Consider the following 72,089-nt stretch of genomic DNA (forward strand, 5'->3'; position numbering starts at 1 on the left):
GCTTCGCTACAAGCTATATACTCAACTTTGGTGGTGGACAAAGCCATTAGCTTTCCAACTCACAACACTATCCTACATTTTGAAAACATATTAATGATGGATATGCCTTGTCGGGATATTTTGCAAAAACCAAGAAGTGTACTTTCATCATCATTTGACTTCCAAAACACTAGAACAATATTCGTTGTTCCATTTAGGTATCCACTTAATAGCCTCCCAATACACCAATGATGGATGAGCTAAAAACATGCTAACCACACTCACATAACCAATATATGGTATTCTACATACTATGAGTTGCATAAGGCTTCCCACTGGATCGGCGTATGGAATATCCTCCATCTTTACCAAATCCTCATCAATCATAGGAGAATATTGTCATGATATCTTGAAATATTGACCTATATTAGTAATTATTGGTTTGCTTTGACCCATAAAGAAATCATTAAGCATCTTCTTTATGTATGAACACCGCTAATTATTCCAACTTGCTTTGACTCTTCTGAGCATAGGCTAATAACCCAAATACCCTCAAATTTTTATAATTAGTTAACTTCCCATATCACATCTTCACAGGAGTCTCCATTTTGATAGGAGTTGAAGGTTATCTGTTGCAGAATTTGACACCACTTCAACCCACAAACTTTTAGGCAGACCAAACTTGAATAACAAACACCTAACATTATTCAAATAAAGTTTTGTTCATTATTACAACTGAACCATTTTGTTGTGGGGTATTAGGCATAGTTAAATGCCTAAAAATCCCCAACTCTATGCAAACCTTGTTAAAACACCCACTACATAACTCCAAAGCATTATATGTTCTAAGCTTTTTAGTCTTCTTTATAGTTCACTCTGCAACTAAAACTTTCCACTGCTTGAATTTATTAAAAGTTTCATCTTTACACTTCAGTATACGTACCCATATTTTTCTTGAACAACCACCAACTATACTCAAGAAGTCTAGCTCTATCTGGATTTATCTCGAGACATGTACATTGATAATCAACAACTTCTATCATAAACTAAATGCTTGTATTGATTTTAAATAAAACAGTGTACATGGATGCATACTTCATCCACGGGTTACGTATAACACACATAAACTTTCAGTGATCAAGTATAACTCATGTAAGCATCCACGTACCAAGTATTAAGCGAAATGAGCGAGAGAATCAAGAGAACTGAATTAGCCGTTGAATGATCTAATTTACAAGCTTATAACAAACTGATTAACCAAAGTTTCATACGCACCCCTCAACTTTCTAAACTTGCAAAGAAACAACTTAAACCTTCGTTTAACCAAACCTAAGGGTGGCAAACCCAACCCAAATGGATTGTTTTGGGTCAAGATGGATAAACTTTAAAAGTAAAATGGGTTAAGATGGATCATAAAAATTCTTCAAGTGGGTCAGGATGGGTTGGAAATATACAAGTGAGTTTCATTTATAGGTTAAAATGGGTCAAAACAAAATATCTAAGTTATCCAAATTTATCTAATTCAAAATACCCAAACTATCACGTGCAAAACAAAATTCATCCGAAACCCAAAAAACGATCAAAACGAAACAAAAACCCCAAACCGACTAATACGAAATAAAAAAACAAAAACGAAATTGAACCGAAATAGAAAAATGACCAATACGAAACAAAAAAAAACCCGGAATGAAACCGAAAACCTGACCAAAACGAAACAAAAAAAGCGAAATGCAACCGAAAAGCTAACCAAAAGTAAACAAAAACACCGAATCGACCAAACCGAAACAAAACTAAATCGAAATAGAAGAACGACCAAAACGAAACAAAAAAACCGATATGAAACCGAAAAGTTGACCAAAACGAAACAAAAAAAAAGCGAAATGCAACTGAAAAACTGACCAAAACAAAACAAAAAAACCGAAACGAAACTGAATTGAAATAGAAAAACGACCAAAACGAAGCAAAAAAACCGATATGAAACCGAAAAGCTGACCAAAATGAAACAAAAAAAAGCGAAATGCAACTGAAAAGCTGATCAATACAAAACAAAAAACGAATCGACCGAAACGAAACAAAAAAACCAAAACGAAACTAAACCGAAATAGAAAAACGACCAAAACGAAACAAAAAAAACGAAATGCAACTGAAAACCTGATAAAAACAAAACAAAAACACTGAACCGACCAAAACGAAACAAAAAAAAGAAATGAAACTGAACCGAAATTAAACAAAATGAATCGAAACGAAACAAAAAAAACCGAAATGAAACCGAAAAAACTGCCTAAAACGAAACAACACTGAAACCGAGAAAAACGAGAAATCGAAACCAAAATCATTGAAACCGAGCAGATACCGAAACCGACCGAAATAAAAAAACAAAACCGAACAAAAAAAACCCCAAAAAACTCAAACCTGAACCGGTATAAAACGGTTTTTTATGAACGAGGATGACGGGAGAAACATTTTAGTTATTTTACATTTTGCGTTTTTTATATATATTTTGAGTTATTATTTTTTTAATGGTTTTTTAGAATATATTTTTTTGAGGTGTTTTTAAAACCCTTTGTATGTCAACCTTCACTTGGGTCAAGATGGGTTAGCTTTACCCATCTTGACCCGTATCCATCCTAATTCCTAATCCTCTATTTTAAAAATCTATCCTTACCCCATACCCATCCTGGCCCATTATCCAAATCCAACCCAACCCACTCACATTGCCACCTCTAACCAAACCTGCCAAAACTCAAAAAGACCATTATACCCCTTGAGCCAATTAAAGCTAATATCGCAATCGCCAAGAGTCCCCGGCAACGGCGCCAAAAACTTGATGTGCTAAAAGTAGTCTAATAGTTATTAACTAAATTACGCTAATATAGACACTAAGTAATACTATAGACTCTCTAAAACTCGACTAAACTACTAACCGGCAAGTGAACCGATCGACTCTAGTAAAGCTAAGTAAGTCTGGATATCGAACCCACAAGACTCTTTTAATTACGTAAATTAACTAATTAGACTCGACTAACTGACACGACTATTTAATTATTATTACTTAAAAACTAAATTTAAACTAATTACGAAAAATAAGTAAAATAAACAAAAGACAATTTTAATGGATTTATATAAGATAACGATGAAAAACCACCTAGGCTAGAATCCCCAAAGTTTTAGTTATCAATTAATTGGAAAATGCTTGTTATGGAACCGAGATCATAAAATAGTCACTTAAATGAAAATCCGAACAGGACCCCTGACCCTTCTCAAGAAAACACCTATGGATTTCTAACAAGTTTTAAGACACACCGGTTTTATGTATTAAACTTCCTTACGGTTATTTAAATAATTTATAAAAGAGTACCTTTATAGTGAAATCCTACCTTCCAGCGCGGAAATAAAAGGTAATTTGACAAACATAATTGACTCGCTATACAATATTAATTAATCAAACCTAGACGGACTCCTTACGAAGAACTAAATCTAGCAATCTCAATTAACGAAGATCTAGCAATAACCTATCACCTTACAACTTTCTAGGTTAGCAACACACTTTTATTCGTTTGACTAATAATATTATTCTTATGATCTTATTCGAATTCATTCATAAACTAGTCAAAAATACACAGTAGATGACCTAACAAAATCCTATCATATGAAACAATCACCAAGAATTTTGTGGAATAATAAAACTAGAACAACCAAAACCAAGTACACATACGCATCAATCAAATAAACCAAACAATTTACTGAATCATAAAACCATAACGGAAAGCAAATTCCAAATAAAATAAAACTTCAAACAATGGTTCATCACAAGCCTAGATAGTCTAACAAGTCTAGCCTAGCATATTAAAATTAAAGAAACTAAAATAATTAAGTTCAACAACCAAGCTTATTATTAAAATAATAAATTCAAACCGAATATTAATGATGCTTGATAGAGTTGGTGTTGAACCCAAACGATCTCAGCTCGAAACAAAACCTTTCTTCTCTCCAAACTCCTTGCGTCCAACTTCAAAATAACAATAATGATAATAATGTTGTCAGACTTCATTCCAAATACTAATATTCCTTTGTAGGTCTCCAAATCAGCCAACGACCCCTCCCAATCAGCCTCATGTTCATTTCCTTTTATCTTTTTCGTGAACCTGGGAACCGACTCAAAAGTTTAGCCCATTTAATTATTCCTAGAGCCCATCTTAATTTAATATTGAGCCTATTAATGACTTTTATTCGTCCAACACTCAATGTTTATCTTCAATTTCCTTTTTACTTGACTTTTAACATAACATAAATTGATTTAAGAATCATATGACATAAAATAGTTCACATTCATATAGCTTTAATTTTACTGGTTATATAGATATTGATTCGAACAACTAATAATATAACACGATTTTATATATCTATCACTTATCTTTTATACTAATATATATACCATATTATTATTAGTATCATCACCCAACTTAAAGTTAACCTTTCAACAGACTATCATGACAACCAATCGGAGCAACCTCACAACAGCAGCATAATAATGATAATAACCAGCATTTCACCTTCTTCCTTTAACCTCTCGTCGGAGATTCTTCACTTTCACCCGGCCAACTCATCGTCTTTAGCCCTAAATTGCATAAACCTAAACTGCCTTGACGCTTTAAACCACTTCAATTCACAATTAATGACGGAATCATTGTTCTAGGGTTACTGAATAGTGAAAACCCTCACTTACTCAAATTCAAATAGTGCGATATGTCTCGGCAACCGGCCACCACCGCCTTACACAAGTCCAAGACGTTGGATAATAAATATGTGAGTAATGTCTATTCTTTCGCCCAATTTGTTTACCGTGTTTGGATCAAAATTGACGCGTGATTTTGACTTTGGATGATTAATTTGTAGTGTATGTATACTGTATAGATATAATTTGATTGGAAACTGTTGGTTTTGTTTGTAATTTAGCAATTTAGGGCTGCAAGTTAGGTGAGCATATGTTGCTTGAGATCTCATTGCTGAGTTTTGTGGTATTGTAATTTTGATTTGGAATGTGAAGGAAGTTTAATCTGCTCTAAACTAGGAGTGGTTTAAGTAATCTAGCGCGGGAATATTGAATGTGAAATGTGAAAAACTGAAAAGGTTAAATGCATTATATTTCTCTTACTGGTTTGGATAGTGAGGAGTTAGAGCTCGGTCGGATGTCGTTACTTTTTGTAGCGTTAGGGCTTTGGACTTTTTAAATGCTAGACCGTAAGGTTTTCAATTTCACAATCATAAATGATATACGCTCCTGAATTTGATAGGTTACCCGCCATCTGTTATGTACAGGACCGTCTCCGAGAATCTCTTAAAATTTTGGGTACTAAAAGGGACTCTGGAATCACATTTTTATTATGTGATAAATATTTTTACAGTTTTACTATTTGAGTTGCATTTCCAAAGCCCAATACGGACCAAAACTGAAAAGAGATAATAAAAAGTTACTGAAAGAGCACATATAAAATTCAAAAAAAAGTTTTTTCTATAAAATTAAAAGCAACACCAATGGGAATTGAACCCATGACTTTTGATTCCATAGACCACCACTCTTTCCAGTTTCCATTGCACCAAGGAGTCATTTTTTATACTTATGTTTTTTATAAAAATTATGTATAAAATATATATAAACTTTTTTAACATTTATGGGCCTCTATGGGGAATGGGCCTGGGTCCGTCGACCTCCTCGACTCCCCTTTGGGCCGGCTCTAGACTTATGTACTTTCAAAGTTATATAAGTTATGAGAATAATTAGACGAGTGAATCGACTTTATGACGAAAGCTACACGAAAATAAGCTATGGAAGTTTAAGTTGTGAGCAGATCTAATTTGACTTTTTATTTGTAACGTACAGCGAATCAGTAAGTTTGTTTTGCCTTGGGTAAGTTTAACTGTAAAACCGAGTTTTTACGACCCGTAGGCTGTGAATTTGATTCTTTTTTAAACTGAGTGAGTGATTTTGTATAAATAGAAGTCTAGAAGATATCCTTATTAGGTATCTACTATAATTGCCATTAAATGAACATTTCTACAATAGATAGGGGATACCTAGGTCAACAAAATACTCTCTTGTGATCGGAAGGCAGCGGTTTGGAGTTATGAAAGCATTTTTTTTATGCAGATACGCGATCCAAGGGAGATATTGTGTAATAACACCAATTCTGTGATTGTGCATTGGGTTTGGTTTTAATTACATGTTTTGTTCTGATGGAAAGTTTGTCTATTTTTAATTGGTCTATTTTTGGCATGATCTGTGTGTTTAATGAGTTTATCTTACATATTGAATCTATATGTGTTATGTTTTTGAAATTTTGAAGATGCTTGGAGATGAGATTGGGAAAGGAGCATATGGTCGAGTATACAAGGGTCTGGACTTGGAAAATGGAGATTTTGTTGCAATAAAACAAGTTTCCTTAGAGAATATTGCACAGGAGGATCTTAACATTATCATGGTATGATTTAACTGTCTTTTGCCTATGCAAGTTTATTGAAATTGTCTGGTAGTGTGGTCTTTAGGTTTTTGGTAAAGCATAGTAACACTATTTATCTTACACAGCTATGGTGTCTTTGTTTCCTTGCATATGTTATAGGTTTTTCTATCTAGTCTGTTTTAGTACAGTGAATATTAATTGTTTCAAACATGTTATGTGGTGCATTTTATCATCCCTCTTGTGTATCTATTGGTTTATCATAAAGATATCCTATTAGTCAATTAGCATGTTGTTGCATAACTACCTTATTTTATAATATATTAACAACTTTTTTTTTTTTTGCTTTCTGTGTGTACAAATTCTGGATCGATGGTAATTTCTCAGCAAGAGATTGACTTGCTTAAGGTAATTCTCTTGTTTTGACTTTGTAAATTGTTTATATTTTCACAAACAGTAGATGAATATTTGAATCACTTGGATAGTGCTTCTGGTTCATGATAATTTATGACTGTCTAAGTTATCAGATTGATGATACTTCTATGTTTATGATGCAGAATTTAAACCACAAAAATATAGTCAAATATCTTGGATCCTTAAAGACAAAGACACATCTTCATATAATTCTTGAGTTAGTATTGTAGTTTATTTAAGTTTTATATGTTTATCAATGACCTCGTTTGAAAGATGGCTCTTTTTTTCAACCTTAGATATGTGGAGAATGGCTCACTTGCAAACATCATCAAACCGAACAAGTTTGGACCATTTCCTGAATCACTGGTGGTTGTTTATATAGCTCAGGTTTGTTACTTGCCTCCAATATCTCTGTTTGAACTAAAATTTGGTATTTATGATTTTATCATGCTGGCAGGTTTTGGAAGGCTTGGTATATTTACATGAACAAGGGGTTATTCATCGGGATATTAAGGGTGCTAATATTCTGACTACTAAAGAGGTATGTAAATGTTTATAGTGTACAATTAATATGTTTACATCATTGCTCTTGGTCACTTTAAGTTTAGTTTGGGACTTAATGCACTGTATAATCCTGTAGATATTTAGGGTGGTTTAAAAACACTTCTTTCAGTTTTTGCAGATAAGTTCATAAACTTTTATTTAGAACTTGTTGAATTTGACCAAAAGTTTGTATTTTCCTCTTGAAACTGGCTACATACTGGCGTGGACTCCAAACAGGCAATATTTGCTGGCGTGGACATAATGTTTCATGTTTGAGTATGCTGACCTAGTTATTTAGTTATCATGCAAAAATAGTTGTTTTGGGGCTTATTAATGTGAGAGACAGATCTGCTCATATCACCAATTGTATTACACTTCATTTCATTGTCTTTGTTTTTCTAGCTCTAAAATTGATCTTACCTTTTTACATCTGTCAACTATCCTTTTCAGGGTCTTGTTAAATTAGCAGATTTTGGGGTAGCCACAAAGTTAACTGAGGCTGATCTTAATACACATTCAGTTGTTGGCACGCCTTACTGGATGGCCCCCGAGGTATTCGCTTCTATATGTGCAACTTTAAATGAGAACTTCATATTTACTAGGTAGTCTTTGGATATTGAGATCATATAGCAAAGTTTACATTCAGGTCTTTATTTAATTTTATTTTCAGGTCATTGAAATGTCAGGAGTTTGTGCTGCATCTGATATATGGAGTGTGGGTTGTACTGTGATTGAGCTACTTACTTGTGTTCCTCCTTACTATGATCTTCAACCCATGCCCGCTCTCTTTAGGATCGTTCAGGTCGATTTAATTACCTGAACCAGTTACAGAACTTTTGTTGATGGTCAAATTACCATAACTGAAATTTTCAATTTTACTTCAGGACGAGCATCCTCCAATACCAGATAACTTGTCACCTGGCCTAACGGATTTTCTCCGCCAGTGCTTTAAAAAGGTAAGGTTTAATTATATTTTATTTTAATTTGGCTTTGTGCTTGCATATTAGCATAATTAGCCTGTGATGTGTGTTCCATATAAAATTTAACTTCATGTTTTTTCAGGATGCAAGGCTAAGACCTGATGCAAAGACACTACTTTCCCACCCTTGGATACAAAATTCTAGGCGTGTTGTATTGCAGTCTTCGCTCCGGCATAGTGGCACTTTAAGGTAATTATATGATTAACTATTAACTGAAACAAACAATTACATGACTGCGTGAATCATTTGGTAACCAGGATATGAATCTTATGTACGCATGACTTCTGATCTTTAATCACACGCTTTTGTATCTATTTTGCAGAAATATAGATGATGATGGTTCAGTGGGTGTCAAAAGTTCAAATGCAGATGACTTAAGCACTGTTGAGAATCTATCTGCAGAGAATGTTAAAGTATCCCCTTGTAATCTGAACTAATAAATACCAAATTTAGAGGCTTTTATTGCTGGCAATATAGGGTTTCTTTTTTACTAATTGAAATTTCAATTTCAGGAAAGTAAAACAGAGTTGCTAATAGCTGAGGTTACTCTTGCTGGTAAGTCTTATGAGGGAAATAACTCAACTGTCGAGGAAAAACCAGATGCATCTGAAGCTGATGTGTCAGAAATTCAAGTTGCCACCTTAGCAATTCATGAAAAGCCACCGCTAGCATCTTCTGCTAATGCTGAATCAGCTTATCAAACAGAGGTCAATGAGTCATCAGAATTGAATCCTACTGAGGTAATGTTAACAAATGGGGAATCTGGATCTCCAAAGTCAAAGTCTAAAACCACAGTAGATGAAAAAGTAAAAGAGAATGGAAGTTCTGTTGCTACTTATAGCAGTGCACATAATTCTGGGCGTAAAGCACATGACAACAGTTCTCAAAAGGTACATTACATTATATTCTTTCATGGAAAAGTCTAAATTCAGAGCCATATGTTCATATGCATTTTTTTCCAATTTTTGATGTAGAATCTGAAGGCTGGAAGAATAACTGAAGGAAATGAGCTCAGTAAGTTTAGTGATATACCTGGTGGTGCTTCGTTGGAAGATTTATTTCAACCAATAGATAAAAACCATCTGGACGATCGGTCAGCTGAAGCTTCAACATCCGCATCATCACATGTGATTCAAGGTAACACATTTGCTACCGATAGTGGAAAACCTGATCTGGCTACGCAATTAAGAGCTACAATTGCTCAAAAACAAATGGAGAATGAACCAGGCCAGTCTAATGGGGGAGATATACTTCATTTAATGATGGGTGTTTTAAAGGAGGATATAATCGGTATTGATGGTCTGGTAAGTTTTGTGACTTTATGCTGTTGAGTGTTGACTTCTTCACGATCGGTCTTGACTTCTCTAATTTTTTTGCTTATTAGGGTTTTGATGATAAACGACCTGCGGACAATCTTAGCCACCTTCAGGTACACACTATCTATTCTGTTATTAATTTATCACTTAGTAGTTGAATTACGCTATATTCTGCACAAAATATGTAGGCTGTTGAATTTGGCAAACTAGTTTCACAATTGAGACCAGAAGAATCAGAAGATGTGATTATGTCATCCTGTCACAAGTTAACTATGTTTTTCCAACATCGCCCTGAGCAGAAACATGTCTTTATGACCCAACATGGGTTGCTTCCTCTTTTGGAATTGCTTGAGCTTCCTAGGACACGGGTATGCCAATTAAACAAAGCTTGCTATTTGTATTCTTCTTTAAGTTATAAACTTACAATAGTAGATATTTAGTAATATATTTTACTGCTATTTTCTAGGTGCAGGTTATATGCTCTGTGCTGCAGGTTTTAAATCAAATTATCAAGGATAACACTGACTTCCAGGAAAATGCTTGTCTTCTTGGCCTTGTAAGTACTGTGTACTGTAGGTTACAATAGTAGATTATTTATGTATACGTAATTTAATGGTAACATATGACTTCTATTTATTCCAATTATCAATGTCTCTAGGTCCCTGTTGTGATGGGCTTTGCAGTGCCTGATAGAACACGAGAAGTTCGTATGGAAGCTGCTTACTTTTTGCAGCAACTTTGTCAGTCAAGGTATTTAATTATCTCATGTCTTGCTAACTTGAATAAATTGTTCTTTTATTTTTAAAAAACTTCATATTTTGTTGTGCTTTACTATACAATAGTTATGGATTGAGGTGGTGGTTTTTTTGTTACAGCTCATTGACATTGCAAATGTTTATCGCATGTCGTGGAATACCTATTCTTGTGGGATTTCTTGAGGCTGATTATGCAAAATACAGGTATGTGACTTGTATACAAAGTTTCATACTAAAGCAAATTGTGTGTGTGTATGGGGGATGGTTCATGCGAGAAGTGATATTATAACGAGAAGTGAATCTTAACCATTGATTTTGTTTAATGGATGGTTTACAAAAGAAATGGTAAATTTGTAAATACAAACACATGTTTATGACATATTTTATTTAATTAAAAAGGGTGCATATGTCTTTTCGATGTAGCCCTCATTAAGCTAGATATTAATGCATTTAGCGGTTTCATTTTTTTATGCTTAATTAATGGTCATAGAGTCATATATGATTTTACTATTTTATTTCTTTCATTAAAATTTTGGAAATAAAATTCTGATATACTTTTGGGAATTTATGGTTGTATAAGTTGTTTATTTGGTTTTAGGATTTGTAAATAAAGCACATAAATTCTACAACATTATGTTGTATATTATGGTTTTCTTCATATACTACCTACCTACACATCAAAATTAGAAACATATAAGTCTGTGTAGGCGATTTTGTGAAAGTGTAGTTACATGTTGAATTCAAATTCTTATGTGTTGACGAAATAAGGTGGCAAACGTGTTTCCATAATCTCTTTAACATTATGTTGGCAAACGTATGTGTTGGCGTGTCTTGGTCGACGAGGACATCAAGTTAAGGTGGAAAACGCATTTTCACAATCTCTTTAACATCGAGCGGGATTATCAAGAAGAAAGCGACAACCTCATTACTCTAAGGCGTCAACGGAATAGCTGCTATTGTCGGCGCATTACACATGAAGAGGTGAAGATGGCACTTAGGAGGATGGGAAACGTATGTGTTGGCGAAATAAGGTGGCAAACGTGTTTCCATAATCTCTTTAACATTATGTTGGCAAACGTATGTGTTGGCGTGTCTTGGTCGACGAGGATATCAAGTTAAGGTGGAAAACGCATTTTCACAATCTCTTTAACATCGAGCGGGATTATCAAGAAGAAAGCGACAACCTCATTACTCTAAGGCGTCAACGGAATAGCTGCTATTGTCGGCGCATTACACATGAAGAGGTGAAGATGGCACTTAGGAGGATGGGAAAGGCTAAAGCGGTTGGTTTAGATAACATATCGATTGAGGTGTGGATATGTTTGGGATAACAAGGAGTCCAATGGTTAGGGGTGTGCAAAAAAACCGAATCGAAACCGAAAAAACCAAAAAAACCGAACCGTATTAGAAACCGGCGGTTTGGTTTTGAACTTTAGCAAAAACCGAAATATTGGTTTTGGTTCGGTTTTGTATTTTGTTAAAAACCGAAAAAAACGAACTGAACCAAATAACTAAAAATTGAAATAACCATAATATCTTAATCGTAAGTCCGTAACCATTAAAGCAAAATCTACCGATGACCATGTTTAGTTTTAACATATGGTTAATAACAAATTTATTTGGTTTCTAGATATGGTTAATAACTAATAGTACTAGATTTTGATTTTGATTTTGATTTTGATTTTGATTTTTGATTTTAAATTTATCTTTTATTAGCTTTTTAATATTTGAAGTCCAAACATTCAATATTCTATTAATAATTAGTTTTTTTTTTTTTTTTTAAATATCATGCCCAATTTCAATATCTTGGGTTTTTGGCCCAAAAAGTTGTGGATCAATTAGCAAAACCAAAAAAACCGCATCCAAAACCGAACCGAACCCAAAAACCAAAAACCGAAAAAACCGAAACCGAATGGTTTAAACAAATCATAAAATCGAAAGTTTGGTTTGGTTTAGTTTTAGTCAAAAACCGCACCAAACCGCACCACGCACACCCCTACCAATGGTTAACTACTTTGTTCAACCTTATCTTCAAAACTGGAAAAATGCCAGATCAGTGGAGGTGTAGGGTCGTATCGCTTTACAATATCAAGGGTGACACCCAATCTTGTAACTATAGAGGGATTAAGCTCCTCGGACATACTATGAAGTTATGGGAGAGAGTAATTGACACTAGACTTAGGAAAGACACAAGTTACGACAAACCAATTTGGTTTCATGCCAGGGAGGTCAACTACTGAAGCGATATATATTCTGAGACTAGACTGATTGAGAAGTATAGAGAGAACAAGAGAGACGTGCATATGGTGTTCATTGATCTAGAGAAGGGTTACGATAGTGTTCCGCGTCGATTGATTTGGGATAGTCTGGAGGGTCAAGGTATCCCGGGGAAGTATATAGACTTAATTAGGGATATGTATTCCAAGACCACAACTGGTGTTCGTGCACCCGTGGGGGATACTGTTTTTTTTCCTGTGGAGATATGACTACATCAAGGATCTGCATGGTGCCCATTTCTCTTTGCTGTGGTCCTGGATGAGTTGTCAAAATCGATTCAGGAGGCAGTCCCGTGGTGCCTGCAAAAATGCAGATGATATTGTGTTAATTGCATAGAGGAAACAAATCCTAAATGTGAGGCTAGAGGAGTGGCGTGCAGCTCTCGAAGGTAAAGGTTTAAGGATTAGTCGATATAAGACAGAGTATCTTTACTGTGACTTTAGTGATACAGGTGGTGAGGAAGACTCACATCACCATTGAGGGTCAAATAGTTTTGCAGGCAACCAATTTCAAGTATCTAGGATCTTTCGTACAAAGCAATGGAGAGATAGACAAAGATGTAGCCCACCGTGTGCAAGCAGGTTGGTGTAGATGGAGAGCGGCAACGGGAGTATTGCGCGACAAGAAATTCCCAGTTAAACTAAAAGGGAAATTTTAGAGGGTTGCCATTAGATCTGCAATGTTATACGGAACTGATTGTTGGGCAATCAAGAAAACACAGTCACGTAAGTTGGAGGTAGCAAAAATGAGGATGTTGAGATGGATGTGTGGGCACACTAGGTTGGATCGGATTAGAAACGAGGTCTTTTGGGAAAGATTAGGGGTAACTAGTATTTCAAATAAAACTAGGGAAGGTTGGCTGAGGTGGTTTGGGCATGTGAAGAGGAGACAAGAGTTTGCACCGGTTAGGGTGGTAGAAACCCTTGGTGTAGAGGGAAGGATGAGTAGAGGTAGACCCAAACTGACTTGGAATGAGCGTATTAGGCATGATTGATGAATTAAACCTCTCTGAGGACATGGTCCATGATAGGAGTTCATGGAGACGTAGAATTAAGGTTATGGACTTCTAAGAGGGTATTTGGTGGTCTTAACTTTGTCTAGGGGTCTAGATCTTAATATAGCGTAGGTTACTGCATGCGGTATTGCTCATCTCGTTTCATGTATATATGTTACATAGGTTTTACTTTATCCTTTCTATTTTTCTTCGTTTAGTTGCAGCTTCATATAAATATATATATATATATATAGTTTTGTTTTTGTTGTTTTTGTTTTTTTGCATTGTTTAACGTTGAGCCGAGGGTCTCTCTGAAAGCAGCCTCTCTATCCTTAAAGATAGAGGTAAGGTTTGCCTGCATCCCACCCTCCCCAGACCCTACTAGTAGCTTTGCTATGCGTATGGTGGTGGTTGATGTGTTGACGAAATAAACTTGTGTATAATAGTGTATTGTGTGTGTGATTTCCCTTTTTATTCATGTTTATGTTTTAACATTAATTTTTTAGTTTAAATATTGGGAATAGTTTAAATACCGTGTAGGATTTCTGTCGCTTTATATTTGTTTCCCATGGAAGTTGCCAACACCGAAAAGAACGTTCTACACTATAGTATATGACTTGTGTAAATTTTATTTTGTACTGCGTACTTGCGTAGGTTCATATATGTACTGTGTAGGTGGTATCACGAATATGCATGCGGAAATTATATAATTGTAGGTTATTAGCATAATACGTTATTTATTATATGCAGTTTAATGTAAAAAAAGGTTATTTTGCTCTGTGTAGGTGGTTTTCGAATTGTGTATGTGTAAAGTTTATCGCGTGTAGGTTCATGTATGTACTTGTTTTATAATATGTAGGATCACTTATGTATTGTGTAGGTTCATATATATGTCTAGATGGCATTTCGATTTGTGCATGCGTAAATTCTATCGCCTGTAGGAGACTAGGATCATATATGTGTAGGTGGTATTTTGAATTGTGCATGTGTAAATTTTAGCGTGTGTAGGTTCATATATGTACCGGGTATCTCGTATCTCGAATTGTATACGTGTAAATTTTATCGTGTGTATGATCATTTATACACTATGTCGGCGGTTTTATGAATTCGGTAGGTTCATATATGTACCAGGTATGATCATTTAGAACGACGACTTTCTTGTAATTAGGCTGCCGCGCTCTCTAAATTTGGAAAACCCCGATGCCATACTCTGGTCAGACAATGTTGTCTTAACCGGGCCCACGCTGGCTTCAAAGTTTTGCTTGGGCGTTTCCCCTGGGAAACCATACCGTCGACTGCCACTTGACAGTCTATGTGCCACCACAAGAGCAACACTCTCAGGCGTAACACACGGTGGGACGAAAACTCGGGTGGGCTTAAGGTTTTGAGCTGACAACCTTTGCACACGGCCTTGCTCAAATCCTTCATTGCTTATATCCACCCAAAAGTGACACAAGTGGGATTTGAACTTGAGTCTCCAATGGAGAACCCAAGCCTCCTACCACTAGGCCACAGGTTGGGGATGGTTACTTTTGTTGATAAACTGGTATTATAAATAGATTGATTATTTCATGGTAAATGGAACTGGTTATATATTAAAAATATATATAAATAAAAAACGTTTAACTTGTCCCAATTATTTGTTACTTGCGATGTACTAAACTACCACCTTTTATTAATAAAATTCATAAATAAAAGAAAAATTATGATTGGTTGTAGTGACTTCTCGCAACAAGAAACACATCTGAAATGAACCTAATCCTATATATATATATATATATTAGTTAACGTACAAATGAAATTAACGTGCTAAACGTGAGAATCAAGTAGGATAATTATATATACAAGTAGGTAATTATGTAATTACATCATGGAGTAATTATGTATTACTCCATGATGCAATTATATAATTACCCTATTGTATATATAATTACCCTACTTGATTCTCACGTTTAGCACCAGTGTATTAAAAACCGGATTTCGCACAGCAGGCCGATATTTTGAGTCCGGTATTTTTGGCCGGTTTGCTAGAACATTGTATCGACGGTTTTTGTCTAAAATGCTGGTTTTTACCGGTAAACCGGTTTTATGTCCGAGATTTTTTTGATATTTGCGGCCTATATTTTTTCAAAATTACTTTTAATCCAACAATTAACATTCAAACGTGTAAACTTCAGGACTATTTTTTTAAAAAATTGAGTGCTTTTGCATTATTTTTTTTAATATGGATTAACTTTTGAATTATTTTTTGTTATGAAATAATTTACTTTTGGGTTTTTTTGGATTGTAGTTACATTTATAGTAAATTATAAGGTAAACTATTCAACCGGTCGAACCTTCTGGTAAAACCCGGTTGTACCATTTTTTAGCCCAATCCAGTATAAGTAAAATACCGGTTTTTAAAACATTGTTTAGCACGTTAATTTCATTTGTATTTGATCCAAACCATATATATATATATGGTTTTAGTCATTTATGTAAGTATGCCACTGTGGTGAATCCTTTTATACATGAAGAGACCTTGCATGAGTATGGGGTGTTTGGATTTGTGCTATGAAACTAAATATATGATTACTGTGACTTATAGTCGTAAATTATCAGTTTTAATGTTTATATTAAGCAGATTCTGCTTCTAATTATTTGTGTCAAATAATCAGCTTTATATCACGGGCGGTAAAACTTATTAGTAAAGGGTAAAACAACCTACTTACCCGTGTTTAAACCTTTGTACTTACATTTGTGAACTGTTTTTTCTTTCTTAATTTTTATTTATTTTTGGTCATTTTATGTATATTTGATTAGATAACTAAAATTTGTCAAACGCTTGATCATCTGATATATTTTTATACAGTATCTTTCTATATCCTGTTTTATAACAACTGATTATCTGTTGAATTTCAGGGACATGGTCCACCTAGCTATTGATGGCATGTGGCAAGTATTTAAGCTTCATAGATCAACCCTAAGGAACGATTTCTGTCGAATAGCTGCAAAAAACGGAATATTACTCAGGCTTACAAATACCCTTTATAGCTTAAATGAGGCAGCAAGGCTAGCTTTAATATCTGGTGTAGGTGGGTTTTCAATGGATGGTTTAGCCACACGGTCTCGCTCTGGCCCACTGGACCCTAATAATCATACTTTCATCCAAAGCGAGAGTTCAACCAACGGTTTGGATTATTCTGACCACCATAAAGTCAAACATTCTGTAACCGATCATCCTTTTACACCTGGCCCACAAGAATCTTCTAGACTTTCATCTTCACCTGATTTAAGATTCTTTACACTAGAAACAGATAAACATCAATCAAGCAACACTAGTGTTGAACCTCCATTTACATCTACATCAAAATCACAAGATTTTGATCCTTCACATGATGCTGAACCTAAACAAATACTTTCTAATTTTGGAAGGTTATCTACTGATAGACCTAGAAAATCTATGGATGTAGCATCGAACGGGTATTCTTCGACAGGTCAGCAAGAAAATGTTAGACCGCTTTTAAGTTTGTTGGATAAGGAACCACCCTCACGACATTTTTCGGGTCAGCTTGGATATGTTCGCCATATTACGGGATTGGAGAAACATGAAACTATACTTCCTCTTTTGCATTCTTCTAATGAGAAGAAAACTAATGGGCTGGATTTCCTGATGGCTGAATTTGCCGGTAATTTTTTTTTATTTCAAAAGTAACCCTGCTGCTGATGGTTTCTTTTCTTGTTCTGATTTTTTAATATATTTTTGGTGGCTGTACAGAGGCTTCTAGTCGTGGAAGAGAGACTGCTAACACTGAGGTACTGGCTAGAACGCCACATAAGTTAGCTTATAAGAAAACTGGGGTGGTGGGATCGAATGAGAATGGGGCCTCCACATCAGGAGTTGCATCTCACACAGCATCAGCTGTACTATCTGGTTCTGGAGTTCTTAATGCTAGACCAGGGAGTGCCACATCATCAGGACTCCTGTCCCACATGGTACCACCATGGAATGCTGACGTGGCTCGCGAGTATCTTGAAAAAGTTGCAGATCTTCTACTTGAGTTTGCTGGCGCTGACTCAACCGTGAAGTCCTACATGTGTAGCCAAAGTTTGCTTAACCGACTCTTTCAGATGTTCAACAGAATAGAACCGCCTATCTTGTTAAAGGTGAGTCAAGTTTGTTTGACTTTTTTTAAGGTTTGACTTTATGTTATCCTGTTTGTAACTTGAATTTCAGTTGCTAAAATGCATCAATCATTTGTCAACGGATCCACACTGCCTGGAACATCTGCAAAGAGCTGATGCCATCAAACATCTTATTCCTAACCTTGACCTCAAAGACGGTCCTCTCATTTCTCAAATTCATCACGAGGTTAGTTGTTAGAGTATGATTATCTTATATTGCATACATATAAATATATGATTTCTCGTTAATTTCTTTTTTTATTGAAGGTCCTCAATGCACTATTCAACCTGTGCAAGATAAACAAAAGGAGACAAGAAAAAGCAGCTGAAAATGGAATTATTCCACACTTGATGCGTTTCATAATGTCGGATTCGCCACTAAGACAATACACATTACCTTTATTATGTGATATGGCCCATGCATCCCGTAATTCAAGGGAGCAATTAAGAGCTCATGATGGGATGGATGTTTACTTGAATTTACTGGAAGACCAACTTTGGTCTGTAACAGCATTAGATTCAATTGCTGTTTGTTTGGCACATGATAATGACAACAAGAAAGTGGAACAAGCTTTACTTAAAAAAGATTCTATTCAGAAACTGGTCAAATTCTTCCAGTGCTGTCCCGAACAGTTTTTCTTGCACATTCTAGAACCCTTTTTGAAGATCATCACGTATGATTCGTTAACTGTTTTTTATTGCTTATATGTGTGTTTAAGAATTGGAATTTACACAATTTTTTGTTAATAATTTGCAGAAAATCATCTCGAATAAATACTACATTGGCTGTCAATGGGCTGACGCCATTGCTCATATCAAGGCTTGATCACCAGGATGCCATAGCTCGTCTCAGTCTGCTCAAACTAATAAAGGTCTGAAACATAATATGTTTATTAAAGCATCAGTAAAACCACTTAATAATGTATATCATAAAATTGTGGCAGGCTGTGTATGAACACCACCCGCGTCCAAAGCAACTTATCGTAGAAAACAACTTGCCTCAAAAACTTCAAAATTTAATTGAAGAACGAAGAGATGGTCAAAGTTCTGGAGGTCAAGTTCTGGTGAAACAGATGGCAACCTCACTGCTAAAAGCGCTCCATATCAACACCGTTCTGTGATTCATTCGTTGGGATTTATTTTTTTCTTTTTTTTTTTTTCATTGCACATGTAAATATAATTTTTGGTGTGTGTGATGTAATTACTTTGCTTTTTATTAAATGATATAACCTTGTTGAGTGTGTTATTTTGGCTTTTTTGTGTTCAAATAAATTATCTACCATGCATAAGAAAGGTGCATAGATTTATAGTGCTAAAGAACACTAAAGTTGTATTGCTACTACCATTGGTATGATCAGCTTCCCTTATTCTTCTGCTTCTGTTAAAGTTAAGTGTATGTATCTACATCACTATATACATATACATGTATTGATATACATGCACATGCATGATGTATGTATGTATGTATGTGTGTTGGGGCGGATTGTCCTTTGACAGTAAGATTTTTAGTGGGCTATATGCTCATTTGGACATTCAAGTGACATCTTATATTTTCAGATGAAACCTAATAACAATCTTAACAAAAAGAAGATAAAATTTGACAACTTAAGATTGATGATGAAACAAATAAGTATCTTCTGCTTGGTAGTTTGTCATTAATCTATCATTGGTTAACCATTAGCAATGATGTCGTTGCGAGAGATTTTTCTTCATTAAAGTTTTGAGATATATTTTCGTAGTCGATTTAGCAAAGAATTTACTTACAACTGTTGTAGTTGATACGTAGATAAAAGTTACTAAACAGTGGTTTGGAACGAAGACTTAATACATTTGTAAAAAATGAAAGCTAAAATGAATTGAGTACTTTTTTTGATATGGAACAGTACTGATCTGCTTGTAGATATGTCATATATAAAGTCAAAATATGGTCTGTGTATCTGTAAAGTATAATTATGAACTCATACAAGCCTACCTAAGATGAGTGTGTACTTGTGACAAAATTTGCATAAGATTGATGTTGCAAAAAAATGACCATTATTACCGTATCACTAATAATGACTATAATTAGCTAGCGACTGTTTAAACAGCTGTGAATGCCCATCTGCGACAGGGTTTGGTAATCACCACTCACTGGTGACTTTGAATTATTAGTATGTATTTTTTCCATAATAGGTCACTTATATATGTGGATAAAAAAGAATAATCATATAAATTATTAGACCATCTCCAATAGGAGATTTTTGAAGGTTCTTGTCACACCCCGATCAAAGACGACGGAACATGACGGGGTGCAACGGATTGCTCATGAACACAAGACACTATTAGAGTGACAATATTTAAACAACTCATTAATTTCATTCAATCACAAATGTAATACATCTTGTTCATACATAACACCACCAAATATAAGAATTTAATTGTTCATTCTTCTAATAACTTAAACGGTCTCAAAATAAAATAGCATCTTCGAACTCCAATCAACCAATAATCAAATCTATAACAATGTATAAAATAATATTTGTTAAAACGTATGTTGGTGAGCAATTTCATAGTTTTTGAGTATATATAATATGAGGCGAAATCCACAAACGTATATGAGACTATAAATAAAAGCAACAATTACGGTATATATAAATCATAAGTAAATGAGGATCCTTTCTAATTGGTAACAACCGACATACTCGGATAATGAGGTGCGTATGATCATACTTATTGAGGCTCCACAACAACATAAAAATAAACACTCGTGCACGTAAAGCATATGAGACATATAACACACTATAGAGCAAGTATTCTAGTATCATACACCCTAGAGTTTGTGGTTTGAGGATAGAGTATTATAAATCATTCTTGTTTTGAATAAGTATGCATGTTACCCCCAAAGTATAAAAATGAAAACGGGGGATGAAATGTATTCACGTGAAATAAGTAACTTGAAGGATAGTTTGTGATAAAACGGGGGAAGGGTAAGTTCAACGGGCAAGACCTAGATAAAAAAAGGGTCTTGAGTTAGTAGATGGTTTTGAAAAAGTAAAATAACTTGACAAGTAACATAAATAATTAAAGTTGGAAGGATAAAATGTAAATACATACGGTATTAAAGTAATGGTTTTAGAAAAGTAAGTTTACTCGAAGTCGGGTCTTGGTATTCTATTCATTAGTTTTTACTTAACCTTTGTTAAGTAAATATTTGGGTATAATTGCAAAGTTAAATAGATACCAAAATGAGATTTTGCGAGTGTTCGGATTTGTTGGTTCGAGTCTTGATAATTGGTCAAGCTCGAAGCCGAGATTCCAAAGTGTTATGAGATAACTCAATGAAATCAAAAGAAGCTTAACCAAGTGTGTAGTTCTATTGAGAAGAACTTCGACGTCCGTTAAGCGAGTGTTTGGTTTTGTCGGTTCAAACTTGTTATAAGATCAAGTTAGATCCAACATACCAAGTGTTTTGAGAAAGTAGTTAAAATTAGTTTATAATATAGTTTTAGAGAAAATATGAGATTTGGTGGCCAAAATACACTAGTGTGTCTTAAGCGAGTGAACTCGGTTTAGTTCTGTCTTGGTTCGGTCCTTGACTCGGAATAAGACCGAGGATGGTTGCCACATACCCAATACTAGGGCTGTAAGCGAACCGGACGTCCGGCGGACGTTCGGGCGTCCGTTCGGCAAGAAGTTCGTTTATGTTCGTCCGTTTAATAAACGAACCGGACATGGACACAAAAATTTCGTTCGGTAAGCTTAACGGACGAACACGGACAAGAGCCAAGTCCGTTCGATAGTGTTCGTGAACGTCCGGTAACGTTCGTCCGATTACGTCCGGTAATGTCCGTCAGGTATCGTTAGTGTTTATATCTATCCAGTATTGTAATTTAACTGCAGAATTTCTAGTGTTATTAATAACACTTTTATATTACTACACATGTTTGATGTCTCTTATATTATAGTGATCCACTTTATGTTAATATATTAAGTGTTAAGTATATTTGGATGTTATATGGTGTAATTCCTAATTTGTATGTGAAGTTGTTTAGATATATGCTTGGTGTCAATATGTAACCGTTTATATTTATCCATTAGTGTTCGTTGTCCATTAATGTTCACATGTATGTTTGTCTATTAATGTCCATTAGTGTCCGTTTGTCCATTATTGTCCGTTAACGTCCGTTTAAATTATTAACGGATGGACATGGACGGACACGGACAAACTCAATTTCTTAATGGACGGACACGGACATGAATTTTTGTTCGGTAGAGTGTTCGTGAACCGTCCGTTTGTCCGTCAAAAGCTTAACGGACGGACACGGACACGGACATGCTCTCGTCCGGTTCGGTCCGGTCCGTGTACACCCCTACCCAATACCATAGAACTTTATTAAAATAACTTATAAATGATAATACTCAAGTTTACATACAACATGTTAAAATAAAGTGTTTGAACAAGAGTTCGGTTTCGGTTCGGTCCTTGACTCGGAATAAAACCGATGATGGTTGCCACATATCCAATACCATAGAACTCATTAAAATAAACTTAAAAATAATAATACTCAAGTCTTACATACATTATGTTAACAATAAAGTATTAAAACAAAAGTTCGATTTTAGTTTGGCTCTTGACTCGGGATGAAACCGAGAATGGTGGCCACATACCCAATATCATTGAACTATTAAAAATGATTTGGAAACTAAAAGTAAGTAAGGACTAAACATATCAATAAGCATAAACAAAATTAAAGCATAATTTAAAGTGTTTATCAAGGACTATAAAAGTCCTCCATGAAGCCTTGCCTTGTAGCTCGACACTTCAACCGACCGTGACCGGAAAAGTGAAAGCCGAAGGAAACAAGGGGTGTATATTATATATATGTTGCAACATCAAGCTTTAATTACCAAGAATTAGTTAGAAACAAAGATTAGTATTAGTTTGACCTTGAAGAGTTGTAAGGCCCTGGTCCCGGTGCCCTACTCTGGTGTTGGATTTACTCATAAACATAGTTCTAAATATAAGAGTTAATTAAAACTTTCATGGAATAAATAAAACTTCAAACATTCATTACAATCATTCGATACTTGTCTTAAAGACAGAACATAAATAGTTTAGTTAAAACATCATGACAAAACTTCTTTGGATGACAGTCCCTTCAATCCTGCCATGTGTCCTTCTCTCAAGCTAACTGCTTCAATCTATTTACTTGCATGCATACTAAAAGTCAGCTATGCTGAGTGAGTTCTAGTTAATACAGGTAACATACAATACATCCATATACTTACTTATATACGCATCCGAAGATACATATAACATACTTAGCTTTTTTACCTTTCTTCGTACTTTCATACTTTCATTCATACATACATATATACATACATTTCGTCCTATAACCTTCGTAGATATTATTAGGGTCTGTTTCCTACATTCGCAGATATTATTTGGGTCTGTTCCCTACATTCGTAGATATTATTAGGGTCTGTTCCCTTCATTCGCAGATATTATTAGGGTCTGTTCCCTACCTTCATTCTACTATACTTTCATACTAACATTCATACAATTTCGCACATACCCTGCTTCATCGTTCATGCATACACAATTATATATATTCTAACACTTACTATCCTTGTCGATACGTGCAATATCCGAAGATCGTTCACGTACCGACAAGCTTTCATTCATATTCACATTATATCTATCACATATATCATCCATGCATACACATACCACTCAAAGTAAGTGTATTAATTAATCACATTGAGTATGCACACAGCCCTGAAAACATAACAAGGAAGTGGGGCTAGAAACTCACCTTAACTCGGTTACGTTCACCGTTAATGGTTATTCATTTCTTTAGTTGTGCGCGACTAACTGTATAACAATTACACATATCAAATAACTATCACTACCCATATCGTGTTTCTAGTTTAATTATAACCCTCAATGAATGGGGGTCCGGGGGCAGCGCCCCTGGCAGCGGGGTTCTAGGGGCGGCAGCCCCTAGCAGGGTCCAAGGGGCAGAGCCCCCGGCTGGGGTCGAGCTGCCAGGTCAGTTTGGAAAATTTTTATTTTCATTAACTGTCTTAACACAATTTTCATTAGAATTCTTAATTTATTATTTATTTCTAACTCATTAATCCTTTAAGGTATCTTTCATCAATTAATAAAGTCCAAGGTCTTCTATGTAATTAAACCATTCTTTCTAAGTCCAGGGACCTTTCTGTAATTCTTTCAAATCTTGATTCGTACATGTTTAATTAAACATATCAATTGCATATGTTCAAACATATCAATCTTGATTTAAACATAATGGCGTAGTGACGTGTGTGAATATATATATAAAAATTTAAGTAAAAGTTCCACACAAATCGGGTTTTAAAATAGGTTTTCACCTACAACTAAACCACACACGAAAGGCAAGTGTACCTATCATTTGTAATAAAGTGTCGGTAAGAACCGAGTATCAATCCACGGACACGGCAACTTTCTAGTACTAAATCTTTGTAAATGACCAACCAAACAAATAAATCTTGATTTGAATATTTAACTAATTAAACTAGCATATAATGAAAACAAAGCAAGTAAAAATACAATAAAAACAATCAATTCAACAAACTACCTAGACAAGAATCTACTCTACTAACATGACAAAATAGCAATGATATGGCAAGACATCATGAATCTAAACGTAAATACTAGATTTCAATAAAACAACCTAATACTAGCAAATAATCATCATGATGGGTCTTCAATCAAGAGTTAAACATAGACTAGCTTGTTTGTCAAAACAACAAAGTCTCATAATCAAAGGACAACTAGCATGAACAACATTCTAACCACCTAAGATTACACTAAAGTAGCCAAATTTATGAAATTAATATAAACTTATGAAACTTTAACTAGCAAGTCATCACCAAGTCAAGACAACACTCATCAATTTTCCAATATTAAGTGTAGGGTTTCATACTCATCAATAATTATATAACCAAGTTAATTTTTACTAGTAATTCCTAACTTAGTAATGTAAACAAAGATTTCATGAACATTCAAAGTTTACAAAAAAACATCTAGAACATAGTTTTCCAACATGAATGCCTAAACATTTGCAAAACTAAAAAGGTTATGTAACATAACAAGCATGAACACCATCAATATCAACTTATAAATTCAACCATATTCTTGAAAGAAAACCACTTTACCAAAATCATGCATAGATAATATATCACATTAATAAGAGTTTCAACATTGTCTAGATAGCAAAAGTAATTAGCCCATAAGGCTTAATACAACTACAATCAAACTAGAAATAAGCTTACAAAACGTGTTCAAGAAAAGAGGAATGCAAACTAAGATCAAGCAAGGATTGAAGGATGGAATGATGAATCTTGTGTTGGTGGAAGCCTCCAAGAATCCCCTAAAAATGCCGCACTTGGTTGAGAGATAATCCCCAAGACTCCACCCATCAAAATGAAGTGAAAATAGGTGTTTATAAGCTTCTGGACAAATTGCATAGTCATGCACAAAAAGTGCATGGTCGTGCACTATTTTGGGTAAGTCAAGCTTTCACTTTCGGATGCTCAGAGTTGAGTTGCAGGTTCCATAGAGGTGCACGGTCATGCATACAAAGTGCATGGTCGTCCATTATCGGCACTAGTGTCACACCCTCAAAATCCACTAACGGAGTTTTACCGTCAGAGGGTGTGAACTAACAGGATCGGAATCATCAGTTATAATCAAACCATAAAATAAAGTTTCAAAACCATGAAAACGTTTACGAGTAATTAAATGCGGAAGCGTAAAAACCTTTAACCAAAAGTTGCGTCACGCAGGACGACTTAAAACCCAATGATCACAGTTTAAAATAAGTTTGCATAATTAAGAGTGTTTCAAGCAATGCATGTTCCTAAACCACGCGCCCGCCTCGGCTACCTGAGAATAACATACTAAAAGTGTCAACACAAGGTTAGTGAGTTCACAAGTTTGAATAAAAATAAAGCGATTTGCGTTTGCGTTCAACGTGTTGCGTTAAGCGTTTTGCGTTACAGCGTTTTGCGTTACAGCGTTTTGCGTTATAGCGTTTTGCGTTACAGCGTTTTGCGTTACCAGATAGTGTTATGTCAATTATATATCTATAGGTAGCTAGCCTATAAAGCAAGTATTACTAAGTGTTCGACACCGAAGCTGACTGTTTATCAAGTGCCTTGTCACCAGGTCATCCAGACCATGGTACGTGTTAGCCAAAATTACACCCGCTCGACCTCCAGTCGAGTTTAGCGTTGGGTGGGGTTTGTCAAACCCAGTAGTACTACTCAACAGTGACTCGCTATTCCAAATATTAACCGGTTCGATGTGTAGGACTTCAATTGTTTCGTTTGCCACTTAGCCTTTACAAGTGATATATAATTTACTAACAAAATCTTAAATGCGTTTTTCGGAGTATGTTATCTCCCCCAAGTGAAAAGCGTTTAAAACAGTTTAAAAGGGGTAAGTGAAACTCACTGTTTGCGAAGAATTTCCCAAATTAAATCACCAAGATGCGCGTTACAGAAAAACTCTCTCTAGCGTTCTAAAACAACAAAGAGATTTTTCTAAGTGTCGGAATATTATCGAGTCTCTAGACCCGGCACATAATACCTATGCACATAACATGTTTCGTGTTTCGTTTGTGAATCGTGTATGACTTTAACAAGTGTATTTGTGACACATTACATGTGTAAGCAATCATATACGTGTCATGTATTCATAAAGTACATCACTAGCAATTATTCCCCGTAAGGGCATTTTGGTCAAATCATGACAATTAACTAGCCATTATTCCCCATAAGGGCAATTTGGTCAAATTATGACAATCAATTAGCAGTTATTCCCCGCAAGGGCATTTTAGTCAAAATACGACAATTATCTTGCAATTATTCCCCTCAAGGGCAATTTGGTCAAAACACGATAATAAATTAGCAAGTATCATATTTCATGCATTTTCACAAAACTCAGCAGCTAGTTTCACCGAGACAGAAATTCTACTTAAAAGATTGTACTATTCCACCGATCATAACATCTCAATTAATTTACCAAAAATCATCACAGAAGCATATATTTCTTAGGTTTCTAGAACATATTTTATTATATTTTTATTCCACATAGTTTTCTCACAATCATCAAATCATTACAGCAAACTCATAACAGTCAAATTCATGCGCAATAGAATGTTATTTGCAATTCCCGTTAAATGAAAAATCCAATTAATGCAAGACCACTTGGGTTAGGTTCCTAACTCAATGAGTCAACTTTCAGAAGTGGAACCAACCCAATTGGTTTCGTAGTTCATGAGATATAACATTTACAAAACAACCTAACAGCAGGTCTAACAGCTCAGCTTTGCACAATGTTTTTGTAAAATCATAAAAGTTAACCTTTACTTGTACAAAAATTACAAATTTATACTCTATAGAAACTAGACTCAACCTAGTTTACTGTAGTACCAATAATCTCAACCAATTTTCATATTTACACTTCGTTACAGTCACTTAAACATCAAATACACATTCTGTCCAGAAACTGTTTGCATCCAAACTCAACATATTAACAACCTATGAACTATCATGCATTCATATAACACTCTAGACTCCATAAACACCATCCATGCACATCAATTACACATTACATACATGATTAGGGTTTTTGTTTGAACTCAAATCAAAGACACAACAATTAACGTGTAACAATATAAATTCTAGTTATCAAATCATTACTCAATCAACAACAATCATATTAGTTACATGCACACATGAAAACGGCAGCTAGGGTTTGTAGTTAACCCATTAAACATCAAAATCAAGTAATAAGGATGCATAGGATAATCGATTATACCTTCCTAGCACCTAATTCTTCAATCAAACACTTGATTTCTTGGTTGTATGTGTGTGTATAGTGGACGGCAGCCAAGGAGAGCCAAGGGAGTGGGCTGATCCGTTTTGGTGTGGGGAAGAATAATAATAAGTTAGGGTTTTATTATTAGTATTATTTATAATAATCTATGTTACACTTTGGCCCCTCCACTTCTAAGTATTACTTTTCCTAGCTTAAACTAACTTGTTTACATCTTGAGTTAACGTTTATAACCATGTTATCACATAACACATAAGTCTAACACATAATTATCACATAATTACTGTTTTGACGTTTTTCGTTTATTCATCAATCGTTTGCGTCAACTCGTTTGCGTCAACTCGTTTGCGTTTCGGTGCAAATCCCGAAAGACTACACATGTAGTAAGTGTTAAGCGTCATTTAAACCCTAGTTTAAATGTAATTAAGTGTGCGTTATAGATTCAATGATCTTAAGTTTGAATTGACGGAGTTGAGTTAACGGAGTTAACCTGAAATTGACGATTGTCACATCATTCCCATGTTAAAGAATTTTCGTCCCGAAAATTTGAGTCAAGTCGTGATGAGTGTCTGAAAAAGTAAGAAAAATTTCAGTTTGTCATATCATCCCCTAGTAGAAAGAAATTTCGTCCCGAAATTTAATTCATACCTCCGGTGATGTCTGACGGTTTGCCGGGTTTCGCGGTTTTCTGTGTTTGGTTAGCCCTTCAAAAAAGTGAGGATACTTTTTCATCATTTGATCCTCGCGTTCCCACGTGAACTCCGGTCCACGTCTCGAGTTCCAACGAACTTTAACGATTGGAATTTTGCTGTGCTTGACCGTTTTGGTTTCCCAATCCAAAACCTCGACTGGTTCCTCAATGAAACGTAACTGTTCATCAACTTGCAGTTCCTCCAAAGGAACTACTTGGGTTTCATCGGACAGGCATTTCTTCAAATTGGACACGTGGAATACATTGTGTACGCCACTGAGTTCCGTTGGCAGGTCCAGTCGGTACGCCACCGTACCAATGCGCTCAGTTATCCGGTACGGACCAACATACCGTGGGTTGAGTTTGTTTCGCTTACCAAAGCGAACCACACCTTTCCAAGGTGAGACTTTGAGTAACACTCGATCGTTCACTTGAAATTCAAGAGGTTTTCGGCGCTTGTCGGCGTAACTCTTTTGGCGATCTCGTGCTGCTGCCATGCGATTTCGGATTTGCACAATCTTTTCCGAAGTTTCGTGTACCAGTTCTGGACCAGTGATTTGGCTGTCACCCACCTCTGCCCAGCAGAGTGGTGATCGACACTTCCGTCCGTACAGCGCTTCAAACGGCGCTGCCTTAATACTTGCGTGGTAGCTGTTATTATACGAAAACTCTACCAAAGGTAAGTGAGGTTCCCAACTTTTTCCGAAATCCAATACGCATGCACGCAACATATCTTCCAGGGTCTGAGTAGTTCGTTCGCTTTGCCCATCCGTCTGAGGATGGTATGCTGTGCTCATATCGAGACGGGTGCCTAGTGCGCTTTGCAGCGACTTCCAAAAGTGCGAAGTGAAACGAGAATCTCGATCAGAAATGATTGAGACAGGCACTCCGTGTCTAGACACTACTTCCTTCATGTAAACACGAGTCAGTCTTTCCATTTTGTCTGTTTCTTTAATCGCTAGGAAGTGTGCCGACTTAGTCAACCGGTCAACGATCACCCAGATGGTATCGCATCCCGTCGGTGTCTTAGGTAAACCCGTGATAAAATCCATTGAGATGTGTTCCCATTTCCACATTGGGAGTTCCGGTTTTTGCAGTAGTCCAGATGGTTTCTGGTATTCTATCTTGACTCTGGCACAAGTCAAGCATTTGCTCACGTAGGTGGCAATGTCGGCTTTCATGTTCGGCCACCAGTAAAGTGCCTTTAAATCATGGTACATTTTATCTGAGCCAGGGTGGATAGAATATCGGGACTTGTGAGCTTCGTCCATCACTAGAGTTCTCAACTCTCCGTATCGTGGAACCCAAATCCGGTTCTCAAAATATCGGACCCCGTCAGATCTGGTTTCAAGTGGCTTGTTCATGCCCCGCATGATTTCCGATGGAAGATTATCATCTTTCAAAGCTTCGTGTTGCGCCTCGCGAATCTGGTCGGGTAAGTTGGCATGAATCGTGAGTTGCAATGCTCGCACTCGTCTGGGTTTATCTGTTTCTTTTCTGCTGAGGGCGTCGGCCACTACATTGGCCTTGCCAGGGTGGTACTTGATGGCACAATCGTAATCCTTAAGCAGCTCGACCCAACGACGCTGTCGCATGTTCAGCTCCTTTTGATCGTAGATATGTTGGAGGCTCCTATGGTCGGTGTAAATGGTAAACTTGGTACCGTACAAGTAATGCCTCCATATCTTAAGAGCAAACACCACAGCTCCGAGTTCCAAATCATGGGTCGTGTAGTTCTTCTCGTGAACCCGTAGTTGTCGAGAGGCGTAGGCTATAACCTTCTCGAGTTGAATCAGCACACAACCGAGACCTTGTATAGATGCGTCACAGTGTACCTCAAAATTTTCCGTTCCCTCGGGGAGGGCTAGAATAGGGGCACTGCAGAGTTTGGTTTTCAACAGTTGAAAAACGGATTCTTGCGCGTCACCCCAATTGTACTTAGTACCCTTGTGAGTCAAAGCGGTGAGGGGTTGAGCAATCTTTGAAAATCCCTCGATGAAATGTCGGTAGTAGCCGGCCAGTCCTAGGAATTGCCGCACCTCAGTCGGAGTCTTAGGTGCTTCCCAGTTTTTGATGGCCTCTACCTTACCGGGATCGACATGTATACCATTCTCGTTGATCACATGTCCTAAAAAGTGAACCTCGCGAAGCCAAAATTCACATTTCGAGAGTTTAGCATACAATTGTTCCTTCTTCAATAATTCCAGAATTACCCTTAAGTGTTCTTCATGGTCAGCCTCGTTCTTGGAGTAGACGAGAATATCATCGATGAAAATAATCACAAACTTGTCGAGATACGCCTTGCATACTCGATTCATGAGGTCCATAAATACGGCTGGTGCGTTGGTTAGTCCGAAAGGCATAACCGAAAACTCGTAGTGACCATACCGTGTTCTGAAAGCCGTCCTTGAGATATCTTCTTCGCGCACTCTCAGTTGGTGGTAACCAGATCGCAGATCGATCTTTGCGTAGTAACTCGATCCTTGAAGCTGGTCAAACAAATCATCAATTCGGGGTAAAGGATAACGGTTCTTGACCGTCACCTTGTTCAACTCCCGGTAGTCGATACACATGCGGAAAGTCCCGTCCTTCTTTCTGACAAATAAGACAGGGGCTCCCCATGGCGATGAGCTAGGTCGGATAAAACCCTTATCCAACAAATCTTGCAACTGAGTGGACAACTCCTGAAGTTCCGCCGGTGCGAGCCGATACGGGGCTCGTGCTATGGGTGCTGCACCGGGTGTCAACTCGATTTGGAATTCGACTTGACGAATAGGAGGGAGTCCGGGCAAATCCTCCGGGAAAACTTCCGGAAAATCTCGCACAACCGGTATATCTTCAATTCGTTTCTCCTCCGCGGGTTTCTCAACGATCTGCGCCAAAATTGCCGGATGACCCTTTCGTAGGTACTTCTGCGCCTTCATGAGGGTAATGACGCTGGTGGTCATGCCGCTTCTCTCGCCTCAGACCGAAATGATCTCGCCGGAAGGGGTAGTAATATGGACTATCTTGTTGTGACATATGATCTCCGCTCGGTTCTCGGATAACCAGTCCATGCCGACCACGACATCGAAACTACTAAGCGTAAAAGGAATAAGGTCGATATTAAAGACATGACCTGACAGTTTTAACTTACATCCCGCAAGTACATGAGTCGTTACTATAGTCTTACCGTCAGCTAATTCAACAGGAAACTTAGCATCTAACGGAGTTGGAGTTAAGTCTAAGAGTTGACTAAAGGCTTTCGACACAAAACTCCTATCAGGTCCAGTGTCAAACAATACAGAAGCAAAACAATCGTTCACAGGGAACTTACCAGTCACCACGTACGGATCATTCCGGGCTTGACCCGACCCAATTACAAACGCTCTTCCTTTGCCATTGCTTCCACCACTACTGCCATTTCCATCACCCCCGTTGTTGTCGTTCTGTTTCAGCTTGGGACAATCTTTCCTGAAATGACCTTCCTGCCCACATTCGAAACATCCCTTCGTCGTCATAGGTGGTTTAGGAGCACCCTTTTCTGCAAGGTCTCCTCTACATTCCTTTGCCTGGTGACCCATCTTTCCGCATCTCTGACACTTGACACGGTCACACTGGCCAACATGATGATAGTTGCACCTATTGCACTTCGGATATTTCCCAGCATATCCGCTCGAACCCTGCCCGCTACCGTTGTTATTGTTGTTGTGACTCTGATTGTTAAAGCTCCGAGTGAATTCGGGCTTACGGTAATGTTGTTGCGGTGGGAGATTCGAGAACGAGGATCTAGTGTTGTCAAACTTCCTCTTGCCGCTACTCGGGTTGCTGTTGCTGTTGTTGTCATTACTCGGGTTTTCACGGGCTTTAGTGGTTGAACCCCTAGGTGGTAACGCACCTTGGGTCACAGCCTGATCCGTCAGTTTGTGAGCTAAACGGATCGCTTGTTGTATCGTGGCTGGTCTGGAAGACGTCACCATGCCCTGAATCTGGTGTGCTAACCCATCAATGTACATTTCGATCCTCTTGCTCGGCGGATCCACCATCCGCGGACACATCACAGCCAACTCGTGAGAACGGGTAGTGTAGGCTTCGATTTCCGAACCCACCATCTTTAATGACCAAAACTCTGACTCTAACTTCGAAATCTCCTCTCTTGGACAGTACTCCTCTCGCATCATGTTCTTGAACTCCTCCCAGTTCATCGCGTTAGCCAGTTCCAATCCAAGGATCTGCACATTCGAATTCCACCAAGTGAGGGCAGAATCCTCAAGTGTTCCAGCAGCGAATTTGACCCTACTGGCAGAGGGACAATTACACATCTCAAACGCCGACTCGGCCTTCTCAGCCCAACGCAGGAAGCCTATAGCTCCCTCAGTGCCCTTAAACGTACTGGGCTTGCAGTCAAGGTAATTATTGAAGGTACACGTTCCACTTGGACCTCCAGCTTGATTCTGAACGTGTGCGGCTAAAGCGGCCGCTGCATGGTCGTTCAGCAGAGTTTGGAGTTCAGCTGCAGTCAAGTTGATGCTACCACGTCCGTGACCAGCGTTTCTTCCTGCCATCTAGGTGTTATCATCACTAGATGTCATCATCTGAGGACACCTCTGAGTGTGCCTCCTCCTCAGCCGGTTCTTCCTCCGGTTCCTCTTTGGGTTCCTCCTCGGGATCTTCTTCAGGTTCGGCTTCAGGCTCCGCCTCAGGCTCGGCCTCAGGCTCTGCCTCAGGTTCGGCTGCGTTCTGAGCAAGTTGCATTTGTAAGACATCGCAACGCTCTAGAGCTATCTCGGTTCGGGTCCTTGCTACTTAGAGTTGCTCTTGCAAGTCTATCATCTCGGCTTGCATCTTTCTCATAATCTTCATCTGTTGATCACTAGCCTCTTGCATTTCTTTCATTGCCGCTGCCATGCAGGCAATCTCCTCCTTAGTCTCGGTTCCGTCTTTTAACAGTCCGGAAACGTTCGCTCTCGTATAGCGCATGTAACCCACATCACGCTCCAAACATGAAACAACAGCTGCGAGAACTCGCTCTACAGGTTCGGTTATGGATGGTAGGGTGTTGGGATAAGCAGGGTGGTTCCGGTGGGGTAACGGGGGAACTTGTTCGCGATAGACCATACATCTGATCATGTTAGGGTACCAATCCCAGCTAACGTCGTTTTCGTATATGCCAACGGATAGGCGGTACCTCTTCGGTGCGGGAGCTTTGAGTTCTGGGACTACTCGGGGTGGCGATGCGGTAGGTAATTGAGGTTCCTTCCCGTGAGCATGCGTCATTGAATCGGATGATGATGAGGGTGGCGTCGACATTCCTATAGGTAAGCCGTGTATGTGCGCGCGTATGAGTGAAAGAGGTAAAGAGATAAGATTACAAGACTACACAAACCTATGTAGTGCGTATCATTATAACTAATGGGTCGTCGCGGTTATAGTCTAGTATGCATGCAGCTTATAGTTCGCTATAACCAATGGCTCTGATACCAATCTGTCACACCCTCAAAATCCACTAACGGAGTTTTACCGTCAGAGGGTGTGAACTAACAGGATCGGAATCATCAGTTATAATCAAACCATAAAATAAAGTTTCAAAACCATGAAAACGTTTACGAGTAATTAAATGCGGAAGCGTAAAAACCTTTAACCAAAAGTTGCGTCACGCAGGACGACTTAAAACCCAATGATCACAGTTTAAAATAAGTTTGCATAATTAAAAGTGTTTCAAGCAATGCATGTTCCTAAACCGCGCGCCCGCCTCGGCTACCTGAGAATAACATACTAAAAGTGTCAACACAAGGTTGGTGAGTTCACAAGTTTAAATAAAAATAAAGCGATTAGCGTTTGCGTTCAGCGTGTTGCGTTAAGCGTTTTGCATTACAGCATTTTGCGTTACAGCGTTTTGCGTTACCAGATAGTGTTATGTCAATTATATATCTATAGGTAGCTAGCCTATAAAGCAAGTATTACTAAGTGTTCGACACCGAAGCTGACTGTTTATCAAGTGCCTTGTCACCAGGTCATCCAGACCATGGTACGTGTTAGCCAAAATTACACCCGCTCGACCTCCAGTTCGAGTTTAGCGTTGGGTGGGGTTTGTCAAACCCAGTAGTACTACTCAACAGTGACTCGCTATTCCAAATATTAACCAGTTCGATGTGTAGGACTTCAATTGTTTCGTTTGCCACTTAGCCTTTACAAGTGATATATAATTTACTAACAAAATCTTAAATGCGTTTTTCGGAGTATGTTATCTCCCCCAAGTGAAAAGCGTTTAAAACAGTTTAAAAGGGGTAAGTGAAACTCACTGTTTGCGAAGAATTTCCTAAATTAAATCACCAAGATGCGCGTTACAGAAAAACTCTCTCTAGCGTTCTAAAACAACAAAGAGATTTTTCTAAGTGTCGGAATATTATCGAGTCTCTAGACTCGGCACATAATACCTATGCACATAACATGTTTCGTGTTTCGTTTGTGAATCGTGTGTGACTTTAACAAGTGTATTTGTGACACATTACATGTGTAAGCAATCATATACGTGTCATGTATTCATAAAGTACATCACTAGCAATTATTCCCCGTAAGAGCATTTTGGTCAAATCATGACAATTAACTAGCCATTATTCCCCATAAGGGCAATTTGGTCAAATTATGACAATCAATTAGCAGTTATTCCCCGCAAGGGAATTTTAGTCAAAACACGACAATTATCTTGCAATCATTCCCCTCAAGGGCAATTTGGTCAAAACACGATAATAAATTAGCAAGTATCATATTTCATGCATTTTCACAAAACTCAGCAGCTAGTTTCATCGAGACAGAAATTCTACTTAAAAGATTGTACTATTCCACCGATCATAGCATCTCAATTAATTTACCAAAAATCATCACAGAAGCATATATGTCTTAGGTTTCAGAACATATTTTATTATATTTTTATTCCACATAGTTTTCTCACAATCATCAAATCATTACAGCAAACTCATAACAGTCAATTCATGCGCAACAGAATGTTATTTGCAATTCCCGTTAAACGAAAAATCCAATAAATGCAAGACCACTTGGGTTAGGTTCCTAACTCAATGAGTCAACTTCCAGAAGTGGAACCAACCCAATTGGTCTCGTAGTTCATGAGATATAACATTTACAAAACAACCTAACAGCAGGTCTAACAGCTCAGCTTTGCACAATGTTTTTGTAAAATCATAAAAGTTAACCTTTACTTGTCCAAAAATTACAAATTTATACTCTATAGAAACTAAACTCAACCTAGTTTACTTTAATATCAATAATCTCAACCAATTTTTACATTTACACTTCGTTACAGTCACTTAAACATCAAATACACATTCTGTCCAGAAACTGTTTGCATCCAAACTCAACATATTAACAACCTATGAACTATCATGCATTCATATAACACTCTAGACTCCATAAACACCATCCATGCACATCAATTACACATTACATACATGATTAGGGTTTTTGTTTGAACTCAAATCAAAGACACAACAATTAACGTGTAACAATATAAATTCTAGTTATCAAATCATTACTCAATCAACAACAATCATATTAGTTACATGCACACATGAAAACGGCAGCTAGGGTTTGTAGTTAACCCATTAAACATCAAAATCAAGTAATAAGGATGCATAGGATAATCGATTATACCTTCCTAGCACCTAATTCTTCAATCAAACACTTGATTTCTTGGTTGTATGTGTGTGTATAGTGGACGGCAGCCAAGGAGAGCCAAGGGAGTGGGCTGATCGGTTTTGGTGTGGGGAAGAATAATAATAAGTTAGGGTTTTATTATTAGTATTATTTATAATAATCTATGTTACACTTTGGCCCCTCCACTTCTAAGTATTACTTTTCCTAGCTTAAACTAACTTGTTTACATCTTGAGTTAACGTTTATAACCATGTTATCACATAACACATAAGTCTAACACATAATTATCACATAATTACTGTTTTGACGTTTTTCGTTTATTCATCAATCGTTTGCGTCAACTCGTTTGCGTTTCGGTGAAAATCCCGAAAGACTACACATGTAGTAAGTGTTAAGCGTCATTTAAACCCTAGTTTAAATGTAATGAAGTGTGCGTTATAGATTCAATGATCTTAAGTTTGAATTGACGGAGTTGAGTTAACGGAGTTAACCTGAAATTGACGATTGTCACATCTAGCTAGTGCACTTTCAAAGTTGATATGTCTTGTTCTGGGCATCGGATAGCGCACGGGCTCGTGCCCTCGGAAGTGCACGGTGGTGCACAAAAAGTGCATGATGGTGCAGTTTCACTTTTGGCACGATAGCAGATGTGCACGGGTTCTAATAAAGGTGCACCATCATACACATAAAGTGCATGATGGTGCAGTTCCAAAGCATGGTCATGCACTTTCCTAGCATGGTCATGCACTTTGGCATGGTACCAAATATGCCCGGGTTCCAGTAAAGGTGCACCATCATACCCGTAATGTGCATGATGGTGCAGTTTGGTCAGCATGGTCATACACTTCCTTCGCATGGTCATGCACCTGCTTAGCATGGTCATGCACTTTCTTAGCATGGTCATGGATGTTTGGCAGATTCTTGATTTTTGTCCGAAAAACGCCATATTTTCATCCTTTCTTCGTCGGACGGCCGCTCGGACCTGCAAATTCATAAATAACTCAAATAAGTACCGAATACAACGAATTTGCATGGAGTTTTACCAAAATAAGAAGATAATTTGATACTAAATGGTGTACACTTTGTCTTATATCAAACATCCCCACATTTGAACTTTGCTTGTCCTCAAGCAAATGAAACAAACTCCAAAAAAACAAGAATAACCCGCAAGAAATAATCATTCAAAGTTTTTAAAAGATTTACAAGCAAGCACTATTGATGTTTCCAAACAAGCCTATTAAAAATGAATACATAGTCTAAAGAACATTATATTTGTTGCCATCACATTCCCACCTTGAAAACCTCACAATGTTCACTCATACACTCGGCTATATTTAGTGATCATACATGTAATATTGTATGTTAAGAACACTCGATGCCAAGACGATGACCAAACAAAGCATAGGCTTGTTTAAGGCTCAAACCTAACCGACACATACATAGCATAAAACACGAGTACTTGAGGGTTGTAATTTGGCTTAGGGCTAGGGTGAGGAATTTTTGGGAAAAGTGGCTAAAAGGCTAGAAAATCCGGAACTAAGCTAGCTATAAATAAAAACTAAAAGGCTAGAAAATCCGAAACTAAGCTAGCTATAAATAAAAACTAACTAAACCAAGTGGTCTAAATGAACCGAGAGCTAACGAACTAAAAATTGCTATTTGAAATCAAACTTCATCAATATGGGATGAACTAAATTTCTTATTCTTTTCTTGCAACATTTTTTTTTTGCTTTTTTTTTTGATAAAGACTATACAAATGATTACAAACTAATAAAACACTTTGGGAGATAGCATTGTGCTTATAATATTCCCAAGTGATAAAATACATGAAAATGAAATGAAAAACAAACTAACTTAGCCGAACCGTATTTCTAACCAAAAATTGGTGAAAAATAAAATGCTTTATGGCTAAGTGGGCGATAAAAATAGGGCGAAAAAGAAAAACACGGGAAAAGGCTAAACATGGGCTACTAGGGGAATACTATGGGTAAGGGAAATATAAGTGAAAAATGGCTAGACATGGGTTTATCCTAAATTCCTCAAATACGGTTTATACTATGTATGTGTATATGGTTTGAAATGCATGTCAATAACAAGTTCTACTTTGCAATAATCACCCGGCTCACTCAATTGCCCGCAAAAACATGAGCAAAAATAACTGACGAGGCTAACTCACGGAAACAGGCAGAATGGGTAATTTTTGCAAAGTAAGAATGTGAATCTTTTTGTTTGTCATGTTTAAAGGTATTTTTTTAAAGATTTTCGGCTTGAATGTCTTAAAAATTTGTGCTTCAGGACAATGCAATTAAAGTTTGAATTAAAAATTGCTTAATGGTTATTATTTGTTACAAAAATTTATTTAGGAGTTTTGCAAAAAAAAAAAATAATTTTAGACAAACAAAGTTCAAATTCCCTCCCCACACTTGAATTGTACAACGCCCTCGTTGTACAACAAAAAACTATAAAATTAAGTGCGAAAGAGAGAACAGAAAAACTCCCCTGAAATCCAGCTGCCAAAACCAAAGACCCGGCAACGCGTGAAAGCATCCAAAACCAAAGAAACCAAACATGCCACTGACATACTAACAAACACATTATAAACCCATCATATATGATAAAAGCATCCAACAAACATCATCCCAAAACCAACATAATCCAAACCATCAATATATAGTTTGCAACAAAACAAAGTACTTAAAAAACACACACAAATGGGTTGCACCAACGAGGGAAAACGGTGCAACCCTACATACTAAGATAACCAAACACATGAAAATCCTAAACATGCTACATTTCGCAACAATCGATAGCTTGTAACATCATGAAAATATCTGGTCAAAAATATCAAAGTTCAATAAGTCCAAAGGATCAAAAATGAAAATTTCTGAATTCGCGGCCGATCGCGATACGCGACGTACTTGGGCGCAACCCCATCGCGTATCGCGATGGCGATGTCTGACAACCAGACACGTGTCATACACGTGGCACACCAGCCGCCACGTGGCATAAAGCCATGACACTATGACACGTGTCCTGCCACGTGTCACAATGTGGCATAAAGCTCGCCACGTGTCACCACGTGGCAAACCTACATGGTGACTCACCATAGCTAGTCGCGGTACGCGACGGCTATTCTTTAGACCATCGCGTATCGCGATGATGAACCGGAAATTGCCTATAAATAGAGGCTTCAAGCCTCTCATTTCACACACACCATTTCTCACTCATATCTCTCTCTCTAGAACACACACACTCTCTCTAGAAATTGCCTCGTAAAACGTGCCACCGACCTCCTCGTTTTTCGTGCCAAAAACCCGACACTATACCTCGTAATTCATGCCATAAATCGACGATCCGCCTCGAAGTACGTGCCGACGAGACTTAAAGACCGGCGTGCCTCGATTTACGTGCCAAAGAGGTGTTGATCAAGATTATCGATATACGAGCCAACGTCGAAGTGCTGCCCGAGAGTTTAGAAAATAAAAGGCCAAACAAGGTAGGCATAATGCCCGAACAAAATATTAATAAAATAATAAAGTCTTAGACCCTAGTCAAGGGTATAATCAATACCTCGAAAATAAAGAAAAGAAAATATAAAGATAAAACTAAAAGTATAAATCTTTATTATAAATAAAGTATGATTATTATTTAAATAAATTTTAAATAATAGTATAAAGAGAAAGAATAAAGAAATAATAAAAGAATCTTTATTAATAAATAAAGATAAAAATATTATATATTGTGTATAATTATTAATATCAAACTAAATGATATACGTTGTTGAAAAACGTAGATTTTAGCAACGAAAACATGACGGACTAAAGGTCTGAATATGAGAATAAGAGATATATGATTTGAACTATATATTCAAACATATTATAAAAGAAAAGGAAAAGAAAAAAAAAGTATAAGATAGTTATGGTTGAAAATATTATTTAAGTTTATTATTCTTAAATAATAAGTAAAATAAAAATATATGTTTCTTAATAAAGAAGAAACGTAGAGTTTAAGAAAAGGAAAACAAGATAAACTAGAAACTTATCTTGTAAAAGAAATAAGTTAAAAGAAAGAGTTTTTACTTGAAAAAGAAAAGAAATAAATAATATTTTAAACTAAAGATTTAAAATAAAGAAAAGATGTTTTGAACTAAAGGTTCAAAAAGAAATTAAAATCGAGGTAAAGATTTTACAAAAGAGACTAGAGGTTTTAAGCCGGATTGTATATCCAACTAACAAAAAGTTATACTCGTACTATAGGTGCGAGATAAAAAGAAGAGGGAAAGACCCTCGGACAGTGTATTGAAGCTGATCCAAAAGAAAAGGCTATACTCGTACTATAGGTGCGAGATAGTAACAGGAAAGACCATCGGACGGTGTATTGAAGCCGATCCAAATCAAAAAGGTGAATATGCCCCCAAAATTTTACAAACTTATTTTAAACAAGTCAAACGTGTTATATGAAAATTATTTACAAGGGACTATGTGTGCCTAAAACCGTTATGAATAAGAGTATAAGCCTAGCCCTCAGGCTGTAGTATACGTTTGTCTGGATCCATACATATGTGGTAGTACACGGTGGGCACATCGCACCACACCTGGTCGTAGGACGCTTTCCTGCAGGAAGCACGACCATGTGTATACATACGGGTACTTAACTAAGTCGAACGCTGCGGTGTTTGCTGAGGTGACCTAGTGTAGAGGCTCGAGTTTATAATGTGTTGTTTTAACTTTGTTATTCCTAAGCCACGATGGGCCGAGGCAGGCGTAGTCTCAAGGGGTAACAAAGTAAAAGAAAATATTTTTAGCGTCAGCATATTCACAAGCATATCGCTGACGTATTTTCTAACATTTTAGGAAAAGTAAAGTATCAAGAATTGGAGCCATTCATGAAGTGGATATTCGCAAGGTAGAGATGGCTCATTGTTATAATTATAAAAAAAAAGATTATAAACAATATGATTTGTAAAATCAAACGAGGTTTATAAATAAAAACACTCGGATATTTATTATCCGAAAAGTTTATCAAATAAATTAAATATTATTACAAAATAAAGATTTATTAATAAAATGTTTTAAAAGATACATTAATATGTTATTATAATTAAGGCTTTATAAATAAATAAATATTTCAAAATATAAATACTTTTTAAAGACTTCCGCTAAACTCTGATACATTTACAAAACCGGTACCAATTGTTGGTCACACGCCTAGGCCATAAGTCGGGGTGTGACAGGTTGGTATCAGAGCCATCGATCTTAGCGAATTAGGTATTTAGTTATACCTAGGCATTGATCAAGTGATAGATACAAATTTTTATTATAAAGTTTTATAGGTTTAGTGAAAAGTTTCAATACTTAAATTAACAATATCAAAATTTAAATGATATAATATATATATATAGAGAGAGAGAGAGACAAATATATATAAAAAGAATTAGGGATAAGAAAACAAGTACGGATAAGATAATATTTAATCTATAATATGGAAATAGTCGACTATTGTACGACTAAAAGAATAATGCAACTTCCGACAGAAAAGTAAGAAGAAAAATATGAATTTAGTTTAACCCCAAAATTTACTATATGAATAGTAAAAGGGTTAAAGCAAGCGAAAGCAAAGGGAAGATGTTGAAAAATATCAAGTAAAAACAAAAGATAAAGCATGATCAAGTAAGATAAATCAAATGAGTAGATAAAAATCTTCATACGTGATGAATAAGTAAAAGGAATTATAAAGAATAAAAACAATTGATATATCTAATTGGTAACAATAGGATTTTCTAAAAAGACCAATTCGTAATAGAAAATCTTGCACAATACAAAATAGCTTTTAATTCCCTTAGGTATTAAATCTATCTATGGATTTTTGTAGTATGTTAAAAGAAGAAAATATAAAAGGAAACTCGTCCAAAGAAGTTAGAAGTAAGAGAAACGAAGAAATGGATGACTAATTTAGAAACGAGGTTCGGGATATGATTAATGAAGTTGTAGCTCCAATAATGAAGATGCTCAATAACCCTAGAAAATTTGAATCAAGAAAAGAACTCAAAGCGAGCCTAATTCTTCAAAAGAAAGTTGTAACCAATTTAGTCATGAGTACGAATTAAGGAATAAGAATAACAAGATACCTAAACTTCAGCCGGAAAATGTTTTTAAGTGTTACAAAGCCTATGAGCCTAAGAAATTCCGTGGAAATGAAAATATCATATCCACCTTTAATTGGCTTAAGGAGCAAGAGACAATCTTGAACAATATTACGTGCACAAGTGAACAAGCCATTTGGTGTTCTTCGCAAATGTTCAAAGATAAAGCTCTTGAGTGGTGGAGAACATTAATTCAAGTTAAAGGAAATGAAATAATGTATGATTTAAGTTGGAAAGAATTTAAAGATCTGATTCTACAAAAATTTTGCCCAATCAACAAAATAAAACAAGATCAAATCCTGCCATGGGACCAGAAAGTTGTTGATAACAATCTTAAGGAATACAACGCTAAATTCTTAGAATATTGTCAAGTAACTCCGCGATTAGATGATTTGGGATTTGACAAAATGATGAAATACATATCTGGGTTACCAAAAGACACAAAAAGGGTTGTAAAATTTCATGTACCACAAACAACCTCCGAAGCTATGATGGTAGCCAAATATGTGATAAAACCGGAGGAAAAAGTGACTAATAAAACAACAGAAGTGAAGAAAAGCAAGGAAGAAAAAGGATCGCCTAAAATCACAAGACCCATATGTATAAACTGTGGAAAAAGGCATTTAGGAAAATGTAAGAAGCTAAACAACATAGTCATGTGTACCTTCTGTAAGAAAAAAAGGGCATTTAGAGATTTACTGTAGAAGGAAAGCGGCTACGTGTTTCACATGTGGAGAAAGGACATTATAAGAACGCATGTGCGGAAAATAAAGCAAGTAAGAGCAAAGATAAAGAGAAGAACGTTGAAACACTCACGATGAATGCTTGAAGAAATATCAAGACAATCAAAGAAAAGACAAGTGTAGGTCAAAGGAATATTAACTCTTGTAAATAACTATTAGTCTAATTAACATTTGTAACCCGTTTACAAACTCATTCTTTAAACGAGAGATTTTGTAATATTGAATAGGTATTTAAGTCCCTAATATATATAAAGAAAGAAAATATTAGCATATAGATCGTGTCTTTACACAAGAATGCTATTATTCAAATTTAGAAATTTTTAGAACTACAAATAATCCATCATAAATAAGAACAAAAAGAATCAATTAAATTAGATATAACAATATAGAAACTAAGAAAGAATCTAAAGGATGATGAATGGAAGGAAATGATCAAAATCTTAAAAGATAGGATGTCATGAAGATTTCTGCAAAAGAGATTCGACAGACTGAATCCGAGAAATATCTAGTTAATATTTAGAATACTGAAGGTAAGATAAATAATTAAACACAATTGGCAACTGTGTTTAACGATTTACAATTACTTACGACATTCTAAAATATAAACTTACTATATCATCCAAGGATATAAAACGAACAAAAGAGATATACTACACTAAGAAGCATTAGTAAAAAGTCAAACAAGTTAACTATAGAAGGAGGTTAGCTATTCCATATCAAATCACGGAAATGTATTTACAAAGAAGATTGCATGTAAAACAAAATGGTATAGCATTAGAACATCTACTTAAGGTAGTAGATTCAAATAGATGCTAAAGATAAAACCATTAAGTTTGAGATTTTTATTACCCAAGACCAGAAGAATGAGAAGACCTGAAGACTAAGAACATTGGAGTTTTAGATGTTTAAAACCCGAAACAAAGCAAAACCAAGAAACCTCAAGAGTAAGTAATCAACGAAAATCAAACCTCTGAGAAAGAATGTTATAGCACAATTAATTTGTTAAAGTCAAAGAAGATAATGATATATTTAGACTCGGAAATCGAAAGTGGATACCGATAGTTGTGAAGCTACGCAAACAATAATGAACAAAGCTCATAAGTATAGAATACACTCTGAAAGTGATAAATCATACCACAAACCTTAGATCGAATTAGTGATAGAAGAATGTGAACAAAAGCGATCACTTCGTAGGTAATAAGATATCCAATCCATTTACAAGTTGAAACCAAGCACAGGAAACCTATGAACTACTTTAAACAATCCGATTTTCCCATATAGAAATGGGTAATGATAATCATTATGAAGTTTTCAAGACTACACGCCAACACGATGCAGGATGAGTTGTTGTTGATAGACTAACAAAGTTTACTCATCTGACGATTCGAACCCGATGGATAGATTAGCATGAAATTACGTGCACAACATCGTGTCCCTACACGGTATGCCACTATTCATAATCTCCAATCAAGACAGTCAAATTACATCCCATTTATGAGATACTTTCCAACAAACGTTAGGAACTCGATTAAACTTTTAACATTGCCTATTATCCCCAAATAAATGGGCAAAGTAAAAAAAAACAATCCAAGCATTCAAGGGTATGCTCCGCGCAAGTATGATGGACTTAAGTGGAAATTTGAAAGATTATACTTCCCAAATAAAATTCTCGTATAATAATATAATTTAAGCCCGCACCATATAATATGTTATATGAACATAAAAGCCAGACGCCCGTGTATTGGTCTAAACGGAAGATAATTAGATGTCTAGACCTGAAGTAATTCAATAAATGACAAATAAAGTATTACAAATAGGTGAACGAATCAAGGTGGCACCAAAAAGAAGAATAACCAAATATCTGAACCCGAACTAATCCACGAAACAAGGAATAAAACTTTGCGAACTACTCAAGGTGGCGTAAGATCGCCAAAATAATATATGCGATAAGATGTAATTAAAATTTCGCCTTAGAAAGACGTCATTCGCTTCGATAAGAAAAGAAAACTTAGTCTACGTTTGTAGAACCATTTGAAATAATCGAGCAAATCGGGACTGTTGCATACCGTCTGTGACTACCCAAAGAAAACGAAAGGGATACACGATGTATTCCATGTCTCTAATCTGCGTAAATATCGAGCCAATAAATCTTTATCGATACCTTTTAAAAGATATAGAAATAAATAAAAATTTTAATATATAGAACAACCAATTCAAAATCAAATATTTGAAAACAAAGAAAGTAAAAAGACGAACTCTAAAGATTGTGAAAGTAAAGTGAGACTCACGAAGAGGCCCCGAGTATACTTGGAAACTCGAATCCGAAGTGAAAAAGGAAAACCTCCACTCGTTCTAGAAAGAAGCAATCTCGAGGACGAGATTTATTTCAAGGTGGGAGGATGTAACATCATGAAAATATCGGGTCAAAAATATCAAAGTTCAAAAAGTCCAAAGGATCAAAAATGAAAATTTCTGAATTCGCGGCCGATCGCGATACGCGACGTACTTAGGCGCAACGCCATCGCGATAAGTGATGTCTAACAACCAAAAACGTGCCATGCCACGTGTCAACACGTGGCACACCAGCCGCCACGTGGCATAAAGCCATGACACTGTGACACGTGTCCTGCCGCGTGTCACAATGTGGCATAAAGCCATGACACTGTGATACGTGTCCTGCCACGTGTCACAATGTGGCATAAAGCTCGCCACGTGTCACCACGTGGCACCGCATCTGCCACGTGGCAAACCTACATGGTGCCTCACCATAGATAGTCTCGGTACGCGACGGCTATTCTTTAGACCATCGCGTATCGCGATGATGAACCAGAAATTGCCAATAAATAGAGGCTTCAAGCCTCTCATACCTATAATAATAATAATACAATTTTCTGTGATATGGGGAAAGGGTGAGAGAGAGAGAGAGAAAACCCATCTCATCATATGTCAACCCTTTATGTCCTTGTCATAAAACCATTTTATGGACTTTGATTCTTATCTAGTTTCTAGATTCTGTTTGTAGACACATTTAGTGGGGTTCGGTCTTTTGGCCCATGCGGGTGGTGTCCGCCCATACAAGGTATTACTTTCCATTCCGGGCATTTGATAATAATAATAATAATAATAATAATAATAATAATAATAATAATAATAATAATAATAATAATAATAATGTTATTATAAACTTTGATTCTCACAAATATATTTGATTAGTTGTAGTACCAGCGCGTTGTTGCATCAATAAGAAAATAGACATAAAGAAGTTAAACCACACACATTGTTAAGGATAAAAAGTATAAAGTTGAAAGTGTAAGAAATTGGGATTAAAACTAAAATTTAATTTGTAACACATTTCTAAACTATGAAAAATGCTAGGGTCAAAAGTAAAAAAGAAATTTAGACAAAACAAAAAAAATATATTACAACATCGAACTCAAAGAATACTAGAAAATGATACATATCGTAAAGAAAGATGAATAAGTTTGAAAGACAAACTCCTCCCAAAATTATATATATAGAGAGAAAAAAATAGTTGGTAAGAGTCAGAACAAATAGAAATCTCTCCCACTTGTTAACGATGACAAATATCATCACCAGATGGAATCATGATTCCACCAAGTTGCATCATTAACTAAGATTCTCACTATTAGAAATAATTGTTGATCAATTCTTCATGTAAGTAATAGAAAACATGAATAATAAACCTATAATTATGTGTGTACCTGCTAACAGGGAGTAGAAACCGCAATAGAGTAGAAACCGCAATATAGAGATTTATTTGAGAAGACCAACCCATACGTATCTTGAAGCATGTACTTTAGTCCGCAGTATCTGCTTCTTAAATAATATTATTCAGTGTATAAATTAAAGACTTATTGTTTTTTGTAAGTAAGATTACATGTTACGAGATACCAAATAAACTTTTCATACCTATAATAATAATAATAATAATACAATTTAATGTGATATGGGTAAAGGGTAAGAGAGAGGGAGAAAACCCATCTCATCATATGTCAACCCTTTATGTCCTTGTCAGAAAATCTTTTTATGGATTTTGATTTTTATCTAGTTTCTAGATTTTTTTTGTAGTCACATTTAGTGGGGTTCGGTCTTTTGGCCCTTGTGGGTGGTGTCCGCCCATTAAAGGTATTACTTTCCATTCCGAGCATTTGATAATAATAATAATAATAATAATAATAATAATAATAATAATAATAATAATGTTATTATAAACTTTGATTCTCACAAATATATTTGATTAGTTGTAGCACCAGCACGTTGTTGCATCAATAAAAAAATAGACATAAAGAAGTTAAACCACACACGTTGCTAAGGATAAAAAAGTATAAAGTTGAAAGTGTAAGAAATTGGGATTAAAACTAAAATTTAATTTGTAACACATTTCTAAACTATGAAAAATGCTAGGGTCAAAAGTAAAAAAGAAATTTAGATAAAACAAAAAAAAATATATTACAACATCGAACTCAAAGAATACTAGAAAATGATACAAATCGTAAAGAAAGATGAATAAGTTTTAAAGACAAACTCCTCCAAAAATTATATATAGAGAGAGAAAAAATAGTTGGTAAGAGTCAGAACAAATAGAAATCTTTCCCACTTGTTAACGATGACAAATATCCTCACCAGATGGAATCATGATTCCACCAAGTTGCCATCAATAACTAAGATTCTCACTATTAGAAATAAGTGTTGATCAATTCTTCATGTAAGTAATAGAAAACATGAATAATAAACCTATAATTATGTGTGTACCTGCTAATAGGGAATAGAAACCGCAATAGAGTAAAAACCGCAATATAGAGATTTATTTGAGAAGACCAACCCGTACGTATCTTGAAGCAGGTATTTCAGTCCGCAGTATCTGCTTCTTAAATAATTTTATTCAGTGTGTAAATAAACGACTTATTGTTTTTCGTAAGTAAGATTACATGTTACCAGATAACATATAAACTTTTCATACCTATAATAATAATAATAATAATAATAATAATAGAATTTACTATGATATGGGGAAAGGGTGAAAGAGAGAGAGAGAGAGAAAACCCATCTCATCATATGTCAACCCTTTATGTCCTTGTCATAAAATCTTTTTATGGAGTTTGATTCATATCTAGTTTCTAGATTCTGTTTGTAGACACATTTAGTGGGGTTCGGTCTTTTGGCCCTTGTGGGTGGTGTCGGCCCATACAGGGTATTACTTTCCATTTCGAGAATTTGATAATCATAATAATAATAATAATAATGTTATTATAAACTTTGATTCTCACAAATATATTTGATTAGTTGTAGTACCAGCGCGTTGTTGCATCAATAAAAAAAATAGACATAAAGAAGTTAAACCACACACATTGTTAAGGATAAAAAGTATAAAGTTGAAAGTGTAAGAAATTGGGATTAAAACTAAAATTTAATTTGTAACACATTTCTAAACTATAAAAATGCTGTGGTCAAAAGTAAAAAAGAAATTTAGACAAAACAAAACAAATATATTACAACATCGAACTCAAAGAATATTAGAAAATGATATAAATCGTAAAGAAAGATGAAAAGCTTGAAAGTCAAACTCCTCCCAAAATTATATATATATAGAGAAAAAAATAGTTGGTAAGAGTTAGAACATATAGAAATCTCTCCCACTTGTTAACGATGACAAATATCCTCACCAGATGGAATCATGATTCCACCAAGTTGCCATCAATAACTAAGGTTCTCACTATTAGAAGTAATTGTTGATCAATTCTTCATGTAAGTAATATAAAACATGAATAATAAACCTATAATTATGTGTGTACCTGCTAACAGTGAGTAGAAACCGCAATAGAGTAGAAACCGCAATATAGAGATTTATTTGAGAAGACCAACCCATACGTATCTTGAAGCATGTACTTCAGTCCGCATTATCAGCTTCTTAAATAATATTATTTAGTGTGTAAATTAATGACTTATTGTTTTTCGTAAGTAAGATTACATGTTACCAGATACCAAATAAACTTTTCATACCTATAATAATAATAAAAATAATACAATTTACTATGATATGGGGAAAGGGTGAGAACCCATCTCATCATATGTCAACCCTTTATGTCCTTGTCATAAAATCTTTTTATGGACTTTGATTCTTATCTAGTTTCTAGATTCTGTTTGTAGACACATTTAGTGGGGTTTGGTCTTTTGACCCTTTTGGGTGGTGTCCGCCCATACAGGGTATTACTTTCCATTTCGAGAATTTGATAATAACAATAATAATAGTAATAATAATAATGCTATTATAAACTTTGATTCTCATAAATATATTTGATTAGTTGTAGTATGTAACATCCCAAAATTTCTAATAATAATAATATTGCATATTGACTCGTTATGACGGAAAAGTTTACTTGAGTTAAAAAATTGATGGTAAAGTAGTAAAAGGGAAGGATAAGTAGGTTATTAAATATAATTAATCATGGACTAAAAAGGAAAGATGGGGCCTTAGGTACATGGGCTTAAGGGAGTATAAATACCCCTTTAAACCCTAAATCTTTCCATTTCCATCCATCTTATCCATTGTATTCCCTACACACCTTAAAACACACACTTAAGCCAAGTATACCTCCATAGCTGTCGGCCACCATCCGAACCCAAAACCAAGCATCATAACATTGGATCTTTGATCATACAAGTGAGTTAACGAGTCCCCGATCACGTGCCAAGCTAGCCATGACCTTAGAAACATCTAAAGGTATGTTCTTTAACCTTAAAGGTTACGTTTTTTATGAACAGTTTGCTATGAAACTTAACCCTAGAGTAGGTCGGATCTAAATGCTTTATTAAAATGCAAACTTGATGATTAGAAGAACTTAATAGGCCTATGGAAATATACGGCTCATAGATAAACCCTAGATCTAGCTTACAACGTTTTATCCCCATAAAGGTTTAAGCTTTATGTCTAAACGGGTTAGATCTTGAAGCCATGGTGATAATGGGTGTATAACGGCTAAAATGGTGGAGCAAAGTGGTTAAGTTCATGGTATAAACCATAAAATGGTTAACTAAGCTAAGGAAAGAAACGATAAGGTAGAAAAATGAGCTGAAAGCATATGACCTGAAGGTTCTCGGCCAGGACTAGGGTTTCCGGTCAAAATGGGTTCTTGGTCAACGAAAGCTCTCGGCCAACGAGGGTTCTCGGTGACTCGGGGTTCTCGGTCACCAAAGGTTCTCGGCCAAATATGTGTTTTCGGTCAAACATGGTTCTCGGTCATGAGTTCTCTGTCAAAGGGTTCTCGGCCGAGCTGTTCTCTGTTGGGTTTTGGGCCTAAATCCAGTTGGGCCCAGGTACCATAATGGACAGTTGGGCTAAGCCCATACCTAAATTAAAACAAACCAGCCCATTATCTTAGGCTTAGCAAATAAGCCCAACTTAGGAAATAATTTAAAATGTTAATGGAAAATGTGTTAAGACAGTTAATGAAAATAAAATTTTTCCAAGCTGACCTGGCAGCTTAACCCCAGCCAGGGGCTCTGCCCCTTGAACCCCACTAGGGGCTGCCACCCCTAGAACCCCGCTGCCAGGGGCGCTGCCCCCGGACCCCGTTCGTTGTGGGTTATAATTAAACTAAAAACACGATATGGGTAGTGATGGTTAAAATGATACGTGTAATTATTATACAGTTAGTCGTGCACAACTCAAGAGAGGGATAACCATAAACGGTGAACGTAAACGCATTCAGGTGAGTTTCTAGCCCCTTTTCCTTGTTATGTTTTCGGGGCTGTGTGCATACTCGATGTGGTAGTTAATACACTTACCTTAACTGGTAAGTGTAGGCCTTGTATGATTTATATGTTATGTATGTATATCTTAAATGTGAATGAAAGCTTGTCGGTACGTGAACGATCTTCGGATATTGCACGTGCTAACAAGGGAGGTATGTTTATGATAGATGAATGTGTATGATAGATATATGTACAATATATGAATATGTATGAATGATTAAAGAAAGTATGTATGTTATGGATATGTAAAGATAGTATGTGCGAAGATGAAGAAAGAGGGACCGAACCCTAATTATATCTGAGATAGAGAAGAAAGGGACCAGACCCTAATAATATCTGAGATAGAGAAGTAAAAAGGGACTAGACCCTAATAATATCTGAGATAGACAAGAAAGGGATCAGAACCTAATAATATCTGAGATAGAAAAAGGAAAGAGGGACCAGAGCCTAATAATATCTGAGACAGAAAGGGAAGGGATCGGACCCTAATAATATCCGAGATAGAAAAAGACAGTAATTTATATAGTATGAAAGTAATAAAGTATGAACGTATGTATGATCTTATGTAATGAAAGTAAACTAGTAAGGTAATTATTATGTATCTTCGGATGCATAATTGCAGGTAAGTGTATATATTGTATTATGTGTGATTAACTAGAACTCACTCAGCGTAGCTGACTTTTAGTATGCACGCAGGTGAGTAGATTGAGGCAGTTCTCTTGATGAGGACACATGGCATCGAATTGAAGACACTGGCGTCTCAAGGAAATGTTATGATGTTTTAAAGACTATGTTTTGTTTTCAAATGACTACGAATGTTTGATAAGACAGGATTTGAAAGTTATGTAATGTTTTATGGTTGAAATTTTATATTCCGCGAATGTTTTTATTAACTCTGACGATTAGAACTATGTTGATGAGTAAATCCAACGTCCAAAGTAGGGCACCGGTAACGGGGCCTTACAAGTTGGTATCAGAGCAAAGTTCGAGAGATTTAAGCATTCTATATGCTTAGACTCGAACAGAGAATGGGATTTAAGTAAGAAAAGAAAGAAGATGCCAGTTCAAGATAGCCACGTGTCACTCAAGAAAGCTCAGTAAAGGTAAATTGCATGGTTGAATATCTATGTTAATGTTAGCTTAACTACTAAATTAAGGATATGTGAATGTTAGGGATAAGATTAATTGATTAACTGTTTAGAGTAGAACCGGCACAAATAGACTCATAAGGGGAAGTGTATAGGACACGGAAAGTAACGTGATCAGCTAATCAAAGTTGGCCATTGTTAATATCTGTTAGCCTTACTATCCTTGTACCAAATAGTTTCTTGAGTGATGACGTTTGTGTTTTCCTTTCCAGAATACGATGGCTGGATCTAGGGCAGTTGTTGGAGCAGGAGGCCGCAATGGATGTCGTGGCAGACCTCGTCGTGTCCAACAACCTTCGGTAGAAACAGCTTCCAACACCGGAGCTGAAGGAAGCGCAGCTGGAAGAAACCCTGACAATAATGAATGGGTTCAACTCGATCCCTTAATCCAAGCAGCTATTGTCCAAGCAGTATCAACGGCTGTGAAAAACATGAATCCGGAAGGGTCTGCTGGAGGCCGTGAAAGAACAGCTGAAGGAGCTGGAGGAGGTGGTAGGAAGGATGATGAAGGAGAGAGGGAGGCTTCGAGTGTGGTAAGGTATGTGAAAGTTGATGATAGGAAGAGGGGCTGAGGTGGTTACAATTATAAGTCCTTCAAGGGTTGTGACCCGCCGAAGCTGACTGGTTTGGGAGACGCAATCGCTACCCTTCAATGGATAACCGCCATGGATAAAATTATACGCATTAGTGAGTGCCGTCCCGACCAAGCTGTGGGTTATGCCACTAAGTCATTCGGTGATGAGGCTATGTACTGGTGGGAAAGTGTGGAGCAGAGGAAGACTCAGGACGAGATTAAGGCCATGAAGTGGGATGATCTGAAGGAGTTAGTGATGAAGAGGTTCTGTGCTGACGCCGAGGTTGAGAGGGCGGATATGAAGTTTCTGAACCTGAAAGCTGGGATGATGACACATCGTGAGTATACCACCGAGTTCAACCGAATGTCTAGGTTGGTACCCGATATGGTTAACACTGAGGCTAAGAGGATCAAGTGTTATGTGAGGGGATTACCACAGAAAGTCCGCACGCTAGTCAGGACAAGTAAACCTACTACCTTTGACTCTTCTGTCGAGCTCGCAAAGATGGTTTATGAAAACCTGGCTGCGGATGATATTATGGTGGAAGAAGAGAAGAATAAGAAGTGGGCCAATTTCAAACGACCCGGTACTCAGTTGTGGAACTCCAAAGAAAAGAAGCAGAAAGTGTGGGAGAATAGACCGTGCAAGACGTGTGGTAAAATGCACGGTGGTGAGTGCAAGTGGGGTAAAGAATCTGATGTGTGTCATAAGTGTGGTAAGACTCATAGAGGAGAGTGCAGGCTAGAGTCGAATGCCTGTTATAAGTGTGGAAAAGTGGGACATTATGCCCCAGATTGTACTGTGAAGTCCGCATGTTATAAGTGCGGTAAGACGGGCCACTTTGCTAGAGAATGCACCGAGGGTGAAGCTGGAGGTAGTGGGAAGAAGGATGCCGATCAAGCTAGGCCAAGAACTAGAGCCTACATGCTGACTCAGGAGCAGGCTAAACAGATTCCGGATGTTGTGACTGGTACGTGTCTATTAAACAGTATTTCTTTATCCGTATTATTTGATTCGGGTGCGAATAAAAGTTTCGTAGCTGCTCCATTTAGTAAATTAGCTAAAATGAAATGTTGCCGAGTGTCTGAAACCTTTATAGTAAAAACCGCTAGTGACACTTCGATTAAAATAATGAAAATGGTTAAGGACTGTAAGGTAGAGTTAGAGGGACATGAGTTCCCTGTCACTTTGTATGTAATGACCTTAGGAGGGTTCGATGTGGTTTTGGGAATGGATTGGTTATCTGAGTTTGAAGCTCAGATAGTATATAAGAGTAGGATAATAAGGTTAAAGTATTTGGATGGTAGTGAGGTGACGGTTTATGGTGATAAGGAAAGTTCTAGGCTTAATGTCATTTCGATGATAAAAGCCGAAGGTTTATTGGGACGCGGATGCGGTGCCTACCAGGCGTATGTTGTCAACGCTACGGCCGAGACGAAAAAAATGAAAGATGTTCCTATTGTGCGCGACTACCCAGAAGTATTTCCTGAGGATCTTTCAGGGTTGCCACCGGAGCGAGAGATAGAATTCCAGATAGACTTAGTACCAGGAGCCCAACCCGTCGCGAAAGCATCTTACCGCCTAGCACCATCCGAGATGAAAGAATTGATGACCCAACTGCAAGAAATCCTCGACAAAGGTTTTATTTGACCAAGTGTTTCCCCGTGGGGCACACCAGTGTTATTCGTGAAGAAGAAGGATGGAAGTATGAGAATGTGCATAGACTATCGTGAGTTGAATAAGCTTACGGTAAAGAATAGATATCCTTTGCCAAGGAATGATGATTTGTTTGACCAGCTACAAGGTTCAAGTTGGTTCTCAAGAATAGATCTTAGATTAGGCTACTATAAATTGAAGGTGAAAGAGGCAGACATCCCTAAGACAGCGTTTCGGACGCGGTATGGACACTACGAGTTCCTCGTAATGTCATTCGGTCTAACAAATGCTCCTGTAGCATTTATGGACATGATGAATAGGGTGTGTCCGTAGTATCTGCTTCTTAAATAATATTATTCAGTGTGTAAATTAACGTCTTATTGTTTTTCGTAAGTAAGATTACATGTTACCAGATACCAAATAAACTTTTCATACCTATAATAATAATAATAATACAATTTACTATGATATGGGGAAAGGGTGAGAACCCATCTCATCATATGTCAACCCTTTATGTCCTTGTCATAAAATCTTTTTATGGACTTTGATTCTTATCTAGTTTCTAGATTCTGTTTGTAGACACATTTAGTGGGGTTTGGTCTTTTGACCCTTGTGGGTGGTGTCCGCCCATACAGGGTATTACTTTCCATTCCGAGAATTTGATAATAATAATAATGTCATTATAAACTTTGATTCTCACAAATATATTTGATTAGTTGTAGTAATAGCGCGTTGTTGCATCAATAAAAAAATAGACATAAAGAAGTTAAACCACACACATTGTTAAGGATAAAAAGTATAACGTTGAAAGTGTAAGAAATTGGGATTAAAAAGAAAATTTAATTTGTAACACATTTCTAAACTATGAAAAATGCTGGGGACAAAAGTAAAAAAGAAATTTAGACAAAACAAAACAAATATATTACAACATCGAACTCAAAGAATACTAGAAAATGATATAAATCGTAAAGAAAGATGAAAAGTTTGAAAGACAAACTCCTCCCAAAATTATATATATAGAGAGAAAAAAATAGTTGGTAAGAGTCAGAACATATAGAAATCTCTCCCACTTGTTAACGATAACAAATATCCTCACCAGATGGAATCATGATTCCACCAGTTGCCATCAATAACTAAGATTCTCACTATTTGAAGTAATTGTTGATCAATTCTTCATGTAAGTAATAGAAAACATGAATAACAAACCTATAATTATGTGTGTACATGCTACAACAGGGAGTAGAAACCGCAATAGAGTAGAAACCACATTATAGAGATTTATTTGAGAAGACCAACCCATACGTATCTTGAAGCAGGTACTTCAGTCCGCAGTATCTGCTTCTTAAATAATATTATTTAGTGTGTAAATTAACGACTTATTGTTTTTCGTAAGTAAGATTACATGTTACGAGATACCAAATAAACTTTTCATACCTATAATAATAATAATAATAATATAACTTACTGTGATATGGGGTAAGGGTGAGAGAGAAAGCGAGAAAACTCATATCATCATATGTCAACCCTTTATGTCCTTGTTATACAATCTTTTTATGGACTTTGATTCTTGTCTTGTTTCTAGATTCTGTTTGTAGACACATTTAGTGGGGTTTGGTCTTTTGGCCCTAGTGGGTGGTGTCCGCCCATACAAGGTATTACTTTCCATTCCGAGCATTTGATAATCAAAATTATAATAATAATTATAAAAATAAAAATAATAATGTTATTATAAACTGTGATTCTCACAAATATATTTGATTAGTTGTAGTACCAGCGCGTTGTTGCATCAATAAAAAAATAGACATAAAGAAGTTAAACCACACACATTGTTAAGTAAAAAAAGTATAAAGTTGAAAGTGTAAGCAATTAGGATTAAAACTAAAATTTAATTTGTAACACATTTCTAAACTATGAAAATTGACGGGGTCAAAAGTAAAAAAGAAATTTAGACAAAACAAAAAAAAATATATTACAACATCGAACTCAAAGAATACTAGAAAATGATACAAATCGTAAAGAAAGATGAATAAGTTTGAAAGACAAACTCCTCCCAAAATTATATATATAGAGAGAGAAAAAAATAGTTGGTAAGAGTCGGAACATATAGAAATCTCTCCCACTTGTTAACGATGACAAATATCCTCACCAGATGGAATCATGATTCCACCAAGTTGCCATCAATAACTAAGATTCTCACTATTAGAAGTAATTGTTGATCAATTCTTCATGTAAGTAATATAAAACATGAATAATAAACCTATAATTATGTGTGTACCTGCTAAAAGGGAGTAGAAACCGCAATATAGAGATTTATTTGAGAAGACCAACCCATACGTATCTTGAAGCATGTACTTCAGTCCGAAGTATCCGCTTCTTAAATAATATTATTTAGTGTGTAAATTAACGACTAATTGTTTTTTGTTAGTAAGATTACATGCTACCAGATACCAAATAAACTTTTCATACCTATAATAATAATAATACAATTTACTGTGATATGGGTAAAGGGTGAGAGAGAGAGAGAGAGAGAGAGAGAAAACCCATCTCATCATATGTCAACCCTTTATGTCCTTGTCATAAAATCTTTTTATGGACTTTGATTCTTATCTTGTTTATAGATTCTGTTTGTAGACACATTTAGTGGGGTTCGGTCTTTTGGCCCTTGTGGGTGGTGTTCGCCCATACAAGGTATTGCTTTCCATTCAGAGCATTTGATGATAATAATAATAATAATAATAATAATAATAATGTTATTATAAACTTTTATTCTCACAAATATATTTCATTAGTTGTAGTACCAACGCGTTGTTGCATCAATAAAAAAATAGACATAAAGAAGTTATACCACACACATTGTTAAGTATAAAAAGTATAAATTTGAAAGTGTAAGAAATTGGGATTAAAACTAAAATTTAATTTGTAACACATTTCTAAACTATGAAAAATGCTTGGGTCAAAAAGTAAAAAAGAAATTTAGACAAAACAAAAAAAATATATTACAACATCGAACTCAAAGAATACTAGAAAATGATACAAATCGTAAAGAAAGATGAATAAGTTTGAAAGACAAACTCCTCCCAAAATTATATATATATAGAGAGAAAAAAAATAGTTGGTAAGAGTCAAACATATAGAAATCTCTCCCACTTGTTAACGATGACAAATATCCTCACCAGATGGAATCATGATTCTACCAAGTTGCCATCAATAACTAAGATTCTCACTACTAGGAATAATTGTTGATCAATTTTTCATTTAAGTAATAGAAAATATGAATAATAAACCAATAATTATATGTGTACCTGCTACAACAGGGAGTAGAAACCGCAATAGAGTATGATGTAGTCGACATGTTTGTCATCTTGATCGAGTTCCCATTTAGGATGTATAGTTAAGGATCGTGTTGGGGTTCTTGAGAGGAACCCGATTTAGGAGAGAGGAAGCACATATGATTGTATGTGTGTGATTAGGTTATGATGCTAATATTTATCTCTTTTCATATACACCCATGGGGAAACCCTTTATTAGTTAGTAAGGGTAATATGACCCATCAACAATTACCAAACTAATATATAATAAGGTATAATTAAAATTTTGATCTATTATAATATAAATGATTATAATGGCCATATATAAATATAGTTATAAATATATTATATATTTAATCTTACATTCTCCCACATATCCGCATAATCATTTATTATGAGTATTAGATAAGCCTGATCAGAAGTTAACACTCATTTTAGCTTTAAACCTAAACTGGAGCAGAGAAATACAATCATTGAATTGAACATCAGCTCAAGACCCCCATTAATCATGTCGCGGTCCTTATTTAAAACCTATGTAGTTATGATCAAAATATTCAAGTAAGCCCTTTAGAATGTTTGATTTGTATATTAATTCGTCTATATGTCATTATGCATACAGAACATATTAAGAGACGCACAAAATCAAAACTGATGAGGACATTTAATAATTAATCATTCATAGTATGATATGCAATTGCGCATAGTCATCAATAACCCGTCATTATTATAAACGCTTTCATAATATTTATGGGTGAGACTTTCAGTTATTAGATTCTTAAGAATATCATTAATGTATTTGATGCGAAAATTTAGATTCCTCAATTCGTTCATAAACGAGTAATTAATTTCATATCGAATTTTTAATGCAACACTTCTCGAACTGTTATTGTTTGAGAAAAAATGGTAGCTAACTTTATCACAGTAAATCTTTAGTATATAACTTATATGAAGGTAATAAACTTATGAGTCCACTGATAAATTTTCAGCAACATTTATTGCGAATTGCGTTGTGATTAATCAACACATTATGTCATTATAACTTAGATTGTTGTTATCAGTTCATTATGACTCCTCAACGAGATAGATTTATCTGCTAACATAATAATATATCCCGAAAATTACATTTTCTTATTTCTAAATATGGCAAAGTTTAGAGTAATCTAACGGTTTGAATTCTCACTTCTTTTAAATTATTGTCTTTCATTTCCTTTAAACATATCTTGGTACTCTTTTAGATGCTTCACATTAATCTAGACATATATAGTGTGTTGCAATTTTGAGTAATATCTAAACGAGTATAGACTAACTTATATAAGGCCTCTACTTAATGAAGCATAAGGAAATAATCTATGTGTTCCTATTATCCTCTAATGTAGAACACCATTATTTGTTACATGTGTAAGGAATATATCTGAGATATATAATATCAAAGTGTGTGAACAATGCTTTGACTTATATAACATATACTTGTCAGAAGAATGTCATTTATATAAGGAAAAGTTTGTTTTTAGTTGCTCCCACTCATTTTAAGGTAGGTACATTAATCTACTTGATTTTTTTATAAAAATAATTTTATAAAGATTTCATCACATTTTGATGTTTGCATTAACCCATATATGGGTTTTATTGACTTATAGACTAAATGTTCTTTGTCGTTTTATGAACATATAAATATGTAAGCCGATTGTTAGGGAAAACTGTTTTAATGTTCATATAATATAGCTCTTAACTATTATAAGCTACTAGAACAATAATGTTACTTAAAGAATCTTTGTAATATAGGTAAGAAGATTCTTTGATAATTGGTTTCTCTTTGAATATAACCTTTAACAATCAATCGTGCTTCTTAATGTCTTAACTTTTTCTTATTGGGATTTAGTTTAGTTATGAACACTCTTAGGTGATTCAACCAAATCTCAAATGTTATTCTGACTTATAGACTCAATTTTGCTAATAATAGCTTTATTCCATTCAGAAGATTGATTGATTTAATGGTTTAATTAGAAGGGGTAGGATCATTAAACTTTCCAACATCCATTTCAACTTTAGTTAGGGAGGTTACATAATTATCAATCTCAGAAGGTTTTAAAACCTACAAGGCCTCCTAAGTTGATTATTGGGTAATTTTAAAAGTCTCAGTTTTATGGATTAGCTCTTAGTTAGGTTACTTTCATTTTCAGGATTCTAAGTGTGTAAGAGTTGGTGCAGTATGGTGTACAAGAGGTGTAACTGTTGTTAAATTTGGAGTAAATTTAATGACTCCCCCTCTGCGTGCCTCTTGTACTTTTAACAAGTCATTATAAGGACTTTTACTGCTCCCACTGACCGTAGAAACCCTCAGGAAATTAGCATGCTTAGAGTCAATAATAAAATACCAATAAATTCTAATAGAGAAACACGTTAATGATATAAGTCGTCGTAATTTTCGTGTGAGGATTATTTTAGTAAAATATCAGAGTATGCCCACATTTAAGAAATAATGAATCATTTGTAAGAGTGGTAATAAATTCTAAAGAGAGATGTTTTGATAGAATAGTGTTGTGATGGAGCAGTGTCTTGTACCAGAGGTGTAATTAAAATAATATCAAGTTTTCACTCCCCCACATCTTGCAAATCTTCTAAGTTATAATTGAGACACTTAATATATATGTTAGACTTGATTTGATTCCATTAACGTCTAGATGTCATGTAAGTAATAGAAAACATGTTTGTCATCTTGTTCGAGTTCTTATTTAGGATGTATAGTTAAGGATGGTGTTGGGCTTCTTGAGAGGAACCTGGTTTAGGAGAGAGGAAGCACATACGATTGTATGTGTGTGTGATTAGGTTATGATAATATTTATCTCTCTATTGATTTCGGCTTTTATAGCACGGTTATCATATTGTATTTTCACATATAGTTTAGTATCATTGCATATACCAATTTTCTAGTAAAAATTTTAAGCAACATTACTTCAACGTCGAATTTTAGGACTAATCTATAACTTGACATCCTTAGATTTTAAGGTCATTGTAAGTCCCCATTACCGGTGCCCTACATTGGACGTTGGGTTTACTCATAAACACAGTTCTATTTATCAGAGTTAATTAAAACTTTACATGGAGTATAAAACTTTCATAACATTACAACAATAATTTATAACATGTCTTAAAACATTCTTGTCTTTCAAAATTAAAACATTAAATATAAAACATCATGCGTCTTCAGATGCTAGACTCTTTTTCTTCTGCCATGTGTCCCCACTCTAGTCAGCTGTCTCATCCTACTCACCTGCGTGTATACTAAAAGTCAGCTACGTTGAGTGAGTTCTAGTTAATCACGCATCATACAATACATATACTTACCTTCAATTATGCATCCGAAGATACATAATAATTACTTACTAATTTACTTTCATTACATAATTTCATACATGCGTTCATACTTTATCACTTTCATACTATATAGTTACTGTCCTTTTCTATCTCAGATATTATTAGAGTATGATCCCTCTTTCCTTGTCTATCTCAAATATTATTAGGGTCTGATTCCATTCTTTTCTATCTCGGATATTATTAGGGTTTGATCTCTTTCTTCTCTATCTCAGATATTATTAGGGTCTGATCTTTTTCTTCTCTATCTCAGATATTATTAGGGTCTAATCCCTTACTTCTTCATCTTCGTACATTCTGTCTTTACATACTCGTAACATACATATACTTTCTTTAATCATTTATACATACTCTTACGTTGTACATATATATATATATCATACACATTTATCTTTCATATACATACCTCACTTGTCAATACGTGCAATATCCGAAGATCGTTCACATACCGACAAGCTTTCGTTCACATTCATAATGATGTGTTGCGCGTAGCTTGTATAAATATGATAGATGGAATGATTTACTTTTGCACAAGTTCGTGTTTTAAATTTATAAAAGTGATTTCTACAAAGACTAAACACACACAAAATAGGCAATTGTACCTATCGTATATGTAGAATAGTATTGGTATGAACCAAGTATCGATCCGTGGACACAAATGTTTCTAATAATAAATCGTTGTTTTACTTTAATCGGAGGTTTTAATCATTTTGGGGTTAATTTTTTTAAACTTTTTATAAAATATAATTACTTATATATAATATATAGGTGACCAAGATGCGAGATTCTAAACAAGTAGTTCAATTATAAGAAGGTTGTCATCTAAGATCAAGAATCCACTCCATTTTAGCATTGATAATTAATATGTAAGCATGTGGTAAACTTGTCGTAAAAATATATGATAGATAGCTCCTTAAGCCTTAAGTGAGCATCTTTAGCATAAAGGAGGTAACATGTGCATTTTAAAGTCCACCCTTTCCTAATGTCATGCTACCTCAAGAATATCAATTTAAGTTGGCATGTAGTTTCGTAAAGTAGAAAGATTAGGATTGACTTTGATTTCTCAAATACCAATTCTAACAACTTCGGGTGGTTATAGTTCATCACATAACCTCCCCTTGGTTGATTAAAGTAGGTTATAATTACACATTTAATCAACATATGACTTCTTTAACTAGCATGATATCCTAAGCAATGCCATTTTCGGATTACCAAGACTTAGAGAAATAGATCATAACTTATATCTCATCATTTCTAAGTACAATAAGGATCCATGTTTCGATATTTTATCAAAGTATTTCTATTTTTCAAGAACATGAATCGATCATGAACGATTGCCAAAGGAATTGACAATCACCAACTTTGAATTAGTAATTTAAGATGGTGAAACATTTTCTCATCAAAAATTGTATGATAACCATGTACTTTACTAGACTATACCACATGTTTTATATAATTATCAAGTAAAACAAAGCTTCTTCATAGATATTAGATGGTAAATAGATTTTAGCTCATAATGAGCATGTTTATGAACATTATGATGGATGATAATAACAAACACATGATTAAGCTAGAACAATCTAACCAAATATAGATGAATCTTCCTTCTTAATGATGATTATGATGGTTAATGATGATGGTTGATGGTGATGACCTCCAAGCCTTCAAACTCTTTACTTGATCTTCAATGTGAGTGTTAATGTGTGTTTTTATAAGTGAAAACCGGATAGAAATCTCTTCAAGGCACACCAAATGAGTGCGACATGAGCCACTATTTATAGGCAATCTGGAGTGTGAGGCACGGCCCGGTTCTTACGTAGGCACGCCCCCGTGCTTTTTAGTTGCATGTGCTAAATTCATTTTGTCTTTTCTTGTAAACGACCACGGCCCCGTGCTTTTTTTCCAATTTTTGTCTTTTCTTGTAGATTTTTGTCTTTTCTGGTGTTCAGAGGCACGGGGGCGTGTTTCTTGAGACATGGGGGCGTGTTTCTTTTCTTTTCTTGTACCTTCTTACGTTTTTTTTGTCTCTTGCTTGTTTCTTTGTTTGGGGCTTTGTTTCACCTGCAATTACATTTTATTATGATAAGTAGTCTTATGTGTGTAAGGCCCCGATCCCGGTGCCCTACTTTAGCGTCGGATTTACTCATAAACACAGTTCTTACAAATCAGAGTTAATTAAAACTTTCGCGGAATATAAAACTTAACCGTTTATTACAAAACATTTAATTCTTTCTTTAAAACCATAACATAAAATATCATATTTAAAACATCGTTTCTTCCATCTTCAGATGCCAGCCGGTCAATCCATGCCATGTGCCCACCTCATGCTAGCTCATTAAACGTATTTACTTGCGTGCATACTAAAAGTCAGCTACGCTGAGTGAGTTCTAGTTAATCAGGCGACATACAATACATACGTATATCATACATACATACATATCTGAAGATACATATCCATACTTAATCTGTTACCCTACTACCATACATACATACATATCTACAATCAGTCTACCGAGAGTACGTTCATAGTCCGCCGTCTATACCTATACTCAAGGTCATGAACATGAAAAAGGTCCGCAGTCCTTACCTATGCTCACCCTTTCATGGTACGTACAAGGTCCGCAGTCATTCCCTATACCATCCTACATTAACAACACGTACAAGGTCCACAGTCATTTCCTATGTTGCAACCTAGTTCATAGCACGTACGAGGTCCACAGTCCTCCCCTATGCTATCACAATACAATTACAGCACGTATAAGGTCCGCAGTCCTTTCCTATGTTGGCCCCTATCTGAAGTACGTATAAGGTCCACAGTCCTTAACTACGTTCTCATCTATCATCTATAACACGTATAAGGCCCACAGTCCTTAACTACGCCATTACATGCCAAGTCTATGTCCAATGGAAGTTAGAGGGATTTGCCATCCTAACTTACTATGTCAGACGTAGAACTCATTTGACATTCCAGTACCTGCATACTCTTACTTTGCATATACAATAAATACATCATAGCATAAGAACACTCTAGGCATTCTTCACATCATTCATTTAGCAATCATACTCCTTGTCGGTACGTGCAATATCCGAAGATCATTCACGCCCCGACAAGCATTCATTAATAACGATCATACATCAGCCATATATAACATTCATATCTTTATTTACAACCTGTCAGTACGCGCAATATCCGAAGATCGTTCGCGTACCGACAATCAATCATTTATATCTATCACATATATCATATATGGCATACACTCCACTTAAGGTAAGTGTATTAACTAATCACATCGAGTATGCACACAACCCCGAAAAACATAACAAGGAGTGGGGCTAGAAACTCACCTGGATCCTGTTTCTTTCTCCGTTTATCGTAATTCCCTTCTTTAACTGCGCCCTGCTAACTGTATATAGGGTACACATATTAAAACTCGTCCTATATGTTCTTTAGCCAAAATGGCTAAGTCTGGTGTAACTGTTGGCCTTGTTTAGATTACATTCACATATTATATTTTCTTACAAACCCTAATGTAAGGTTTTTAATTATTTTATTATTATTTTCTTTTCTAGGTATCATAATTATCATCCTAAGTTATTCTCTTGACGTGTGATAACGTGGGTTCGTGTATACGTGCATTTATATACCTATATCAAACACACGGGTACTTATATGTATACATATACAAGTACAATGTATTCGAGTCTTAACGTGATCAAGCCTTTATTGTTGTTAATTACATTATAAGTAAGCCAAGGCATTGTAAATGAGTGTGCCTATTTATTTTTATTCTATGGTTGAGATTATATATATTCTAAGTGTATGAGTGACGGTGTGATCGAACCCGTACATACTTGTTTCACACATTGTAATCGGGTATGTATATTATAAACGAGTAATTGTAAGTGAGCCTTTTTCTAATTCGGCTTGGCTAAATTTGTGCCTGTTGAATAAAACATCGAGCCCAACCTCCCCTTTAACCAGCAGGTCATTCTCCTTCCTTCTTCATCTTTTGTTTTTCTAACAGCCGCTCCAAGCATTTGAACCCCCAAAATCGATTTCAATGTAATCGATGATGACGAGTTCGACTGATTAAAAAGACAACTTCATGGTAATTGATCTCCCCTGTATGCGCCATGCCCCTATTGTATTCGGATCTCACTGTAATCGAGTTGGGACGTAAAAGATCCAGGTCGTAATCGGCTATTTATTGTAAGCGATTTCTCCATGTAACCGTTTTGGAATGTAAGCGAGTTTAATTGTGATCGAACTTCAATGTAAGTGACTTGGTTATATTGTAATCGAACTGACAGTTTGTGACCGAGCATCATTGTAAGCGGACACGAATGTAATCAAGTTCTATTGTAAGCGAAGTTCATCATAACAGAGTTTGCAAGTAAGCGAGTCTGGCTTGTATGCGAACTAAGATGTAAGCAAGTCTATAGCTTTATATATTGTAAGCGAGTTACATGTATTCGAATTGATGTAACCGGGTCTAAGATGATCTGTTCCAGCTTTGTGTGCGACCTATGCATTGTAACCGAGTGACGTGATCGGGTTCTTTATGACGGGTGTTCATTGCAATCGATATATATATGTAGTGATCGAGTTACGTGTGAGCGGCCATGTTAATTGTATGCGAGTCTTACTTATATGCATATCTAATGTATGCGAGTATATACATTATAGGATACAACAAGCGTTCCCGTTGTAATCGAGTCTTTAATGTAATCGGTCTTCAGGGTTACAATCTATTTCAATAATTGTAATCGAATTCCTCTAGGAATTGATTACAATAGTAATCGAGTGTTTTGTAAGAGAGTTGTTTATTGTAATCGAATTCCAGGTTTGCACACGAGTTTAATTGTAAGCGACTTTCAGATTTGTATGCGATTTTCTCATTAAAGTTCATTATGAATGACCCTACATGTGATTGAGTGGGCTGCACGTTCTGGTGTACAGTAGCTTATGGTTTTGGGACTTTTAAGTCCACCATTGTTTCATTCATATATATTTATTTTAATGTGAACACCATTACTGTAATGTCATAAATCCCGAAAACGCCCCTACGGCTATAGCCGGATAAGACTAAGTCCGTGTATCCGTAAAGCTCGGATCTTTAAATTATAAAACGTTCATATTAGATCTAGGGTTCCTTAAACGAGCCATTTATGTGTTCAAGTTCGTTAAGTTCCTTTTTAACGTCAAGTTGTCGACTTTATGTTTCATTTAGACCCGATCTACTATTGGTTTAAGTTTCAAGGCCAACCGTAAATAAAAACGTAAACTTTAAGATCAAGAACATACCTTTCCGGGTACGTTTGGTCTTGGTTAGCTTGGTTATGGACCTTAATCCTTGGATCTACCTTATATATAGAAGATCTAATAATATTTGGCTTGGTTTTGGTCTTGGATCTCGTTTCTCTCTTGGTCTTTTATATATAGTAATGGAGGTGTGTGTGTGTTCTTGAGTGTGTGTAGAGATTATGGAAATGATGTAATGAGAGTTAGGGTTTATAATGGTTTAAGGGGGTATTTATATCCCTTAAAGCCCATGGACCTAAGGCCCATTCCATCACCTTAATCCATTATAATTACCCAAGTCCATAATTCTTTCTATATTTAATATTAATTAAATATTAACACTCGTTTACAATTTCATGGACTTTCTTTTATCTATTATTTTATTAATTTATTATTTCTCTATTTATCCTAGTAACCATTATGCCATAAATAAATTATATATTTAAATATTATAAAATTCGGGATGTTACAATGTGCTATGTTATTTGATAAAAATTACAGTTTTTAGAGATTATTTGATGCTAAAAAGATGTATAATTTTATGTATATCAAACATCCCCACACTTGAACATTGCTTGTCCTCAAGCAATCTATTTATAAATATTCTCTAAAAACAGCAAACTCGGATTATAGCTATCCCTTAAACGAGTTCCAAGAAAATGGAAACAAAATAAACAATCTTAATTTGTATTAGTGATAAATAAAAAGGAAATTTTGTTTTTATGAGCTTCTGTTTGTGCAAAAAGTCACGTTCTCACAATGTTCACTCACACTCGGTTTTGTATCTGATCATACATGTGATGTATGTATGTGAACACTCTTAGTCAATATGCAAATTGTGATAAATAAGTTTGTAACAATTTCAAATCTCCACCTTTTTGAAGGGTTGCATAAATCAGAAGGTAATATGGGTTGGTTTTGTGTGAGTTGGGATTTTGGTATTTTGTGGCGGTTTAAGTGTCTAGGTTAATGATGGTGAGGATGGTAAATACAACTAATGATGATTGTCGGGGATCTTGAGATGTCTTCGATGGTTAGGTCTTTCTCCCGAAATATATATATATATATATATATTTAGAGACCTGGTGACTCTTTTAAGGTCAGATCGTCAAGACCAGTTTTGTCGAGGATGTTGATCAGTTCTTCCTCAATCCTGTTCTGAACATAACTTCCAACTCTTGTGGATCGTTTGGCTTTGAGCCTAATATCCCCCACCCTCATTAATTCGGTATTTTCATGCTGAGACTGAGTTTGACTTTTTCTACATCTTCCTTCGTGGGACCAGTTCCTCAACCTAAGCATTGTTCGTATCTTTTTGCTCTTCTTTTCATCGCGTTTTTGGAAATTCCACAAAATGGTGGCCTTTGTTTGCCTTGGCGTCACTTATTCCTCACCTCATTGCTAAAGAGAAAGATTCTCTCCCTAAGTTCTAGAGTCAACCTAGGTTTTGTAAAATGTATGCAGCAAAGGAAATTGAATTCGAAAGAGTGCATTTCCAGTTCTTTAGGGTCTGCCGGTAAAAGACCAGTGTTGTATTTTTCCGGTGAGATGAAAAAAGTGATAGGGTTTTGGTTAATATTTTAAGGTTTTTGTAATTTGGAGAATGGTTTGATGGGATATTGTGACAATATTACCTTCTTCCTTATACAATGCTTCGTGCGGTTTTGAATTGAATTTTTGTGACAAGTTCTAAATCACACGAAACATATGACTCACTCAAAGCTTCCGAAAAAATATTTATATGGCATGAGGTTTATCTCACAGTAACGGAGAAATTGGGTATTAACGCCATATTTTGCATAAATTTCTTCCTTATATTTCAAAACTTCTTTTTACTTTTTACACTTTTCTTTGGGTTATAGTAGTAGTTGGTTATTTGCGAAAAATTTTCTTAGATTTCTCTTTAGGTTTTATAAAAATAATCTTTGTTTGCTGCAAAAATATTCGTTGATTAGATAATTTTTTATAATTATTTGAACAAACAATTGGTCAAGTAATTCCCCTCCCTACACTGGAATCTCACATTGTCCTCAATGTGAAAAGATTCAGATAAAAATTCTAATTGAGTATGGTGGGTTAAAATGGAAAGGTACTTCCCTACGGGCTAACGAAATTTCGACAGAGCGTCCCCTGTTTATCGTCCGTTTTCCTGTTTTTGTACCTGTATAATATAAAACTACAAACAACCACAAACAACCAAGCATAATTTGCTGAAAATTAGGTATGGAATTATCCATCCCTTGCCCTATCGGGCTTAAATAAGTACCTACCATAATGTCTTGGCACCCACGGCCATAAAAGTGTCCAACCAAACCAACAAATAAACAAGTACGACAGAAAGTAAATTGTTTAAACAGACAAAATAGTAATAAAAAGTGTCATGCAACGACTACCAAACCATGCCCATGCCCGTACCCAGCCTACCAGTGTCGTGGCTCATCAGTTACCCGTGTCCAGGTCAAATGGTCCCCATTGCCTATCCATGCGATAGCCCAACCGATCAATCTCTCTCCTCGTCTCCTAATACTCCGCTGCCCTCTGTTCGTCCGAGGCTGCAATCTAACCTGTGATCATGTCAAATGATGCCGTAGTTTTAGCTGAGAATTGATCGATGAGTCCGTACAGACCCTTGAAAGAGTATCGGCTGTAGTACGACGAGCTGTGGCGGCACCTGATGAAGATGGGCCTCCTCGCTGATGGTAGGTGCAGCGGTGGTACTGTCTGGGTGGTGATCCTCTCCTCTTGGGCACATCCTAGAGCATCATCTCTGCAGGGTCTTCGGGGTCCCACACCTGATTATACTTGTCACTGATATACGTCTATTTATACATCTCGAATCCCTTGTAATGTTATATTTACTTAATGTTTTAAGTTCGTTTAAGTTCGAGTTTTGTTTGTCTTTTATTAATTTAGGTTTTGAGTCAAGTTTTATCTATTTATTAAGTTTTATATCTTTTGGTGTCTTGAGTGTTAAGCTTTAATTCTTTATATCATATCATTTGAAGGTTAAGTTCGTGTTTTGTTTGTTTTACTCGTCAATGACTACATGATTAGTTCACTTAGAGTTTCGATTTGTTTTCATGTAGATGGTGGCTTTGGAGTCAAGGTAAAGAAGTTCTAGAAGTTTCTCATCGTTACTTGGAGTTCAAGAAAGGGACCTAACATGAATAAACAAGAAATAATAGCAAAAAACGAAAATTCACCCCCAAAGGGCGCCGCCACCCGCCAAGGCAAATGCCCAGGATGCCTAGGCCGGGCGCCTAGGCCTTCTGGTCAGCCAAAAATTGCAAGCCCAAGCCCATTCTCGCTTATATAAACATCTTCATTCCCTAGCCGATCCTAAGCTTTTTGGAAGCCGATTTCAAGAGTTTTTCCAAGGTTTCAAAGGTGATTTGAAGCTAGGAACTAAGGAGGATCGAGAGAGCTTTCTTCCGGGTGTTCGAGGATCAATCGCAAAGGGTTTTATCGCTCTAACTTTCGTTCCTTGTTCATTATTCTTGATGTATTTCCTCTTTGTTTTTAAGACTTGTTTAGGATTGTTTTTAATAATGATTCTAGGCTAGACTTCATGTCTACCTAGGTTTGATGAACATGTTTGAGACTTGATTCTTGCTTTGATTATGGTTTGTTGATTTAATAGTAAAAGACTTGATTTTACTTTCATGATGCATATGAATGTTTATTATCTTGATTGATTGTTAATTATAACTTCACATAGATCTTTTATCTTTTGATTGTGTTCTTTAGATTTAGGGTTTATGTTTAAATCATTACTTGGTGTTTTGATTATTGTGATTAAATGGGCCCATTAGATCATAGAAGCTTGTTGATAGTTGGTTAAGGTTTTAAATGTTTTGCTAAATTCCAATAGCTGTAAGGTGAGGAGTTGTTCATGTGTCTTGGTCAATTGCATGCTAGGATAGCAGTGACAATATTCTTGCTTATTGTGTTGATCCATGTTTATGATGCCATGTTAGTTTATCAAGTTATCTAGGGTTTAGTGTTTCATAAGATTGCTTGCTTTAGATACTATTAATTAACCCTAATTGATGGCTTTGCGGAAATCAATTCAACTGGTTGCTTAATAATCTAATAATTGTTCTTTGGGATTTCATTTGATTCAGTCAAAGGTCCTTAGGGTTTGTTAGATGAACATGTTTAGAAATCAGTTTCCATAATCATGTTATTTGTCCATTGCTTGATGATTGTTGATGCATGGGATTCTTACCTAGGTAGATTCCTTCTCTGATTGGTTTCGATCTTGTGTTTAGTTGCTTGTTTCTCGTTAACTTGTTTATTTACTTTCTTAGTTTAATCTTAGTTTAAAAATCCCCCTTTAAACATAATAATAAATAGTCGTGTCGTAAGTCGAGTCTAATTAGTTAATTAACGTAATTTATAGAGTCCTGTGGGTTCGATATTCCGGACTTACTTAGCTTTAGTACAATTGACCGGTTCACTTGCCGGTGTTTTGTGTAGTTGAGTCTTAAGTCTAGTTTTTTATTACTTGTTAATTTAGTTAATATTTAATTTACTGTTTTAAGCACATCAGTCACAAAACCTCCACTCATCCGAGTTCTGACCGATTCGCTGAACCATTTGCATGCTTTTGCAATAATCAAGGCTGAGGGCTATCGAATCTGGGCTTCGAGTCCCTTCTCTGTCCACATTATAGGCCCCATAAAGGTTATAGATCCAAGGACCACCAAAAATCGGGGTATTTCCTCTTGCAGTGGCATTCGTCATGAAAAGCTTGCAGAATAATAATGTGATGTTGCATGGTATATCATTCTTCATGCAGTACAATGCCCAAAGATCCCTCAAGTTAACAACCTCTTCACTTTGACCTCGAGCTGTGGCAGGGTGACTGAGCAGACGGTGAATGTATCTCATGAGCGGGTCACGTAGAGCTGTGCTCTTTGAAACACTTGCATTGTATTCTTCAGTACCATAACTCAATTGTTCCCATGCTTCTAACCTTGTGCTCCCTGCTTCAGCTTCATCATCAGCATCTTCATCTGCAAATGTTGTTTTAGCATTAAACCAAATTTCTGAGTCAGTTTCCGCGGTTGTGTAGATTCCCAGATCAATTCCCAGTTGGGTGACATAAGTTGTCTGCCATCACCCCCACATCTAAATTCGATGGCCTCTTCATCCCACATATTCGGCTTCTTGGTGATTATTTGGAAAGAAGGTTCGAATCTGATTTGGTCATTATCTTTTTCGGGTTTAGACCCGATTTGGTCAGTTTGAGAGAATTTAGGGTTAAACTAAACCTAGAATGATGAATTTGAACAATATAATCGTTAAATTAACATACCTTTGGTTCGAAATTGAAGATTTGATGAAGAACTTAATAGAGTAGGGGTTTGGTCGGCGGTTTATTGTTCAGAAACAAAGTGGGTGTTAGGGTTGATGGTTGAGAATAGTTATATTAATAATTAAAAATTCGTAACTGTACTGGGGTTAAAAGCACGGCGCCGTGCTTTTAGAAGCACGGTACCGTGCTGCATGATGCAGACAGTTTTTCTTTGATTTTGTTTATTTGTCGAGTTGGTTCGTTTATAACTGATTTCCTTTGCGGGTTAGTTTAAGATAGTAATTTAAAAGTACAAAATTTCATAAAACATAAAGACATAATTAAACATAGTAGAAATTAAAAGTACAACAACAATCCTAGATCCTAACACATAGCACTAGCGGGAGCAACTTCAACGTGAAATAAAGTCGGGACTTCAACGAACACCATTTCCGAACAAGTCTTGAATGTGAGGCGATGCTCGTTTGGCTTCCAAGAGCTCGGAAAGCTTTTTGTCGAGCTTTACGATTTCTCGGTTGAGAAAGTTGAGCTTGGAAGCCACATCTTTATGGTGGCCATCCACAACATGGAAGTTTTTGAACCTAAGTAGATCGACTTTGTTGATTAGCTCAATTACGCGAGCTTCGGTTTGAATGTTGCTTTTGAATTGGTCCCTCATGATGCA

At 35.9% G+C, this 72,089-nt stretch overlaps 1 protein-coding gene across 4 annotated transcripts; it reads left to right on the top strand.

Annotated features, from left to right (window-relative positions):
- The first annotated feature begins 4,443 nt into the window (after window positions 1-4,443).
- LOC143623633 (MAP3K epsilon protein kinase 1-like) lies at window positions 4,444-19,139 on the top strand. Of its 4 annotated transcripts, none has more exons than XM_077094483.1 (24): window positions 4,444-4,785; window positions 6,324-6,458; window positions 6,822-6,842; window positions 6,992-7,065; window positions 7,145-7,235; window positions 7,306-7,389; window positions 7,842-7,943; window positions 8,062-8,193; window positions 8,276-8,347; window positions 8,454-8,560; window positions 8,694-8,784; window positions 8,884-9,261; window positions 9,346-9,675; window positions 9,756-9,800; window positions 9,876-10,055; window positions 10,154-10,243; window positions 10,346-10,437; window positions 10,563-10,646; window positions 16,615-17,381; window positions 17,471-17,859; window positions 17,930-18,064; window positions 18,145-18,551; window positions 18,635-18,749; window positions 18,822-19,139. In XM_077094483.1, exons 1-24 carry the CDS (start codon window positions 4,726-4,728, stop codon window positions 18,996-18,998), a joined length of 4,158 nt encoding a protein of 1,385 aa, XP_076950598.1. In that variant the 5' UTR covers window positions 4,444-4,725; the 3' UTR covers window positions 18,999-19,139. The 4 variants fall into 4 exon arrangements, with proteins under 4 accessions (XP_076950598.1, XP_076950599.1, XP_076950600.1 ...); XM_077094484.1 differs by having other exon boundaries at window positions 10,160-10,243; XM_077094485.1 differs by lacking the exons at window positions 4,444-4,785; window positions 6,324-6,458; window positions 6,992-7,065 and having other exon boundaries at window positions 6,543-6,830; window positions 7,218-7,235.
- The last annotated feature ends 52,950 nt before the right edge of the window (window positions 19,140-72,089 follow it).

Source organism: Bidens hawaiensis, unplaced genomic scaffold (assembly GCF_021521415.1).
Source record: "Bidens hawaiensis isolate Kalapana, Puna unplaced genomic scaffold, B.hawaiensis_p1.1 tig00003506_1, whole genome shotgun sequence".
Lineage (NCBI taxonomy): Eukaryota > Viridiplantae > Streptophyta > Magnoliopsida > Asterales > Asteraceae > Bidens > Bidens hawaiensis.

Bases quoted from the DNA above. Each gene is read 5' to 3' on its own strand.
- LOC143623633 (XM_077094483.1), top strand. From the start codon at position 4,726: ATGTCTCGGCAACCGGCCACCACCGCCTTACACAAGTCCAAGACGTTG. The intron at 7,066-7,144 runs GTTAGTATTGTA...TTTCAACCTTAG, and splicing joins CATCTTCATATAATTCTTGA to ATATGTGGAGAATGGCTCAC. The intron at 8,348-8,453 runs GTAAGGTTTAAT...ATGTTTTTTCAG, and splicing joins TCCGCCAGTGCTTTAAAAAG to GATGCAAGGCTAAGACCTGA.